The sequence below is a fragment of the Pelmatolapia mariae genome, linkage group LG23 (genome assembly GCF_036321145.2).
Source record: "Pelmatolapia mariae isolate MD_Pm_ZW linkage group LG23, Pm_UMD_F_2, whole genome shotgun sequence".
Lineage (NCBI taxonomy): Eukaryota > Metazoa > Chordata > Actinopteri > Cichliformes > Cichlidae > Pelmatolapia > Pelmatolapia mariae.
Window position 1 is genome coordinate 36283096 of NC_086246.1, and position 72089 is coordinate 36355184.

Consider the following 72089-nt stretch of genomic DNA (forward strand, 5'->3'; position numbering starts at 1 on the left):
CCATCAAAAAGTATATGAAAAAGTTAACATTTTAATCTTAAATAATGTTGCAATAGTCCATTTACTTCATGGAAAAACTTCTCATTTTGACCCCATCTTTAAAAAGTTTGTTTTTTTCAAAGAAGAAGGTGGTGTTCACCAATTCCATGTTTTATTTTGAATTTCCCTTATACATATAGGACCTATACATATTGGAGTTTTAATTTATCAATAATGCAGTAATAATCGTTTCTTATTGTGTAATAATGTCTGCAGAGCTCATTGGCTGTGTGCACTGCACTGTCTGTATAGATTCACTGCTAATTGGGTAACACCCAGCAACAGAAAGCAAAGTACTTTAAAACCTGTTGCCCACTTTTTCACACCATTGCACGCAATTTCAAAGAAACCGTCTAAAAAAGTTGCACACCATTTTCAGGTTTTAACATGCTCCAGATGTGTGCACATCCAGTTCTGTATATATATATATATATATATATATATATATATATGTATGTATATATATATATATATATATAGAGAGAGAGAGAGAGAGAGAGAGAGAGAGAGAGAGAGAGAGAGAGACCAGACAAAAAATTTCATGCTATGTTAAAAAAACATGGTTAATCTCCAATTTAATAAGGTTATTTGCTTTAAAATATTCTATCAAACAGTAAGAGAATTAAAAGAAAATGATATTATTAAAATGGAGTTTAAAAGTGTGCACACTTTTCCCATTTTTAACCTTTTGCTGTTGAATATAATGAATTTAAAGAGGTTTTTTGTGGTTATTGTTATAATTACAGCTACACTTTAAAGTCTTTAAACAGTGGCATTATGGGAAAGAAAAAATATGGGCAGGATAATGAAGTTTGAAATAGAAATACATATAATGTGATGTGTGAAATAAGGCTAAAAAACACACTAGCTTTGTCTGTATGTCTGTTTGATTAGACCAAGTTGAAGAAAAGGACAGATAAATATTGTATAAACGAATTTATTGTGTAATGTGAGCAATCAAATTAATTAAGGGGTCCACAGCTGTTGGAGGCGAATAAGGCCATGAATTTTTCAGTGCTACCACTTCTCCCTAAGATTTTACAATAAATATTTCTGGAGGTCTTGGATGAATTTTTCATGGCTGAGTGGGGGAGATGAAAGGCGAATGAGGGATCCAGGGGACGGGAGCTCTCTGCTGCTGACACACCACAGAGAGGTGCATCGGCTCCAATCTTTATCAATGAAACCCAACCGGCAGTATTGCTTTAATTACCCTCCTTTGTCAAGCATTCCACTATCAATAAAGAAAGGCTGGGCCGTGCGGACGGCTAAAGGAGGAGCAGGAGGGGGAGGAAGAGGATGAGAGGGGGTGATATCATGAGTTCCTCTTGTTTTCTTGCCCTCCCACTTTAAGAGAGGAAATGATGTAACTGAGCAGTGATCGAACAGACAAACCTAGACCACCTCGTCATGCCACTGCAATACAACTGCAACCTTTTTGTTTTGGTGAGATTTCCTTGCGGTCATTTAAATCCCAGCAGTGTGGTGTCAAAAACAGCAGCACCAACTTTAATTCAAGTCACAATCATTTATTTATCTATGATATCTTTACAGGAAACAAATGAATAAAGAATGCAATTGCCATATATAGTATACTGCTGTATACTCGCTGTATACTTTATACCATAAATGAGTAACAGATGCCATTGATTTTCATGCTGTTGTCTAGGCATGAGGTATAGCCCGGATGAATAAATCAGAACTGGGCACAACTTGTATCTTCCCCCTCATTTGGTATTCAGGGAGGCTCCAGAGGTAACTAATTCAGGGGAGACATCTGTTTGGTGGGCAATACACCAGCAATATTCCACCTGGAATCGCATCCATAAACAGCATCCTCATTTTCCCCCTGAACTAAAATACGCAGAGCAGCATGTGGCGGTAGTGGCAACAGTGTAGATTATATCCATGTATGCCCAGGGTATGACACTTATACCAGGTTTAAAAAAAAAAAAAAAAACATAGATTTTGAACACCTTTATATGGAAGCAAAGGGGATGTCTGGTAGCCAAGAACAGCAATTGGTGTTATTTATTATAATAAGTAACTACATTATAAATAGTACAGTACCTGCTGGAAATATGTTAAATCTTGTAGACTTTAGGTCATGAATATATTTTCATAGTTTGAGCTTGGTGTCTTAGTCCCTGTTATGGGAAACTGCATTATTTGCTTACTTGGGGCTAAGTACCGTGTTAGCAAACAATAGCCCTTTGTATGAGGCTATCAAGGAGAGAAACTTTAGCATTTTTTGGAGGCAACTTGAGGAGTGAAAGATTCTTCAGTTATCGAGACTGCATATAAAAGATAGACAGAGCTGCCATGATAGCACCCTTTCATTTGTGGACAACCGTGAGGCTTGGTTAGCAAGGTTCATCCATAAACTCTATGGTCACATCAAACAGATATAGATAAGTGCTAATTAGTGCTAACAGGGTAACATTCAGTGCTAGAATGATACAAATTCTATCACCAGAAGTGAAGTAAATGTTGGATGGGCTATCACGGTTAACCCCGGTGTGAGCCTTTTAATTGTAGAGCAAAAATAATACAAACAAGAGGTCCAGTTTAGTGACTCTTTTCCCAAGGTGATGCATGGCAGATAGCTAGCAGTGCCTTCCTATTATTCAAAGCAACCATACCCTCACTAATGTATAGCTTTGAGTCTCAATAAAATTTAACTAGGTGACCCAGGATATATGCATGTTGATTTGGTAAAGTTGGACATTTTAACATGGGAGACTATGGAGATTAACTCCCTTTTGGAACGAGCCTCAAGCGGCCATAGCAGTAAATTAATGCTCTCTGTGTGAAGTTTGGATTTCCAAATACTTTCTAACACATACCAGTGTATGGAAATTATATGCCAATAAGGTGTTCTGTGTTCTACTTGCAATGGTGTTTTCTCTCCTATTAATAGAAAAGAAAGCAGGCTTACAGGCAGCTTCTTTCAGTAGCGAGGAGGACCGATTGTTTAATTCTGTTATATTCTCACCAATCAATGCATTCACTTCAAAGCGATGGGAAACGCTTGCATCCAAAGTAGATTGATCAGTTCTAATACAAGTCATTAACATACAAGTTGTTAACAAGTGAGGCCTCTGTACTGTATCTAGGAATCAAGAGAGTCATCGATAAAGCCAATTTAAGACTTTTAGCGTCTTAAAAGCGTGAGTACGCACTCCTCCACTCCACAACAGGATCAACCACTGTTAAACCATTTTCTTCCTCTCTCGCTCTCCGTTTTTCTGTCTGTCCTTCGTTCACTCACTCAGCCTCAGCCACTTAGCTTGAAGCCTGTACTACGGCATGAGACCACTGGTATACTTTACCGATGTTAAATTTATAAGCCAAACTGAGGGGAAAGTATTAAACAACCTTGTGAATAGCCGGGGTGTGCTTTAACCGAGACGGCGTATCTTTTTCATCAACAAAAATAACTCTTCAAAGGCAGTAAAAGCATGCTTAGAAAGTAAAAGGCCATTTTAGCAGACGAGTCCAGCAATGGGAGGAGTGAAAACAGAAACAATTTAGTTCCTGATAGCCCCCCACCCCCCACTCCAGTCCTCCCTCCACTCCGTGCCATCCACAAACCCTGACCACAGCACTAGCAACGCGGCACATATCCCACCCCTTAAAAAGCTAAATCAAGGCTTTGAAAAACATACAGTGTCTTTAATAATTCAGGCATTGGTGGGTTTGAATAGCCTCTTTAGCATGGAAATATACAGACTCCTGATATAAGATCAGTCCCTCAGGGGGCTCCCTCACCATCTTACTGCACTGCGCCCTTTCTTAACTGCAATATGGGCTGCTGCTTAAAATGCAACTACCTGTCTGATTACATTAAACAGAAAAATGTAAGATATACGGGATTGTACGGGCTGTACCAGCAGTTTGAAAAATATATATTTTTAATGGGTGTACATATTTTTTTAAAGGAAAGCATTCTGAACTTGTATAACACTCTGAATGCATGAATCAAGCTCAAAGTTTTGCAGTAAGGCAATTATTGCAGTTGACTAGCATTTTTACTGGGGTTGTGGACTAACACAGGATTGTAAATATTTAAGTATCTTTGCACCCAATGCACATTCATATTTCATCAGGTTTCTCTCAGTTTATTCTCAAAGCAAAGTGTTGGACTGCATAATTATTTCAGTTTAGCCATTTTTTTTCAACCTATTACTTCCATAAATACAGGAATTTGAGTTATAGCTCCTCAGAGGGCTAATTTAAGAAAAGCATGCATTAATTAATACAACCTAGATGGAAAGGAAGAAATCCCTAAGTAAGTAAGCTGTTGGCAGATATCAAGGATGATTTTCGCCTTCAAAGGAAATGGGGATGGATTTGAAAGGATGCAGAGGTTTAATCAATACTGTTGACTCTGGAGGTTGGCAGGTGTGGTTGGTGCGTAACTCTCAACAGAAGCATTTCCATCATCCAGGAAGAAAAACTCAACGTGGCCACTGCGGAAATCTACTCCCAACTTCCTAAGGCCCTCGGATGCCATTCAAAGTGTTTAATTGTAGTGTTTAATTTGGCCATTTTGCTGTGCGGAAACACAGTAAACTTGTTTATTCATATTCATTTTTGTCTTTGTCTTTACTGCAGTCACGTCAGTGTACAATCGAGCATGTGACTTTAAACCTTTTGTTGCACACTTCCATTTGTGTGTATGTCCATTCTCACATCCGATGTGTGGAATAATGAAATAAATATCGAACTCTTAAATATTTTAGTGCATTCTAGGAGTAAAGTGGAAGTGTTTTTCTGACAGACCTTGCCTGCATCCCCACGCCCCCTCCTCTCTATTTCTCTTCACAAATGCATTGTGTGCACCGGCCGGCCCAATCCATCACTCAGCGTCTGGCGGGAGAAAAAGCACTTTCCCAGGGTGGGTGTTTTTTAGTTCTGCCAGCGCTGCTGTTTCAGTGGGCACCCGTGAGACCTCGCTGATGGACACTCTGGTCATCACTGGCAGGGTGCTTTGGGACTCTCTTCAACCTCGCATCCCTCCCTCTGCTTTCCCCCCTAGTCCCCCTTCTCTCTCTACCTCAGCCCGTTCCACTCACCTCGTGTTTTCACCAGCACCTTCCTTTGTCCCAGCAGTGTTGTGCACTCCCTTTTTGACAATGATGACTATTGTACCTGTCTGAATTCTCTCTTGCAAAGTGGCTCGGCCTTCAGAGACCAGCCACACTTTGTTCGAGGGCTCAGGCCTCTCAGGATGAGATTTTGACCGCATGAAAACAAATAAGCTATAACAATGTTAGCAGGGAGGTAAAGAACCCCATTTCACCACGTAATTGAAGTACTGTTTAATCAATCATTGCGTTTAAGTAGATGGTTCCATTCTGGAGGGATTCTCAGTGGTACAGCCGAGGTTCTGTACTCAACATCTCTCTCTCAGTGTCTCCCGTTCAGCCTCATTTTGCATCACAACCAGGCAGAATGCATAAAAAGAAGGCTTCGTGCATGCATGTGCTCAGAACAATTATGTAGAAATAAATCTATTCAAATTGAAGTCTGCTCCAGTTTTACTCCGACAAACTGAGATTTGATTTCCAAAATGCTCACTCGTCTCTTCTACACAAAGAAGCCAGCGGGGAGAGGGTGCAATCGCTGGAGAAAAGTGGGCTGGAAGGCAAATCTAGGTGATGCGTATGTTCTTAGAGTGCCCCTGGGTCTTCCATGGGTAGGTAGGATCTGACAAAAGAGATCTGTACAGCAAAAAAATCCTCCACTCTGCTAGAGCATGGGAAATTAAGCCCAGATAAAGATTCTCTCTTAAACATACTCCCTTCTCTCTTTTCATCCCTCTTTTTCCCCCCTCCCTCTGCAGTGGCAGAAGAAATTACCCATTGTACCATTAGATAAACCCAAACAGCCCTCTCCGTAAGACCTCCAGTTCCTTGTGCAGTCCCAGCTTGGCGTCCCTCGGGTGTTTGTTCAAAAGGAAAACTCTGCGGTGCCTCCGGGGGATGTTTAACTCATTGCAGTGGCAAGTATTTAGAGAAAACTCAACAAGTTTGAGGCTGTCAAAGCTAGAATCCAACTGTCAGGCTGAATTATGTCTCCAAGGCGTCTGATGTGAGGTAATGACCAATTGCATCATTTTGACAAACCCACCATCGATGAGAACTAGGGCAGACGGCGATTGCTTTTGCACAAGTGTTTCATTTGAATTTGAACTGCTGCTGCTAAGTGCATTAAATGATGCTGATTAACTAAGATTACGGCTGCAGCAGGGATATGATTTCTGTTTTGATACGGAGCATAAATTGAGGCAGAGCAAACAGTTTTTTGAGTGGCTGATGAATAATTGAAAGTCAGCAGAGGGTACATCAATAAAGTGGTAATGAGGCGTATTTGTGTGAAATTTCTAATTCTCAAACTCTGTCACTCTTCTAGCAGTCTATTACTTCCATTATTACTGCTACTGTAACTGCTGCTACAGCAAATTATGACTGCTTATTGTTAGTGTTGTTATTAATTGCTACCTGTCTCTCATGTCAGTGAGGTATTTTTAAAAAACATTCTATGTTTTCATATCTTTTCAAGACTAACCCAAAATAAATTGCAATAATTTATTACCTCAGCGCTGGATGTGTAAATATCTTATGCAAGGTAGCTGTTTCTTCCATAATTAACTATCTCACATTTTCATTATCACAAATTCATTATTTCACCATGCCATGGATATTATTCATCAAATGTAGGATATTTCGGACCTTAACCACTTATTCCCACTATTCCCAAACACTGTTTCATGCCCTGTGCCCATTTCTACCCCCCAAAATAATGGTGCCAACTATGGTTGCATACCTGCAATGATGCGTATCTATTTAAATATATATATATCCTGAATCCCACTTTGGTATCAGTTTTTCATCATATCGGTTGTCATGTCATGTTACTATCTCATCCTAAAACAGAATATTTCCAAACCCCAGCCTACACCCTCACCCCTATTGTTACTATCATTAATTGACACATGGTTCCTGTCGTGTCATGCAGCTATTTTATCCAGTGCCGAATTATTCTTGAACCTTGTCCTAGACTCTCTTACATATCCCTAAATCTGACAAGTGATGTCTCAGTAGAGGTATTTTTTCATGCCCAGTACCTGTTTCACCCCCAAATAGAAGAAATTTTAGTTCTTAACCAGGGTTAGTATTATGATTGTAATCATGATTTTTGTCATGTCATACACCCATTTTTTTTTTTATCATGACTTCTCCCAGTCTTCTATCCTGTTATTATTAGTAATAGTATTTTTTTAAAGCTTATAACAGAGCTGTTTTGTCATGCCGTTTAACTATCTTAATCAAAAATAGAGCTGCCACATTGCTTCAACTATTTGAGCTGAACTTGTGCTGATTCAGATGCATTTTGTCCTTTGATATTGTCCAGTATATAATTTGTGTTCATGTAATTTAAAAGCTAATCCAGGAGTGAGTATTGAAAGCTAGCCTAGGCAGTAAATGCTGCAGCATTTCTTGTTCATGCAACATAATTCTGTCAATAAAGATATTTTCTAAAATATATAAATTGCAGATATCTTATTTCCACACACGCCAAAGCTATTTTGTTGTTATAGATTTCATTCAAAACAGATTCTATCCTAAACCTGACCCCTATTACTATATTTGTAGTAGCAATAATAGTAGCATCAGTACAATTAAACCTGTTTCTTTTTCAGTTTACACAACCATTTCATTCAGACTACATTTCTTTATTGTAACCCCAAGTCTGGCTTAAGGGTTAAGGGGCTATTACAAAATTAAAATAGACACTAACCTTTAGGTACACAAAGCACTTCAGATTCTCTGTGTTACGTCTGACTAGCAGGCTTTCAAAAAGTGAGCCTGTGGTGCCCTCTATCTTTGAGTGAAAGTAGAAAAGAAAGGATTACTGGTCAAATGAAAGCAATTATTTCTTGACAGTTTAATTCGGTTGCAGTCATTTGCACTTCACTTAAATTTTTATGACAAGCAGGCACTAATCTACGATTAATATTAAACTGAATAAGAGATTATTTTCCCCACAAAGAGGTTTCTATGTATAACTATGTATAACTGATGCTGAATAATTTGCTTTGAGAAAATGACAAAAGCAACACTTTGAATGTTTTTATTTACAACAGTGTCTACGGGTCACTTTCTTTGGAGTAAAACTGTTCCTTTGTTCTGCCTTTTTCTAACACAGTTGTGGCATGTTGTGTCCACCTGGAGTACTGTTGACCTTCTGCGAGGCAGCTAGCTAGTTAAAGAAGTCCATTTTCAAGGCTGTTCTTGCTCATATCAAAACTCCATTATAGATTTTACCTCCAGGGGAACCCAGGGCTCACAAGGTCCTTGGCAATTTTACCTGAGGAAGAAGCTAAAAGGATTTGAATCTCCAAGGATGGGTGAGGAGGAGGAGGGTGTGAGGACGAGAGTGAGGGTGGGATGCGCACCCCAGGACCCGAGCCCCTAATCTTTCTCTGCCAAGCAGGGAGCAAAGCAGAGCAAAAATGGAGATTTGGAGATGGTTCAGTGACACTGAACCCTGAACATCAGGGCCTCCAGAATTGGTGGAGGAGGCAGACAAACCTTGGAAAAACAAGAGGTGGAAAAGAAGAGCTGAGAGATTGTTGTCGAGGGATTGCCAGGGGAGCTGGTTTCTGCTCCCAGAAACAGAGCATCCAATACATTTAACATATATGAAAGAACAACAGCTCTCTCCTCACACCATCCTTAACTATGTGTACTAACAAGACAGATGGAGGCCAAAGATGCAGACAGATCACATCAGGACATCTGTCACTTTATGGCAACAGCCTCCTTAATAAGTGACAAGGCTTCCTCACCCGTGGGCACATGATGGGGGGAGGCGGGGGTTAGTGTCTGAGCAGTGGCTGTGCAAAGCAGCCGTCAAAGTCATGCAGTGCCCCCTTTTTTTAAACAACTTGTTCCAATTACAGCCAATCACATGCGATATGTGCCCTTGATTATCATCCTGGGCAGTAGACATCAAAGCTGCCTTCTATGGGTGCTGACATGTGGCTGTGCAGTAATTAGTGGACTTCACTGGAGAGAGTTTCATCACCAAATGTTTTCAATATACTGAATGTCTTAATTTGCAGGGAGGAGGGGGGGTAGAGGGGCGCATTCATGTTGGGAGAGAATAATGCCCCACAGAAATAATTAAAGCATAATTACAGCTCATCAGCTGTGCAAGTGCTCACAAAGTGCTGTCGCTGAAGATCTGCCGCTTTCCTCGGGCTATCAGACAAGGAGCAGGCCACATTCACATCCAAAACTCACAGCACAGCCCCAGTTGGACCAAATAGATCCTCGTGTCTTATTACCAGAAATACCACCAGGAGAATGACATAACAACCCAAATTCAAATTAATTTATCTTGCTGTTACACTGGTGCTTATTATCCTCAATAAACACCTGCTATTGCTGAGAATATGTTGTCTGCCAAGGACAAACCAGGCAGCATGCATCAAACCAGGAAGCCCAGAATGCATAGCAGGTCGTTAAAGCAATAACTTGTCTCCTCGGCTGACGTGTCAAACTTTATGCTCTGTGCAAGACGGAGATGCACAGATTGAGGAGCCAGTCAACCTTTTAAATTGACATCATGTTAGCTCTGTCCTCAGGATGAAGCATGGCTATGTCCCGTGATGACCACTTCATACAAATATGGCTGGCAGTGCAGTCCTGTAAGGAGCAAAGTGCACGCTAAGTGTTTGTGACGAGTACTAAGGCCATTGCTTGATCCCAAGGAAGTAATGAAGGCGGGACTGTAGGCCATGTGTTTTCTCCATCCACCTGATGGCAGACTTATAACAACCCGGGTGTCAGGCCGACTTAAAGTCATGCATCCTCTCTCTGCTGTTGTGCTCAGAGTTATCGTGACATATGTTTACCCCTCCCAGCCCAGAGCTGAGGATCCAAATGGCACAATGGTTGCCTTCAAGTCTGCTCTGATGATGTTACCCGCCCTCTATGTAAATCTGTGTGAGTGTGTTTGTTTGCATGTGTGCATGCTTAGCAGAACATGATCTGTAAGAATGCCAGGATAAAAACAGATCGCCCTCTAGAGGTGAAATACATGCAGAATGAACCATAAAATCACCATAATGATGCTGCTTCAAAAAAGAACATAATGGTAAACTGAAACTCTGCTGTTAAAATGAAAATTTACATATAACACATAATAGATTGTAATAACATGTTTATTATACATTATTTACATACATTTATATGTTTTTAGTATATGCATCATAGGGACGCTTGATAACATAATAAGTAGATGAGCACACCAAGAAACACTTAAATCACAAATTACAACAATAGTCACCCCAAGGACCTTTATATTGTAAGGAAAATGCCCTACAATAATACAGAGAGAACCCCAACATTCAGAAAACCCCCTATGAGCAAGTACTTGGTGACAGTGGAAAGGAAAAACTCAATTTTAACAGGAAGAAAACTCCAGCAGAACCAGGCTCAGGAAGGGGTGGCCATCTGCCATAATCGGGTAAGACAGGACAAAAGACAAACTATGGTAGCGAGCAAGGAATGAATAATAACTAATGATTAAATGCAGAATGTGGTATAAACACAGAAGAAAAACTCATTGCGGCACATCATTAGAAGCAGCCGATGCCTTCTGTTTCCTGAATCCAAATTAGGACCTGGTTCCACAGAAGTGGGGCCTGAAAGCTGAACTGAAAAGATGTGTTAATTTACCTGTTTTTGGTTTAGTTAAATAAATGCATTCAGCTTATATATAATTACCAAACTTTTATGGCATCAAACATTCAGAAACTTTTTGTAAAGAATGTTGTATATTACATATATGACAAATGCAAGAAAAACAAAACTCCCCTTCGTCATCATGTAATAACCCCTTAGTGATTTACTATATCTATATTATATCATTCAAGAGCATGCTGTTAAACAGTGTCACCAGTTAGTAAAGGTATTAACTGGGACAGTGACCAGCTTTCAGCAAGAACCTGCTTTGTTTTGATTAGTGATACAATGCTCACATTGGTATTGATATTAATACTGATATTGGTATCAGTCCATTACATGACAAAATTACAAGTTTGGATATCAGAAGTAAAACAGTATAATCAAACAAAGATCAGGGTAATCAAAAATAATCAAATAAACTTTGAATGCACTAATGAAAGCTGCATCTCAGGCACAGAATATAGATGATGCTTGGAGCACAGCTGTCTAACTCATAAACCATAAATAAAAGCTGGATGTTACCCACAGAGATTTTCTGATTACTTGAAGCCTCAAAGAGAGTATCTCTATCATTCCTAAAGTCAGGTGTGATTAGTAAGAGGTGGATTGGGGGCCCCACTGCATGGTCATAGGCCTGCACTAAACCCTGCTTTACCATCTTGGGAATCATAATTTACAAATTAAAAATAATGCTGGATTGAGTAAGAGTTGAAACTAGTGACTGAGACCATAAACTCATCAGGATACTATTTACTTTACTGTGCAGTCAGCCCGTGTTGGTCATTAGAAAGAACATTTGTTTAGGGCACTTTCAAATTGCTATCACTTTTCAGACCCAAACGATGCAGTTATGTTTATTTCTATTTTCACAGTCTATAGTTGTGTCCACACACAACTATATCAACAGCTTAGCTCTTTAAGGGAGGGGGAAAACAGTGTATTGATTGTGTATTTGCATTTGCAGATGTTCAAGGTTGTGATATCAGTACCAACAGACATGAAAAGGGGGGTGTCGAGCCAGCTGTAGTATAAATAAACCTTCATATGTCAACATACAGTGGGGCAAAAAAGTATTTAGTCAGCCACCGATTGTGCAAGTGCCCCCACCTAAAATGATGACAGAGGCCAGTAATTTGCACCAGAGGTACACGTCAACTGTGAGAGACAGAATGTGAAAAAAAAATCCATGAATACACATGGTAGGATTTTTAAAGAATTTATTTGTAAATCAGGGTGGCAAATAAGTATTTGGTCACCTCAAACATAGAAAATCTCTGGCTCCCACAGACCTGTAACGTCTTCTGTAAGACGCTTTTCTGTCCCCCACTCGTTACCTGTATGAATGGCACCTGTTCGAACTCATCATCTGTATAAAAGACACCTGTCCACAGCCTCAAACAGTCAGACTCCAAACTCCGCCATGGCCAAGACCAAAGAGCTCTCGAAGGACACCAGGAAAAGTATTGTAGACCTGCACCAGGCTGGGAAGAGTGAATCTACAATAGGCAAGCAGCTTGGTGTGAAAAAATCAACTGTGGGAGCAATCATCAGGAAATGGAAGACATACCAGACCACTGATAATCTCCCATGATCTGGGGCTCCACGCAAGATCTCATCCCGTGGGGTCAAAATGATCATGAGAACGGTGAGCAAAGATCCCAGAACCACACGGGGGGACCTGGTGAATGACCTGCAGAGAGCTGGGACCAAAGTAACAAAGGTCACCATCAGTAACACACTAAAACGGCAAGGAATCAGATCCCGCAGTGCCAGACGTGTTCCGCTGCTGAAGCCAGTGCATGTCCAGGCCCGTCTGAAGTTTGCCAGAGAGCACATGGATGATACAGCAGAGGATTGGGAGAATGTCATGTGGTCAGATGAAACCAAAGTAGAACTTTTTGGTATAAACTCAACTCGTCGTGTTTGGAGGACGAAGAATACTGAGTTGCATCCCAAGAACACCATACCTACTGTGAAGCATGGGGGTGGAAACATCATGCTATGGGGCTGTTTTTCTGCCAAGGGGACAGGACGACTGATCCGTGTTAAGGACAGAATGAATGGGGCCATGTATGGTGAGATTTTGAGCCAAAACCTCCTTCCATCAGTGAGAACTTTGAAGATGAAACGCGGCTGGGTCTTCCAACATGACAATGATCCAAAACACACCGCCCGGGCAACAAAGGAGTTGCTCCGTAAGAAGCATTTGAAAGTCCTGGAGTGGCCTAGCCAGTCTCCAGACCTCAACCCCATAGAAAATCTGTGGCGGGAGTTGAAAGTCCGTGTTGCTCGGCGACAGCCCCAAAACATCACTGCTCTGGAGAAGATCTGCATGGAGGAATGGGCCAAAATACCAGCTACTGTGTGTGCAAACCTGGTAAAGACCTATAGTAAACGTTTGGCCTCTGTTATTGCCAACAAAGGTTATGTTACAAAGTATTGAGTTGTATTTTTGTTATTGACCAAATACTTATTTGCCACCCTGATTTACGAATAAATTCTTTACAAATCCTACCATGTGTATTCATGGATTTTTTTTTCACATTCTGTCTCTCACAGTTGACGTGTACCTCTGGTGCAAATTACTGGCCTCTGTCATCATTTTAGGTGGGGGAACTAGCACAATCGGTGGCTGACTAAATACTTTTTTGCCCCACTGTATATCCACAATGGGATGCTTCCTCATCTGAAGGTTTTTTATATTTTTAGTTATATTGTAGGAGGCTATATTTTTGGATTTACATTCCATGTAGTACCCTGCAGCATTGCCTTGCTTTTATGACTTTATGGAACTGACACAAGTTGCACATCTTAAGTAGAAAGCAAAAATTAGGCAATTAATTTTGTATGCCTTAAACATGAGACTCGTGCCTTATTGGTGCTCTAGAAAGACAAGCTGAGTGTCAGTAATAATAAAACTTAAATATATAACATGTATAAAATAAAACTACTTATTAATATAATATAATAAAATGGGCATGGAGCATTGTCATCGTAGCGCAATGATCTGTGGCAGTGTGACATGATATAGTTCTGTGATATAAGAAGGTCTGTTTAACACAGATGCTGAACTCATTTAGCTGGACCACCTACAATCCTATTTAATTTCAACTGGACTGGACCAGGAAAATATTGAATGATGACTTCTAAAGTTTGTTTTTAACCCTCTTAATCAGAGGCGCCACTAAGGGGGGCCCAAAACTTGCTGGCCCTACCAGTGCCTCCCAGTTACACAATTTAGAGATGATAAATTACACAGTTTTTGTTATTTATTAGTAAATTAAGTGCAAATCGCTACAGTTTAATTTAACTGGTCCATGTTATTGTCTGATAAACATCTTAGAATAATAAGATAAGATGGATGTTTGAAAGCATATCCAATGTAGTAAATACTTAGAAAACAAAAACACACGTAGGAACAAATTATTTCCACAAGGGGGCAACACTACACAAGAAATGTATTTAGTTTCAGAAAGTCTTCCACATTTATAATGTTTCTTTATAGTATGAAGTGTACCACGTTTGACACCAAATTAATAGATAGATAGATAGATAGATAGATAGATAGATAGATAGATAGATAGATAGATCTATTTCATTCATTTCATCCTGGATAGCTTTGGCATGTTCTTCCTGTTATGAATCCTCTCTGGCTTAGCTTCCTCTCACAGTCCAAAAATATGTGTCTAATAGGTTAAATGCTCATTCTAAATGGGCTGTAGGTATGAATTTGAATGTGTGTGAATCTTTCTGTGTTGACCCTGCAATAAACTGGTGATGAATGTAGTACATAGGCAATACTGGTTTTAACAGAAACTCTGTTAAAAAGTAGAAGGCTGTCAGGTAAAAAGTGACTGTTGCGTTTTTTCATGTAGCCCAGGTGTGTGCAGGTGTCTGGTAAAACAACATGTCAGCAGTTTTCTTACTGCTGGATGAGGAGAAAAACGTGTTCTGGCTAAGCAAAGAAAATATGTTTTAAAAAAAACAAACAAACAAACAAAAAGAACAGTGAGATATGAGACATCAAGGTTTTCACAACACAAATATACAGAATAATTTCACATTTTTGTGCATAAAAGTATTGCAGTGCAATTTTATTATAATTTCTAGCATTTCATAATAGCAATAATAACTGTATAGCATTCCTTTATTATATAACATAGCGCATTTTAGAAACAGGTTTACAAAGTGCTGTGCAGAAAATCACAGAAAACACAATGTAAATACACAAAAAAATACATGAGAAATATACTGATCAGAACAGTACAACATAACTAGACATAACAGCTAAAGTAAAAACAATAATTAAACAAAGCATCTTTGTGATTTGGCTGAAAGGAATATGGTGTCTATTCATTAAAAAAGAAAAAAATATATAATTAAAGACTGAAGCAGTAGCAAAAGAGGTTAATGGAAATTTCAACATATAGGTGTACATCTTCAAAATGCATGATAAGCCTAAAGAAGGTGGAATACGCTTAATGAGAATATACAGTTAATTGTGGTTTATTGTTTAGTGGTAGTACATGAGGAGGGTGAATAACAGTGAAGGTAAAGACTCAGCTTGTTGTGCATGAGAAGTGAGGTTCCTGACACTAACAGTTTTGAAATGTTTACAATAACAATATAGATGAAGTTAAGATTTTTGAAGGATTCAAATCACATCCTCATTTACAGTCTCCATGATAGATTTGGTTTTGTAGTTTTAAGCACATCTCTGTAATTGTAACGGAAATGCATTAAAAAACATCCAAAAAGCGATACCACTTCCCATAAACGGCACCCTGTTATCTCTTGTACAGATTCGATTTGAAAGTAGAGATAAAGTGCTTGATAAAAACAGTAAAACCAGTGAGCTCTGTTTATTATCCAGGAAAATGACAACATTGCTTCTGGAAAGAGATGCTTCTGTTAAATTTAAGTATTAAATGTAAAATGTTTGTTAAAAGGGAAAACAGCAAAAACAACAGAAAATAAATAAGGCACACACAAAAACAAAGAAATTAACGTTATCTGATTAACGTGCTGCCATTTTGAGAAATAATACTTTTTTTGTGAGAGTTACATGGAAAGATTGATAGAATGTATTCATGCTAAATATGGAGCTACAGTTAGCTGAGCTCAACATTAAAGACTGAAAATACGGAGAAACCACTTGATTTTGTTCAACAAACAAGCTAAATACTGTATGCTACTTATTTAACTTTAAATATGCATGAATTTAATTTCATGGTCAGTTCACAGATTGTAGCTGTTTCCCCATTTTTCCAATCTTTTTGCTAAGCTAAGCTAAGCTAAGCATCTCCAGGTTACAGCTTTATACTTCATTGTCAGATCTGGCTGGAGATACATGCAGGCATCAGTCCGTTTAATCTCACTCTTTACACAAAATACTCATAATAAAGTTAATCTGAAAAAAACCAAATTAAGTCACAGCAGTAAAAGGGGTACACTTTCAATAATATATAGTTTCCCATTAATCCACTATAGATGTTTGTGAATACTATGGTTAAGAAGTATAAGGTGTTTGAAGTGCTGCTATGCATCTACAGTAACTAAAAATAAAAGGAAAAGGGAAAAAATCAAGACAAGACACAAGCCATGACATTTCCAGTGGTACCAACCCTGTATTTGCTATGTTTACTGTGTACAACCCTAAAAGCCCAACATGTGCACTAGCTGTTTTCTAGCAATAATGCACTTAAAAAACAAAGACTTGAGAGAAAATGGCCGACATTTGATGTCATATAGGATGTAACTACCGTCCATCACTTAAACATTTACATCCATTAGCAAAAGAAACACTGGTTTCCTGATTGATGCTCTCTTTTACTTCAATTGGAAGTGAGTCAAAGAGATGATCCTCCACAATCAGGCAGCTCTTGCGAAGGAGGGAACACTGACCGAGCTGAGCTGGGAGACGATCCAGACAGTTTCCCTTCAATTCCAGATGTGTGAGCTGAGAAAGTTGGCCAATTTTCTCTGGAACAGAGGAGATACAGTTGTGGCCAAAGCATAAAGTCCTTAGTTTGGTGCATTTGAACAGTTGCTTGGGAAGTGCCTCGACTTTGTTACCGGTAATGGCAAAATATAGGAGGTTCTGGAGAAAGCCCACCTCTGGTGGGATTACCACTATAGAATTATGGCTAACATCGAGGTGCCGCAACTTGAGAAGTGTGAATAATGGTGAAGGCAGAGATTCCAGCTTGTTGTGTGAGAGATAGAGCGACTCAAGGTTTTTAACATGGCTGATTGACAGTGGAATAGTGATGATCTTATTGTGCCAAAGTTTGAGACACGTTAGTCTTTTCAGGTGCTGAAAGCTGATGACCTCTTCAATGGTGCGAATGTTGTTGGATTTGAGATCAAGTTCCTGAAGGTTGTTCAAACTGAAGATGGCGTGAGGGATTCGTTCCAGTTCACAGTTATGCAGTTCCAGTTCTGCAAGGTTCATCATTTTCTTCAAACTGTTCAGCACTAAGAGCTTTGTACCATCGTTATGAATAACCAACTTTAACAGATGTGGTGACAGATCGGTTATGTTTGTAGGGATCTTTGTGAGGTTGCTTTTGAGGTGCAGAATCTTTAGGTGCCTGAGATCTCGCAGAGACTCAAGTCCAATCAGTTTGTTGTTTTCGGAGTTCAGGTTACCCACCAAATAGAGTTCCCTTAAATTTTTCAACATGTATACCCAGCTAGGAATCTCTGCAACATCTGTGAATTTGACATGAAGGCATCGGAGGTGATCACGAAGGAAAATGAAAGCTGTCTGCTCAACTTTGGCAGGACAGTGGTAGAAGTGCAGGTCCTGGAGGTTTATCATTTGTGAGATCTTCGCTGTTATTTTGGCTTCTGGGATTAATTCTAGTTTCAGAATTTCCAAGTCAGTGAGATCAAACACAGCATCTGGAACTCCAGATAGCATGAAAAGATGAAGTTCCAACTTATCTTGAGGATTGCGCGTTACATGCTGGCGTAACTTGTCAAAGGTCCATTCATGGTTCAGGCTGATTTCACGAAGTTTATTCTCACTCACCTCAGAGAGAAAAACCCCAAAACGCTTTGAATACAGCTGGTCGTATTGATCAACCATGTGGAGGAGGAATGCAAAGTCATTTTTAACGTCAGGAATGTCACTGAAGCTGCTCTCCTCTCTGACCTTTTCAAAGGAATACTCTTTGAGTGGTCGCCGAAAAAGCCAGAACAGTGTGTATATGCAGATCACGCCATAAACGCATATGAGAGCAATATAACTAACAAGGAGCTTGTTTAACATAAATGCCATGTTATGTGTACAATGGAACTTGGTATATCCAGTCAAATGCTTTATTTCAGGCTCACACACATGGTCAAAATCTATATAAGCAACAAATGTCATTGTGTAGCACAGGATCAAAATAAATTTCACAGTTTTGATAACTGTCTGTATGGCATAGAGTCTATAAATCAAATCACTGTCTTCCACATGAGCACGGAATTTCCGAACTTTCTCAAACAGGGCCTTCGCTTGCTCGCCATCTTTCTTGTCCAGTATAGTCATGGAGGGAATTTCACTCACAAGCTTTTCAGCAGAAAAGGTAACCCCAGATTTAGTCAGCACCGGAGCGGACTGGTTTGGGCTCCCCTCCTCGCTACTTGTGGACAGATGTTTCAGGAGAGAGGAGGCCCCGGCCAGCCTCTGCTTGTTCTCTGACGAATCCTCGCACGCAGTCTCAGACAGAGCTTTGGTAGTCCAAGGTGATTCAAAACACTTTCCCAGTATGGAAACAAAATGTTCTACTTTTGAGCTTGTTTTGGGGTATTTGAACCAGAAGTTGCTACTGACCATCAACACAATAGTGTGAATTAGGGCAAGGTATGGGAAATATTTTGAATACCAAGGTAGGGCGACATGGTAGCACATCTGGTTGACAAAAACATACTGCTGAAAATCCAGCTTGGTCCTGACGCCTGTAGGATAGGGCTGTCCGATGGTAGCTGGCTGTGTGAAGTGAATGGTAGGTGTGATGCTATCGGGAGGCCTTTTAGCCATGAGAGGAGCAGCTTGCTCCCCAATGGCACTCTCTTTGTTCCAAAAGCCATTGGTTGGCTCTGGTGCTTCAGGTTCCAAGAAACCCCCAGACCCCTCTGGAGTTTGCTCCAGAATGGGAAGACAAACCACTTGGTCCTTAGTTAACTGCATCGTTCCAGAAAATATGGCCAACATCAGCATGACAATACCAAGATAATCCATGAAGACATCCCACCATGGCTTCAGTATTCTGTAAGTTGGCTGGATGTCATTCAGGGAGGCTACTTCTGTGAGCGTGAACATTCCTGCAACAGAAAACAACTTTAGTAAGAAAATGTGCAAGGGATTATATCACAGTTGATGTTTTTGTACTGAATTGTTTTCACATAATGTCTCGGTCCATAATAAACCCACACATGAAGGAGTCTTAGATCTACCTTGTAAGCTGTTTACAGATATCCTCATCCCAATGGTACTCTGTAAAAGCGTTCCCTGACTTAAAAAATTAAAGAAATTGGGGAGGTGACATGTTGTAGATGTCACGCTGTAATGGACAATTGCAATTTAACTGGTCCAAGTGCAACCTTCTAACCATTAATCCTGCCTTTTGTTCACTTACATTAAATTGACTCCACTGCAATCACATTTATTCTCGTAAAGCTGGATCCATTAGGGGTTTAGTGAAAAAATGCACAGCTAGTATCCCTGTCTCAAATTTCAGCTACAGCTACATTTCTCAGGAACATTTAGAGCAGACTCAGAGAGGACAGTCTCTTGGGATTGTAGCTTTAGAGAGGAGCCCGCACTTGAACTGAGACATGATATGAGATGTCAGTGTGCAAAACAAAGGGTGCTGTCTGCAGAGCAGCTGTAAATCCTAAGCATCTATTGCGTCTCTTTTCTGTGCCTGGTTTTCTCTGCACTTTACTCCGTGACACTGTCATAGTGGCTCTAGAGAAGCTTAACATGCTGAATACTATTTGAGCACTGAAAACACATGATACACAAACAGCTGCTTCGGTGTTGCTATTTAAAGAAAAAAACTAAATATAATCGTTTACCCCTGCGAATAAATCTGTTGTGTGTAAAGCATGAAGGTCACTGTTTTCCATGGGGCTGCAGAGCAGGCTGAGACCGGCTCCAGCAGCAAGACGCATCCATGCACTCAAAACAAGAGGTGGGGGATGTACGTGACGCCTTTAAACGCAGCACAAAAAAATATTCGGCTGCAGAAAATCACTTTCACATTAAAACAGCACACTCCGTGCAGGTTTAATTCTCTGTCCAGCTCCGCTAAATTTCATAACGCCATATAGCCTGCTAACGTTATTGAGCCAACGCACTGCGGCTACATTTAAAGACCTTAGATGATTTACACATTCAAAACAGCCACATACTCACCTTCAGGGAGTCTGATCCGGTTTTGCGGATGCCAGCAGTACTGAACAACGCCTCTTCTCACTTGCCATGTTTCCCTGATGAGATGAATCTGTCCATTCTTCGCACTAGTTCAACCGTGGGCCTGCCGGCAGAGCTGTAAGCAGCTTATCTGACTACCCCTACTCGGCTTCAGATGGTCCGGTCCTCTGCCTCTGACTGGGCGACACAGCCGGCACAGCAGCACCAGCTGCTGGAGGTGAACACCGTTTGTGTGATATGCTCGTTCACCGGGGCCGGACCACCTCAGGACTTTGCACCAAGTCCGCGAAACTGTGCATTTTATTTTTCATGCGCAGGCGAAATCTCTAATATTGCGCATGTTTTCTGTTCCACATCAGGATCTGATACGACGACACAGAGCTTTTTGAAGCCCTTGTTTCAATTGACAGCAAAGTGCAGGATGACCCACTGAAGTTAGGGACCGTGGCAAAAGTGCAAACGCCATATTTGAAACTGAAGCTCGGCTGGTTTATCAGAAAAGTGCAAGAAAACACTCAATTTTCTGATTGTCAGCCTTCACTTTCAAACGGGAACATGCGAGCCCTTTTATATTACACCTTTTAATTATTAAAAAAAAATAGTTTACTGACAGCTGCAACCAAGCCCCCTTTGTTTACAAAGGCACATTGCATTCACCAAAAGGAAAAAACATGTGACCACATCTTGTAATTACAGCTTACAATTTATGGGTAAAAGATTTCATGAGCTTGTACTAAATACCAAGTGATAACTGTGAGAGAAGATTTCTTTTATTTTCCTTTTTTGTAGATGCAAAGCATTTTCATAATTGCTGAATCGAATAACATAACTTTAAAAAAATAAAAAATCTTATTGAGCTTGAATGTTTTTTCCAGATAACCATCGAAATTATTTTGTAGACACATATATACCAGCTACACATTTTTTTTATCCGAGGCCCTGTGCACTTTCAGTAATAATCTTCTTTACAGTTATTAATCCTCAACAGCCAGCAGGTGATGTTTTATCCAACAACACAGTTGAATACAGGACATTGTCCTTTGTGCTGTTTCCTCTTTTAGACGCTTTAGATTTTGCATCACTGGTCAGTAAACCAACAGAATCAAAATTGTATTGCATTTTATTTGCAATATTCTGACATTTAGAAATTCCAAATGACATTTTTTTTTAAAAACTCAAATTTTATTGGTCAATGACATAAAAATACTGTTCATGAAAATGCATATTTCTTATGCTGCATATTTTTTGCTCACACTTAGAGACAAAGACAAAGACCAGTATGACATCATCCTTCAGGTTTTTAATGCACTTTAAAATGACAGCTTCCTACAATAGAGAACTGTTTAATTCTAGTTTCATTCTAAGTTTCTAGATTCTATGTATATTTCATAAGTACTTTCCTCTTTTCCTGTGTGAAGTAACAGTCTCTTAGATGTAAATATATACAGTACAGCCTAAGGCTACTGGCCTACACATAAATGTGTGGTCATGAATGTGAAGATTTACATTCAGTGATCAAGTTATGTCATGACGCAGTGACTGGAAATAGGCTTTGCAGAAAGGCTTTAACAGTATGGGAAATAAGCTTCTTCCCTCTCCACAGATAAAAGAGAAAAATCAATATCACTTTATGTATATAAAGCTAGAGGCAGCAGAGAGTTATTTTATCAGAGACTTCAGGGAGAAAGAGCTGACCTGGCTGTATCAGTGACTACTGATTAATAGACAGATGTGAGACTAAAATAAAACTTTTCTTAAAACTTTTAGAAAGAAAAGGAACACTTTCTCATAACGCGGAACTCTCTCTTTAAGATTGAGTAGTGGCCATATAAAGTGTCCCTGCAGCAGCCACACTCAATGTGACAGTAGATGAATATGTCATTTTCCTTCCGTTAATAAAACAAATGAACAAAAAGATATCTCCAGCATGTTTATAATGCTTAAATATAACAATGACTTCATATTAAACAAATGCTCTGAATTGATAGACAGAACAAACAGCAGGCACTACGGCTACAGTAAGGCATCTCACTCAGCCTTCATTTGATCCCTGACATCTGAAGGCAGAGTTTCAAACAGTGTCTCCTCCACTATAAGGCCACTGCGCTTCAAAGCGCGACAGAAAGCAAGCTCCTGTGGCAGGAACTCAAAGTGGTTGCCTTTGAGCTCCAGGTAGGTCAGAAGAGCTAGATAGGATATTTTTGGCGAGAGTTTGGACAGCGAGTTCTTGCCAAGCTTTAGCGTTTTCAGCTTTTTGCAAAAGAACAGTTCGTCTGGTAGATTTTCAATTTTATTACAAGAGACAGAAAGGTACTGCAGGCTCTGAAGAACTCCGATTTCTGGAGGAATGAAACGGATGTCATTGTTGGATAGGTCCAGGTAGCGCAGCTTGTTGCACAAGAACAGGTGTGAGGGCAATATCTCAATCTTGTTGTGGCTGAAGTAGAGGTGCTCTAAGCTGCCGAGTTTTTTGATATGCTCTGGGATGTACATGATGCTGTTGTACCAGAGTTTGAGGCAAGTGAGCTTCCGCAGATGCTGGAAGCTGACAATCTCCTCTATCGAACGAAGGTTATTCTCTTTCAGGTCAAGCTTTTGCAGACTTGTTAGGCTAAAGACTGCATGCGGAATGCGCTCCAGATCACAACGCACTAGCTCCAGCTCTATTAGATTGGTCATCTTTTTCAGGTTGTTGAGCATTACTAGCTTAGTGCCATCGTTGTGTAAATAGAGTTGCTGCAGATGGCTGGAAACATCCACAATCGACTGGGGTATCTTGGTTAAGCTGCTCTTAAGGGAGAGTGTTTTGAGACACTTCATTTCCCGCAGAGACTCAAGAACTATATTCTTGGAGGCATCAGAGCTGAGGGACCCAGTAAGATAGAGCTCCTCTAAATTTCGCAGGCCGTACATCCAGTTTGGAAGTTCCCTGTTATCATCGAACTTCACACGAAGCACTTTCAGGTTCTCTTTGAGGAAGGACGTAGCAGTTGTGTGCAACTTTAAAGAGCACTGGTAAAGAGACAGCTCCTGAAGATCTTGCAGCTGTGAGATTGAGGCAGGGATGGTGACATTGTTGATGAGTTCCAGCTTGAGTGACTGCAGCTCTGTCAGTTCAAAGACAGTGTCGGGTAAACCAGGGAACATGAACAGCTGTAGTTCAAGTTTGTTGTTGGAGTTGCTCTGGAGTCTCTGACGCAGTTTCTCTGCAGTCCACTCATGGTTGAGACTGAGCTGTTTCAGTTTGTTCTCACTGACTTCGGAGAGAAAAACTGCAAATCGTTTGGAATACAGTGGGTCATACTGATCAATCATGTGAAGCATGAAAGCAAAGTCATTCTTGACATCTGGGATGTCACTGATGCCCGTTTCCTGTCGCACATACTCGAATGAGTATTCTTTCAGTGAGCGGTAAAACAGCCAGTAGGAGGTGTAGAGGCTTGTTAATCCATAGACAGACACCAAGAACAGGTAACAGCAAGACAACTTGGAAAAGAGATGAGCCATGGTGTGATTACATTCAAAGACTTTGTAGCCTGTCATGTTCTGGATCTCCTCGATACCGTTGCAACGTACTGTATTATTTACGTTATTTACTAGAGCGCTGTTATAAGCAATGATCACAAGGAATTTAAACACCTTGAATACAGTCTGGCAAACATACATGAGGTAAAGGATATCTCCTTCCTCAACATGCAAACGGAACTTCTTCACCTTTTCGAACAGAGCTTTAGCTTGTTCACCCTCCTTTTTATCAAGAACACTTGCTGATGGCTGGTCAACAACAATCTTTTCGGCAATAGAACGGAGGGACTGCGTCTTCTCGAGGCTGCCTTCCCCCGGAGACATAGGAATGTTAGACCTAGAAGCGGTGCCCTTTTTATGATCCTGTTCTTCTGGATTTTCTCCAGACACTTCCGACAAAGCTCGTGTGGTCCAGGGAGAGTCGAAGCACTTGCCAAGCATAGAGATAAAATGCTCTATTTTAGAGCTAGAGCCAGGGAATTTGAACCAGAAGTTGCTACACACCATGAAAACTAAAGTGTGCATGAGCACCAAATAGGGAAAGTATTTGGCATACCAATGCAAGGCATTCTCATAGCACATTTGGTTGATGAAACTGTACTGTTGAAGATCTAGATTGGTCTTCAGGCCTGTTGGTACAGTTGAGGTGTTGGACTGCAGATGTAATGGTGACTTCAACCCTACTTCACTGCTGTTGTCTGAAGGCAATGATATTCTCTGAGGAAGGCATATAATTTTATCGTGCATTACCTAAAATGAAAAAAAATATATATATATATATTAGAAAGAAGAAATGCATAATAAGGCTCAGTCAGACACAGAAATGAGTGTTTTTCAGATTTCATGCAATGAAGGGTCCACAGTTAAGCTTTTGTTAACTTAAAAGTGAGCCTTTGAAGGAACTACCAATGAAAGCAAAGGACACTGCTGATTGACGTGTGATAAATACCATTAGAACACTAGAATGTCCCCTAGCAATCAACCGTCAGGTACAATCAATGAGCAACAAGCCTTTGTAGCTTAAAGTGCTAAATTGTTTCTCAGTTACATTTCAAGGGTAATTTGCTTTCCCGAAAATAATTCACAAGAACATTTATAATCAGCACATTTTGACATTTATATCCTTGCAGGTTTCAGCAAACCAGCCATAGGGCCAAAACTGGTAACCCTGGAAATGGAGGATTAATCATAGAGTGGCTACAGTTGTCAAACTGCCTATTGGGTCTGTTGTAACCTAAACCATGATCTTTTATAACCTATGTAAACCTAAACTCAGTAGTTTTAATGGCTGAGCAAGAAAACATTTCTCAAAAGTTAAAATATTTTATGCAAGAAATAAAATAGTGGTGCCAACCCTCGACTCAAGGACATATGATCCTAAGACAGCATCATATGTTTGTCCTGATGCAAGTATTACAGTATTTTTTTGCAGGGAATATGTGTTGAATTAGAACATGCACTGCCTCAACCCAGGAGACATTACGCAATTAAGTAGTTTAGAGCATAATGGTCACTGTGATAGCTTTCCAGATCTGATAAGCCTTCAGTATCATAGATCTTTTCCTCAAACTGAATGTCCCATATCACGTGAAATAACAAAATGCTACCCTGCATCTTTCATGTTTTGCTGGCTGTTACTGGTCTGAATGTTCGCATGGATAAACACAGCTTCTCCAGAAAAAGAGAAGCAAAGTCTTTATGGCATTTCCCATCTTTGATTAGACAGGAATCGATGTCTGATCAAAACACCACACTCACTCCATTAGCTTGAATAACATAAGGAAGTCAAAACGAGTCAGTATTCACTGCTAAAGGTTGAACTATTTGTTAAAAATCAGACACATTTGCACTGTAAGGAGATAATACACTAAAAAGCCCTCTTCTGACTGCACCTGTGACACAGATATCATCCCAGATACACTGCTGTTTTGATTTCTGTTTTTCTACCATTTAGTCATTCCTAAAGTTCTTAGTCAGTCGACATATGTGCTACCCTTGTTATTTGCATTTTCACTAAGAGACAGCCATGCATAGATTTCAGTAAGCCACGCAAAGTTACCACATTATTACAGTGCATATAAAGCATTCTCTCATTAACTTTACTTGGGTGCTCTACGTAACCTGACTGCATGTAAACACACTGAGCGCTATCCACCAAATGGCATCAGTAAAAAACAAATGCCTTAGGTGTTTACTTGTAATGTAAATAATGAAAAACAGCTGCTTGACTCTGAGATGCTAATGACAGGAAATGGGGCTCAGAGGAGGAGATGTTATGTGGACTCTGTTTACCTGTTTGAAACTCAGATTCTCGACCCATTTAAGTGAAAAGTGAGGACACAAAATGACATTATCACTATAGTAAGCAATGCAGTTGCACTGCAGATATCACAGACAGCAATGCAAAGTCAAGTCAGTGAAAGTCTCTGAAGACTGACTGATTGATCTGCAGAATTTTAAAAACTCAAACTATACAGTAAGTGACGAGATTTCTGTGTCAGGCAGCTTAATACGTTTACATAGAACCCCACAATGGTTTGGACTGACTTATAAACTAAACAAAAAGAATTGTTCACTCAATTTACAACCAATCAGATCATGTCCAAACACTGTAATGGTGAGAATGGGAAACAATGGCAGCTTCCAGCCTGATAAATTTCCTGTTAACATTTTTCTTAAACTGTTTTGGTATCATTTCCAGGATTTACACTAAAGAGTTGTACAACATTCAAAAAAAGTCCCTATTTCACACAGAGAGTGAAGTCAAGTAGCGCCTCACAGGAGTTAGGAGTCTTCTGTTTACTAAAAGTGGCTGGGCGGTTAAAGTTTCCACTGGTACACTCCTGATGGGCTGAATGCCTCCCTTGCTTGACACAGGCTGGGTTGTAAAAGCACATAATTAGTGCTTTTTTGAGCTGGTTCCAAAGCAGAAAGCAAAGCAGTAATGTTGCCATCTGGGAGAGTATAGACTTTCTCTGAGTCTAATAAAAACTGTAGAAAAACTTTTCTTATCACATAAACAGAATGTTTGAATCCAAACTTGTGGGTTACTGTGTATTAGCTACACTTCCATTAGTCTCTTTCTTTAAGTAAATAAATTATGGTGAGTCAGTCTTACTGACCTGAAGAGTACATCCAAAGACGCCAATCATGAGCATCATTACAGACAGATAGTCAGTGAACACATCCCACCACGGCTTCAGGACTCTGAATGCTGTCTGCTGCTCAGAAAACTGCCGGAATTCCATCACAGGAATCATGGTGCCTGTTACAAAACAATGGAAAGGAACACCACATAACTCTTAGAGAGTACAATTGGGAAATGTATTAGCCTCAGAGAAAACAATGACATTATTAAATTCACAGGGCATTCCTTTTTAAAGCCACTCACCACCAGTGACTTTCATGAGAATGCTTACATCCCTTTTGTTGTTGTTGTTTGAACTCTGTCACATCTTTAATGTTTGGCTAACCATTTTAATTTGGCTTTTGAGTATTCTGCTTTTTGCTTATCAGTCAAAGCAGTTACTTTCCTTTCAAAGGTGCCAAAAATGTTCATTTCTTAGGTTCCATTCAAGCTCCCAAACATTTTTACCAAATATCAAGCCATTTTTCCATTGTTTTCTTTTTAGCCTTGAAATATCAAAGCTTTCAACAATATTCCAGGACCAAGCCCACAGGCCTGGACATTCATGTCATCATAAAGTAGGGTGGAGAAACTGTTAAAGGACACAATATGTGGACTGCAGCCCAACGTTGTGAGGTAATCAAGGCGATCTACAAACTTGGTCCACATCAAGGGACTGAAACATTAAATTTCAATGATTTGTGGTCACAAAACTGGGTGTGGAGGCTTCCTTCAAAGTCATTAGACTTTGACTAACATTTCAATTAACAATGTTAACACTTCACATTAGCTAATCTAGGAAGTTTTATTCAAAAATACTGAAGTAAAAATACTAATTTAATCAATCTGCATTCACTAAAAGAAGATTAACCACTAGACAAAAGTATCTGGATATAGATGAGTTTCTTTTGTGCTTCCAGAATGATGCTTTAAATTACTTTGACAAAACATTTTTTCAGTGTTAGCTATTGGCCATACTGGTATGATATTGGTCCAGAATTTCACAATCAATCAAAAACCTGTATTTTCCTATTTCCTACAATCCAGATAGTCGAGTTTTGAACCCTGAACTTTCTCTCTTTGCCCAAACCTCATCTCAAGTGGAACTCTGACATTGTACAAATGCCCATCTCAAATGTAATTTATTAAGAGCCATTCTATACATAGGACTATAAAAATTACTCATTCTGACAAGTGTTTAGACATTAATTTCACAGTCCAAAAAGCCCACTGGTTTAGCAGAGTCGGTTCACACCTGGCAACACGGTGACTAACAAAACTGATCATAACCAATCACAGCACTTAGCTTGTATACACAACAGCAAGTTGTTGGAGCTATTAATCTCTTTACAGGCTATTTAAAGCTTAATTTTGTTAAATCCGGTAGCATGAAAAAGAGCAGAGTCCCTCATACTGTCATTATGTGGTCACCTTCTTTAAAGTACTGCAGCTGTAGGATCCTGTTTCCAGTGTCTGTCTGGCAGTAGCTTGGTTACACTGTCATTTAAACTGAAGAGGCGTGTGACAAACACTCTCCACATGGATTTTTGTAGTAAAACATTCCAGTGTGAACTATATAGTACTATATAGTAACCGGAAAATGACTGAACGATCTAAATAGTTGTCAGATTAGTTGTCAACATTTGATCATATACAGCTCCACAGCACTAAATAGCTACGGTCAATAAAACTTTGTCTTGCATTATTAATAAATTTAGCCATAAGGTATTCTTGAACATGTTGCTAAAAGACTGAAGCTTTTAAAGACGTCATGTTTTTCATAGTTCAATTAAGTTTTTTCACCTGGAGTGTCTTTATCGATTCTTCCATTTCACGATCATAACAACAGGAAGGAGTGAGAGAAGCTCTTCAGTAGATGTCTATACGAAACCGTGGCTGACTTTAAAGGGTCGGTTAGGTCACACAGCAAAAAATATTTTTTCTCACTTGTCTCCAAATAACAATGCAAAATAAGTGTAAGTTTCAGTGATTTGAGATATCCTTCTCAAAGGAATTTTGTTTATTGCATTTTTTTTTTATTTGTCTTTAAAGAATTCTAGCGGCTACATTTTTAACTCTGGTTTGGCCACATTTCTACTCAGGAAGAAGTTTATGATGTTGACAATTTAATAGATGCTAAATTTACTCAAGTACTGCATGTAAGTAATAGAGTCAGCGTAATATTAAACTTTCATTTATACTATTTATGGAGGAGTTTTAGAATTCCTGTTTCAGATCAATGGCGTTCTGGCTGGACTGCAAACTGGTAGCAGATTGATTCCATCTCATTGCTGTTTTATTGCCATCTTGCCACAATAAAGTCACTTTGAAGACTGCAACTTATTAAATTTCTGTTTACGTGTAAGGACTCTGGTTCCTGGATACTGAACAAGCTGAAGTCATCCTACTAACAAATGTATAATCCAGCAAACAGAGTGTTAGACTAGTCTAATGTGCTTGATACGAATGCACGGACAAGTTTCTCAGAGTCAGTTTGAGATAAGAAATTTCTGACTTTTGATCTATGTTTTTAAAGTGATAGAAAGCAGTTCTAGTAACTGTCAAAACTAAGACCATTCACCAAAACAGATTCCTGACTTTCTCGCTGTATTTCAGAGCAAGGGATGATAAATATGAACACATTTTCTGTCTGACTTTTTTGGACCACCAGCAAATATTACCGTCTGGTCTGTGTTCAGTTCTAAAAAGTTTCGAGACATCCAACAATTAATGTCATCAGTTCAGCTCATTAATTTATGAAGAGAGGTTAGATCATCAAAGTAAAACATGTACAACTGTGTATCATCTGTGTAAGTATGATAGAATATATTAGGATTCTTTATGAAAGCACCAACTGGGAGTATGTAAAAGTTAAAGAGTTATCGACCAAGAACAGACCCCCGATGAACCTGCATGTATGTGTGCAGAAACACAATGACATCATTCCCCGCAAACAGCAAACTGAATGTGTGTAAAACCAGCAGCACATCCCTAATTTTATAATATGAATTTCAGGGATGAATTTCACTGCTGTCCTAAAACAAAAAGTTTGGCCTAAACAAATGTATTTACGAGGCTAAGTAAATTCAACTCAGCTGAAAACAAGTAATTTGATGATCATTTGAAAACATGTAATTTGATGTAACTAATTTCTTAATAAATTATTTTACATAAGCACTGAATTTTATGGTGTTTTGGTTTTTTTTTTTCTAGACCCTGGGGGCCTCCATAATTTTATGGGGTGGGGGGAGGGTTGAAAGGGCTTCTGTGAAGCCTACACTCTGTGTTAGGTAAAGGAAAAATACTGTCTTGGTACTGGATGAGTCAGCCATTGAATTGAACTGACCAGGCCATATCCTTGTCCCTTCCTGACAGGAAACTTGTCTGAATCCCAGATATCCAAAAACAGACATGTTTGGAACACACCCAGCCCCAGACATACAAAAAGTCCTGTCTCATTAAGGACATGGGGGGAAAAAAACCCGCCCGCACTGCGGGATTGGATTTCTCTTTTCTAAGGAGCTACTTTCAAGTCTTTAGACTTTAATGTAAAACGGAAGCGCCGAGAAAAGTGCTCACACAGTAAGAAGAACTGTGATTCATCTTGCAGTCGCACAAATCATCCATAACTCATCCTGTTGGGAGCTACAGTTCGACCTTAAAACGTTTTTAGTGGAGATTCAGTGGTGCTCTCTTACAGCGGTGCTGTCCACTTTCCTGTACGCAGATTACTCTGTAGCATATTCAGACCCTATTTATATAACCAGGACGTAAAGTAACGGTAATCGGGATAACTTGTAGTTTGAGAGGCGCTCCGCCGAATATAACTGCGTTATTGTAGCTCCGCTGCGCGTTTGGACAGTGAAAATCCGTCTATCGCGTCGGTTCAACATCCCTGACAGTGTTAAAGGTAAATATTTACCTTCTCTGAGATGGGAGCTGGACTCGAAGATCTGAGTTGTCGGGTTTCAAGCGATGAAGTCTCCGATCATGATGTGCGTGGCCGCCTTTTCTCCTCTGCCTCTGACCGCCAACCTTCCTAGATCCTCTGCCAGAGCATGCAGGCATGTATACTGTGAGCCACAGGGGCGTGGACATCTCAGGAAACCCCAGCAGACGTTTGTAATGCATGGAAACTGCAGCTGGCTGCTAATATTGATGACAATAGTACTAACATTAAGACTTATTAAAAATTTATGCATTTATTTGACTTTTCAATACAGCTGAAAAGTAAAATTCCTTTATTAAAACTCATCAGTATACACTCAGAGTATCAATCTCCAACAATCAAGTTTTTTTTTTACTCAACTGATTTGATTAGTCTTTTGTTGGATGTTTGCTGCATTGCAGATTACAATTAAACAAAGTGTGCTTACAGCAACAAGTTTAAACTGTTCAAGCAAGAGCAAATATACCAAATTTAATGGATCAAAAATGAGATATGTTACTATGTTAACATGGGCCTTTCTAATGAATGCATGGTAAGTATGTAAGTAACATAATATAAGGATTGGCAGTAAAAATGTTTTGTTTTTTTACTCCATAATGTATTAAATGAACGGTGCTCAGTATGCAAAAAAATAAATAAATAAATTAATTAATTAAAAAAAATCCTTAAAGATGGAAAAACTTTACTTTCTGATTCTACTTTATTTCCATCTCAAATGTAAGTATAGCAACAAAACTGAGGGAACAGTACAAATCAGATCCACTGTAGAGCCCCTCCCAAGTGCTGAGAAACGGTTTAACATTTAAATTAACCTTGTTGCACTAAAATCAAGCTGAACAGCAGTATAGACTGTTTCATCGTTTGCCTTGAGATTCACTTTAAAAGTGCAGTCTCATATTGATTCTCTTTTTTTTTTTTGTGGGGAGGTTCTTTGTAGGACATCAGATCAGGAACCAAATTGCTATTCATGCCGTAGGCTAAAAGGGACGGTAGACTTAAAGTGAGAGGAGTTAAAACAGCTCCTTTCAGGCACAGGGTGAACTGAGGAACTCTGAGTAATGCAGCCGTGTAACAGCCCGCGGTTGCTTTACTCTGTTGCCCTTGAATAATTTAACAGTTTTTTATGCTAACTAATCTGTGCAGGCCCATGCTCCTGACTGGTGCTTGCATATGCCTATCATCCTGCCTTCCTCACCTGTCTGCTCCTTATGAATTATACCTGATGCCAGTTTCATTGGTCTGGTGCCTGGTAACGTGCTGTTAATCAGGGCAGCTGTGATTTAAAATAAAAAGTCTGACCCATGCCTCTTTGTTGTTTAACGTTGTATTTCATTGCACTGCACCGCCTCCACCACCTCCCTACCAACACCCCAAATAAAGTACTTAACTCTAACCCTTTTCATTCTGTTATTTAAAGTCACTCCTCCTCTCCTCCTCCAGGTGAGCTGAGGTCGTAACAAGTAGACTCCAAGAACAAAAACATGAAATTGAGGAAATGAGCACAACAGATCCCCGTTATGTAAAAGCAGTGTAAAAATGAACCAGTTTGCCTTTGAAAAGCAATTAAGTAAAACACAGATTAGTGAAAGTATTTAAAAGTTCTGTAACTTCCACCACTGAATTCCACTTTAGGAATTAGAGACTCTTTGTGCTATACTTCTTCTGTTATCTCGCAGGAAAGCTTTTAAGTTGTTTTGAACACTGTTAGCGTTTGTGGCTGTTGCAGACATCAACTAACTAGTATTACAAATACTGCCTCTGTTTCCTGCTGCACAGACTGATAGTGCAGTTTGAGTGAGCTGTTACTATAATGTAAAATATTAGAGTGCCATTAAGACATCGCCTCGTACTTCCCACCGCCATCAATTTTAGTCCAGCAGCACTTCCACTGTATCTTGTAGAGAACTTAAAGAGCAGATGCTACCCGATACCATCTTCTTGAAGGCTAATCTATTCACTTAGTGAATCACTTTGCAGCTTCTAAACCAGTATACACCAGTAATATTTTAATTATTTTGTATTTTCAAGCATACACTCTTCTCAGTTTAAGTCCAGTTAATGCAGTGTAAAACAACTGGCATGATCTGTGAGATAGATCATTTATCACGAGGGAATACATAGCTTAGAATAGTTTTAATTTTCATTACTTGAGGTGTTTTGTCTAGTTTATATCAGTGAGAGTACTGTTTGCATATCCCCATAACCAGTGTAACGCTTTTCATCATCCACTGTGAAATGTTGGTTTCTCTAAAGTGCCTGGCCTTGTTTCCAATCCTGGGAAGTTGTGTATTGACGCTAATGCTTTAGGACCTCTATAGATCTTTTTTGACAGGAGCTTTTATGGTTGGAACTTTCTGTTCTTTATTTTATAAAATTACATCTGTGATTAAGTTTCTTTTCTCTCTTTCTCAGGGAACAAAGCTTGATATAGTGATGTTGTGATGGCGTCCTAACATTTGATTTGTTTTTCAGCTCTATGCACTGTCCCCTTAGAAACATTCAGTGTAGCCATGATTTAAAGCCGAGAAAGCCCCTCTTTGGTTAGAATAACATTACGACTTTTATCACTTTGACTTATTTCTGGTGCCACCTTTCCCACTCTCCCACTGCTACTTAGCAAGAATTGCTAAGTTGGAAACTTGAAGCACAGCCATATTTGGGTGAACAAAGGCTGCAAGTTTATTTACCTGATGATTTGATCTAATCCACGTCCACATTTCATCTGAAAGCTGTTTCCATGGAAGCATAAAGCTCAGAAAACCTTACCCTTGTACAAAGGAGTTTGGTTGCTGAATAAAAAATTATTTAAATCTGGGAAAAAAGTTACTACATTTTTAATGAGGTCATTTAGCATATTTAGTTCTACACAAACTTTTTGTATTTTGAAATTTAAATTGGCAGAATTTATTCAAAATGCAATGAAGGAATAAAAAATGGAAATATATTTGCACATCTTTCTTTTGATAATCTGGTTATGTAATCCTGATTAAATGTAATCCATTTTAAGACACCTCAGTCTATGGGTTTATTATGAAAGAAATAGTTGGAAATAAATCCATGAAAATCAGTGGAGTTGAGATTTAAGAGTGATGTAACACAAAGTTTACTGTAACAGTAAAAACCTTTTAAAGCAATAAAAATCTGATCCGAAGGCAACGTGCTGTTGATAGTGCTTTCTTGGCAGGTTTTTCAGAAAGGCGGTCAGATATTTAATGTCTTCAAATATCCCTACGGACATATGATTGCAAATTCAATAGGGATAAGCCAGAGAAAAGCTCTGGCAAGGCATCCCATATTCCTCTGTGGTTTCCTACCTTGATTTAATATAAAATATAGAAAATAATGTTGTTTTTCCAAATAATAACAGCAGTAAATAAACACTCATTTACTAAAATTTACAGAATTAAAGTATTACAGCCCTCATTTCTTTATATTTTCCTAGGAAAATGTAAAATAGATGCACAGGTTTAGTTAAACATTTGCAAAATACATAGAAATACAGCATGTAAGGCAAAAACTGTGTTTGTACAAATTTAATGAGCTTAAAAGTATTTATATGGTATGCCCACGTTTATTCTTCATCATAGCCTGAACTCTCTTAGACAAGCTTTCCGGTAATTTCCTCACGAATAGTTCTCCAGGCTTCTTGCAGGACATTCAGAGCTTGTTTAGATGTTAGCTACCTTTTGTTCCACTTTCTGTCAAGATGATCGTAGACTGCTTCAATAATGTTGAGGTCCTGGATCCAGGGTGGCCAACCCATGCCTGATAGTCTTCAGTTGTATGGTTTTCTATCCATGTATGCTTTTAGTGCATTGGCAGTGTGTTTGGGATCATTTTCATAAGGAACAAATTAAACTACTGCCAATCAGATGCTTTCCAGATAGTACTGCATGGTCGATGCTCAAAATGCCAACAATTTTGACAAGATCCAGAAGACCACTGACTGGCATGTAGCCCCAAACTGCATGTATTGTCCAATTCACCCAGAAATGTTCGATAACCTTGTTTCCAAATACAACCCTGCATGTCTTGTTACACATTGCCACGGTGTCAGTCTTGGCACAGACTCATAAACAATCCACCCAGGACTGTTTAGTTGGATGTGGTGGCTGTTTTGTTAAACGTGACATTAACATCATCAACTGGCTTATAGATGCCGACTCATTTAATAATGGACTAATGGACAGAGTAAAAAAGTGACCGCAAAGACTACTTAGGTGAAATCATTATTTGTTACCCCACACGTGACACAAACGTCACCTCACTGGCCTGTGTGGTAGTACAGTGCTGCCTTCACGTCCGCTACGTAAACAAATAATTTAAGACGAAACGTGAACTTAGGCGTTTTAACGGTCCTCATGCTGTTAAGTGTTAAGTGGCTTTCGTTGGATTTCTAAAAATTAAATAAAGTGTGTATGGTTTTTCCTCATGAGTCGAGCCATTTACTCATATCACTAAGTGTCACTAAGAGTTAAAACTCGCAAATTTCCGGTAGCTATAAACGCAGCAGCAGTGACGTCTCCTCCTCGTCCTGACCGCTGGAGCTGTTTGTAAGTGTTAAGTAAGTTGTGATTGCAGAGCCAGTGCCTTAACTTCTACGACTGCATGGTATGTGATGTGTGAAGAAGGGCTGATAGCATTGGTTGTCAGCAGAGGGTTTCATAGCAAGGTGAAGCTAACGGAGCAGCTAATCCCTAAATCAGCATTTTTACTACCGTTAGCTTCAGCTAGCTGGTGCTGTGTATTCATCTGCAGCCGACGATAGCACACGACTCAGATGTTTCACTGAGAACATCCGTGTTTATGTCAGCCAGCAGAGCTGCATAAACCGACTGAGGGAAAATTAGCAGGTGAAACCGGTTCATGGGTTTTCAGTGTCTCCCTACCGGATAATATCTCCCCGGTATTGCCCAGCAGTACCCGTGACGGGACAGTGGGCTGCTGGACTGAAGTGAAGAACATCGGCGCCACCTACTGTTGCAGCTGTAGGCAGTTATTTTTTATTGCAATGTATTGACCATTGTGAATAAAAATATCAAAGCCCAAAGTTAAAAGTTTGAAAATGAACTTTAAGAAGAATGTAAAGATCCGAGATAACCACGCAGATGTCTTGCCAATGTGTATGAAACAAATACAAAAGAGCAAGTGTTTTTAAAATTGTCTATTTATTAATTTTGTTATGAATGTATTGAATTGATTTGTTAAAGAATAATTCTTCTGTTACAAATTTAAAAAGTATTACATTAAGTGCATTAATAATTGTTACCACATTTGAAGAAGTTCACTGCCCGATCCAGTTGCAGATAATTAATCTTATAATTAAATCTGTGTCTCGCCCCATTTTTGGCTGCACTTCTTTGCATTCAAATCCTAATTTTTTTTTTCTTTTTAAATCTAAATGAACCCAAAGGCAAAAAGAGCATTTAATAGCTAATTTGCTGGACTACATTCTCCAGGGTGTAAATGATAACTGATGTCTTGTAAAAAAAGCAGGACTTTGTCCTTTACTAGAATGATAAAACCACAGTTCATCCATGTGGAGGCATCTAACTGAGCAAAAAGTCATAGTCACAGCAGCAAAGGTATTGCAGAAAGCTACAGGCTATAGTGGGAAAGCAGAAGTAAACTAACTCACTTTCTTTTAATTGCCTTTCTTTTTGTGCAGCATGAGCATTGCACGACAGGTCCTGAACTGCTCCAGGTTTACATGTCGATCAGCTCACGTAACCTGCAGAAAGAGGTTTACTACTTCACAGGTAACAGCACTTTAAAAAGATTTGAACTGAGTCACAGAGGGTATGTGATATGTGGTTGTTAATTGGCAGGATACACTGATTGAACTGATTTGTTAGTGATGTATAACTGGAGAAGCTACACAGCCACCGAGCAAAGTCCTGAAACTTTTTCGTTTTCTCAAGATTCAGCTGGTTGATGATTATTTTACCACCACAGCAATTTCCTCTATGTTGGGTGACTGGAAATTGTTAAGTAGTGGAAGTTGTCATACTTTTTTGTATTTTGTTGCAGCACATAATGATGTCACGGCACACACATGCCAAAAGAATTGAAGGACTGGACAAGAATGTCTGGTGAGTAAAGCATTTGTATGTCTTTATAAGAGACAGCAGGAGTTCTGTTAACAGGCCACTGATCAGGGTCAGATTTCACATGTTACATGAGGAGTAATCCAACAGTTTTTCCACTCCAGCAGCTCATTATGCTTTGTGCCGTTAGTGTGAGTTTCAAAGGGAACTTTATGCAAAATGCTTGAGGAGAGTGTAGTACAAGTTATTTCCTGCCGCTACTGTTAGATTTGTATTGTTTATTGCCATTTATGCTTAGAAATATTTACTCATATATGCTTAGAAGTATATAATCATTTGTAGAGTGAAAGAATGTCTCATCCTAGGAGGTCTGTAACAACTCTGTGTAGCATGAAGAGGGGAGTGCGTCCACTCCTCTTTAGAGTGTTCTGGTATAGATCACACTCCTCCTAGGAGAGGGGTATCTTCTCTTGCTGATATATGGTATAGCAAACACACGTATATCTGGTTAAGTATAAGAGCCTTTTGTTTAGATGGACAGCTAGACTCCTGGCACCAGCTTTGGGGAGTCACATTACACACACACACACACACACACACACACACACACACACACACACACACACACACACACACACAGGGTATTCTTTGTTCACATGTATACCTATATAAGATGTCATATGTTAATGACCCTATGTATATTCATGGAACCACAATAAAAGAGCAGTGTTACGGGGGAGCGGACGAGAGCAACTGGGGTCAAGCGAAGGAACGGCGCCTGTCCAGTTCTCTCCCGTGCACGTGAAACATAAAGAACTTGCCTACTCGTGTCTTGCTTGCTGTGTAATTACATTGCCTTCAACGTTCCAGCGAATGGGTTCAAGCTACGAACCTATCATTAATTGGTCCTTCGATGCCGGATCCCTGGAGTTGGCATTCACCAAGGAGAGAACCCTGACGTCAGCGAAACGTGAGAATTTGTCATCGGGCCGGTGGATTAGCTGTCTGTTTTCTCTCTTTGATGAATGACGATCGGCGGGATCCGAGGCTGATATTACACCCTAAGCAAAGCCGAGTAAGTTTCAAGTCTTTGCCACTGAGTGCGGCAAAGCACGCATCCACTGTGTGCGGTTGCGTTGAAAGTCTTTGCCACTGAGTGCGGCAAAGCACGCATTCACTATGTGAGACTGAGTTGAAAGTCTTCATCACTGTGTGCGTTAAAGCGCGTGATCACTGTTATGTAAGTCTTTGCCACTGAGTGCGGCAAAGCGCGCAGCCACTGTGTGAGACTGCGTTGAGAAAATAGGCCTAATTTTTGTTGTTTGTGAGAGAGGATATTTGTTGTGTTTGTATGAATGCTGCGGAGCAGGCGTGGTTGTTGTTGTTATCATGGGTTCCCGAGCAAGTAAGACTGCCTCACAGGAAGACAACACATTTTTGCAAGAATTTACTCCCAACAGTGCGAGGTATTTATATTCTCATAACTGTCATGAGCGTAAATTGGTTGCGGGAGAATCTCAAATGTTGGAAGTTTTCAGAAAATACAGCAGCCTTGAAGAGCGTGTGGAGAAGGCCACCCCACATCAGCAGCAGTTAAGATATGCTCTGGTGAATGGCTTTCACCCACCCCGTGCTGACACAAAATGTTTAGATGATTCTTTAGATTGCCCTGATCAACAACAGCCTGTGCTCCAGACCATTACTTTAACCAGTTGTTAATAGTAATCTGCATTAAGTTTAAGGTTGCTCAAATTCAGTACAATGCCATATGAGATGAAGTAAAACAGGTAAATATTTAAACTAATGACGTGCATAGAGGCACTTGACCTGTGTGAAAGACTGTCATTCTAATATGAGCCATTGTTGAGATATAGAGCACACCTATGAAAACAACTAATATGCTGAACCCTGTATAAAACGGCTAAAACTACATGATGGAGAAACTGAAATTAATATGTGTAAGTCTTTGCCACTGTGGGCAAAGCACGCAACCACTGTGTGAGGTTGCGTTGCTGTCTCTTCTGAGCTGATGAGCAAGCTACACATTATCAGATCAGGAGCTGGCTGAGAACTCATCAAATAGAGGGGAAGAGAACTATGATAACTCGAGTATGTAGCGTATCCTTGAGTTCAGCTTCTTCTTTCAGATGCGCAGCAGTTTTCCTGGATCTTGATTCATGTGTGTAGAGTGTTCATAGCATCAGCATCATGTTTTTGTTTATTTGCTTTGTTGGGTTGAAAAATAATTAAATAAACTTGTGATCATACTTATGGATCACCATGGCACATGTCATCAGCCGTATGTTTTATTTATGCAGATGAAAAAAGTGAGTGTGAATGTGTCTGACGTCGCAGTGTGTGTGCACGCTGTGTAAAAGTAACTTTTAAGCCTCCAATTAGTGATTCTGCAGGTCACTATGCAAAAAAAAAAAAAGTGTAGAGTAAGGACCAGACAAAATTTACATTGTAGATGAAAAAAAATAATCATAGGAAAAAGGCTATGTGTTTATCAGCCAAGAACAACTACAATCTCATTTTCTGCTTTTAAGAAAGGAGAGTTCACGAAAGACAGAGAGAGAGTTCTGTGTGTCGGTTAAGCAGTGATGATAATAATGAAAATGTCTTAGTTTTGTCACTTTCAGATGAAAAGCAGACCTGGATCGATTTTCCACATGCAGCAGTCGGAATAAAGTTATAGTTTAAGATCATTGGAAACATTCAGGCCAATTTTTGGCTAACTTATGTACAGCACCATGTGTTCCTTATCCTCACAAGCGAGCTCTCACTCCTCCCTGAAGACAAGGAATGCAGTTCCAAAGAGCAATAACATGGCAGATAAAGAGACAGCAAAGTCCTGAGCAAAGAGTCCCAGCAAGCAGCAGCAGTGTGGACAAATAGCAGTGGAGAAGAAGAGCAAACCATCATCCTGACTGATTGATGAATGGCACTGTGTTTCCAACAAGCTGCAACTTCACTGTGAAAAGAACGTTTGAGGAGAACTGAGGAGACTGTTGGGAGTTTGACATTTGCCACCTTTGGAGAAAATGGCAAGAAGAGACAGTGAAGAATACAGGACAAAGCTGAAGAAGAACTGCCGGCTGTTGGAATGTTCAAGTGGGAGAGGACAACAGAGTGAGAGCAGTAGGTGAGAACACAGAGGAATGCTGGTGTTTAATGTGGGAAATCAAAAATTTGGTTAGAAAATCTGGGGAAAATAATACTGACTGCTTACGTTGGAAAACTGTGAAAGAGTCTGAAACACTGCAAAAAGAAACATATACAAAATCACACACACAAGCAGAACATGCATTAACCCTACTAACACAACCAAAAGAGAGTCCATGAAGATTAGACAGCATCTTGAGCATGTGAGTCTGTTTATCATCTTGTCCAAGTCACTTCATGTGATGAAAAGACCAGTGGACTCATAGCACATTAGTTAAAAATGATCAATTAAAAGCAGAGGAGTGTGTAGGAAAGGCAGCTTTAAGAACATGCCCTGCTGGAGATGCAGCTCCACAGACACATTGATTAAACCTGCCTAATAACACACATGCGATGAAAATCAGCTTGTTATCTTTCATCAGTGTTAAAATTGTGCCAATTTAGCAGACACTTGTTATCAAATGCTGAATTTATCCAATGCTGACAGTTAACTCTCCAGGTTGCAGGACAACAGTTTAATTTTTGTGGGAAACAAGATTCTGGTTTGACCAACCAGTGATCAGACAATAAATTTAGTTGTTAATATAGTAAATTGGGAGATGCTTTCTGCCTGATTGATGCAGCACAAAATATTTTACTGTATGAGGGAAATTCTATTTTTGTGATAATATTTTGAACATGCATTTCTGTTGTCCTGTCATCTTAGTGGGTTAATAGCTGATATGCAAATTTGTTGATCGTTCTTAGATTAAGGAAAGGTGATTGAATTCTAGCACGAGTGAATGAGATGTGTTGGAGTTTGTTAGAGTGGAGACTCTACAAACACTGAGTTTCCTGTTGTGATGTGTGAATGAATCCTGCACCCAGATACACAACTCTGAACACATAAGAACACACTTCTTTTGTGAAATGCATGACAACATGTCACATGTTTTATGATGAAGGGGAAAAAAGGAAAAGTAAATAAAATTTGTGGCCTAAATGAGTAAAAAGTACAGTCCTGGGGATTAAAATTCATAGCTAATGAGACATGAGGCTTATGTTGTGTGTTGTGCGGCTAATGGTTGGGTTGGTTTTGAATTTATCTAGCTGATGATTTTTCTTTTGTTGCGAAGTTGAGCCTGCCAATTAGTATGATGGTATGTTAAATCATGCTAATGGTATGATTTACCCTCCTGAGATGAGGAGCATGTGTCATGACTGAACGAGGCCTTTTTATTTTGATACTTTCACAGTGCACTGAAAGTTTTGTTTGATAATCTCTGTTCGAGCAGATCTGCACGATTAGAACAGAAACGCTATACAACATGTCGTCGAGAAAATTGTTGCAAGTGAGTTTCTCCACATTAAAATGGGCTCAGGAGAAAGTCACTTATCTGGGACAATTAAAAAATAAGTTCCTGTCCAAAAGGATTCAACGAGAAAATCCAGTCTAAATTCTTTTCTTTTTGAAATGACGTCATTTTGCTGAGGGTGGAAACAGAATGCGTCGATGGGTTCCACTTTTAGCAAAGAATGAATGAATGCATGAATGAGTGAATGACAAATGAGTAAGAGAAATTAAACTGACTGATTGACAACAGCTGACAAAAGCTGACGAGACTGACTGATTTAACACCATTTTGTGAAGTTAACCCCCACCTGACAAATGTGTGGATGCATCTCTGTGTGTGACTCTATTGCAGGAGCAGAAGGAGACCACAGGAGGAAACTTGGGTCACATGACTATGTGAACTCTGCAAATTTAACCTTTTAGTTTAAAATTTTCTGTGTCTGTGAATTCACCATGGGTTTGTTATTCACTACCTTGTGTTGCTCACAGAGGTAACTGTGAAAAAGTGTGTATACACCTGCGCAGCGCTAACATTTCTACAGCATTACAGTTCTTCATGTGAGTTGATCATGTGATTCATACCAGTATAGCTGGTTGATGTTTTCCTACTAAAGGATTTCTGGGTTCATGTATGAAGAAAACTGTGTTATGAGTTGGTGATGCAGTTACACTATGTTGTTGGGAAAATGTTAAAGGTTACTTTGACGATGTGAATAACATGTGAGAACTTTATGGTCTTTTTACAGCACCTCTGGACCCTGTCAATTTGTGCCTGACCTCCAGGATTATCCATGTGTGTTGCTAATGTTTGTTTTTTCTAAGAGTGCATGTAGAGGATTCAGCAGAGACGGACAAGTAACATGAGAAAGCAAATAAGAGATGCAGTGTTTATGGAGTAGTTTAATATGGGGCTCATTAGCTGGCCACTACTGAGCTCCTAGTGTTAAATACATGGAGTGACTTTGCTTAAGGGAAGTCACCAATTACATTAATGTTAACTGAGTACATGGGATGATCCATGTCTGAGGCGAATTATGCCAATAATTGCAGTTTACTGATTTGAGAAAACCTGCACGTGATACTTGTCCTGCTGATGCTGAATGCTTTATTAGTCGTATTATACAATTGTTTATAAGTGTGAAGGTTGATTTTACTTCTAGATCTTGTTTTCCAGGCCATGATGGTGTGTATGCAGGCTCCTGGCGGAGCCAGGTTTTCAAAACACACTAACATCTTTTATTGCAGGGTTATAGGTCCGGGGTGGTGCTGCTCCAAAGGGGGAGATGCCCTGATGTTGCCTGGGACATGATCTAGCTAACTTTTTTTCTTTCAGACAGGAATCTAGGTTTGATGAGTTGACTCATGGGAGTGTCCATGCGTCAAGAGGAGGGGTCCAGAATTACAGAGTTACATGAAACTATCTTTTTTATGTTTTCTAAACTATGTTTTTAGGATTTTTGTGTGATTAACAGTTCATTTACAGGTATTAAACCTATGCAAGTGGTACATCCATGTTCAGATGAGGCTTTAATGGTCCATAAGTGAAGCTCACTGAACTAAAGAATGTGGTGTGATGATGGTTTACATGCTTTCCAAATAGAAGTTCTTCCTCCTAGCAAGGAAATACAGGTGCAGCAGTCAGAGTATTGCTGAAAGGAATCTCCTGAGAAATCTTCTGAGGCCCAGTGAGAAGTGAACCCATTCCAGGCATAGCTGACAGCCAAGGCAGTGGTTGAGGTCAAAGGTCGAGCTGTTTGGGGCCCATCATGAGATCAGACTTTGGAGCCACAGCAAGGACCACGAAGCTGCGTCGGAATGAGAGTTGTGCCAAGGGGGCTTTCAAGAGGCCAACAGAGGAGATTGTGGACAACGGACGGGCACCTGAAGGATAAGGGGAGCGTGCCAAGCTCCATCGACAGCGCAGGCGGAGTCCAAGGATGGCATCATGATTCTGTGAAAAGCACAGGAACTAGAAGCTATGGTCGTGATGACAGCAGTCTCCTATGAACATCACCTAATGCTGTGTCACTGTACTGTGCATACGATGGCACACTGAAGAGTGCTGGGATCATAACAGCAGTAAGATAACTGGATCCAGCACCCTTTCCACAGAGGGTTTTTCCTGCAGAGAGAATGGACAATGGAGGAGTCATAAATATCCCCCACAGGACAGAGGACTGAAGAGAGGTAATGGGGGTTGGCAGAGGCCATAAAACTAGAGTGCTGAAGAGGTCTGCAGCTTTCAAGATAGCTGAGACCCACGTTGACAAACAACAAACTCAACTGGTTTGAATGTCTATTCTACATACATTTGGACTCTGGTCCTATGGACAGTGATGGAAACAATTGGAAGAGACATTTATGACACGCTACAAAACCACCCTGTGGAGAGACGTGTGACTTACATGTCTTGTAGAGGAGCACCACCAGGCTGGAGTGTTTTTGAAAATGTTAATTTCTATTTTGAGCATTAACAATTCATTTGTTCACCTGTAGGATGCAGTTTACCATTGAATGAGATCAATGAAAAATTGGATAACTGCTAATACATTTGCCAAACTGTGTACATTGACATATGCTGAGTATAAAAATGTTTGCATTGACACTGTCAGACACGACGTATTCATAACTGGGTACTTTTCTAGCATAATTGTCAAAAGGGGGGAAATGTTAGATTTGTATTGTTTATTGCCATTTATGCTTAGAAATATTTACTCATATATGCTTAGAAGTATATAATCATTTGTAGAGTGAAAGAATGTCTCATCCTAGGAGGTCTGTAACAACTCTGTGTAGCATGAAGAGGGGAGTGCGTCCACTCCTCTTTAGAGTGTTCTGGTATAGATCACACTCCTCCTAGGAGAGGGGTATCTTCTCTTGCTGATATATGGTATAGCAAACACACGTATATCTGGTTAAGTATAAGAGCCTTTTGTTTAGATGGACAGCTAGACTCCTGGCACCAGCTTTGGGGAGTCACATTACACACACACACACACACACACACACACACACACACACACACACACACACAGGGTATTCTTTGTTCACATGTATACCTATATAAGATGTCATATGTTAATGACCCTATGTATATTCATGGAACCACAATAAAAGAGCAGTGTTACGGGGGAGCGGACGAGAGCAACTGGGGTCAAGCGAAGGAACGGCGCCTGTCCAGTTCTCTCCCGTGCACGTGAAACATAAAGAACTTGCCTACTCGTGTCTTGCTTGCTGTGTAATTACATTGCCTTCAACGTTCCAGCGAATGGGTTCAAGCTACGAACCTATCAGCTACTGATTTTGTCAGAGCATTTGTGAGTTTGTTCCATTATATTTTTTATAATTTATTTTCTTAGCTTGAAAGGGCCTAATATCCCTTCATAGTAATCGTTCTGTGTTTTGTTGGATGACTTTTGTACCACTTTAAAATATGAAAATATGCCCTTATTTGCCCGTTGGTCAAAAATATGTACTAATTTCTGTTGTTTCTAGTGAAGCTTTATTCCTGTGTTACTTTAGGGTGGCTTTCACGGCACTGGCAGCCGACCCATCTGTTGTTAACCTGGGCCAGGGCTTTCCAGACATCCCTCCACCTTCTTATGTCAAGGAGGCGCTAGCGAAGGCCGCATCAGTTGACAGGTTGAACCAGTACACCAGAGGCTTTGTAAGTCTTTGTAGACCACAATCTGCAGAGTTTCCTGTGTTAAAACTCCCATACCATCTTAATGAATACTGCATTATTATGACAGATTTGCAGTAACTACATTGCTCATGTTTTTTCTTTTCTTTCACTTATGCTCTGTGTTTATTGAAAAGGGGCATCCATCTTTGGTGAAGGCCCTCTCTCAGGTGTATGGGAAGGCCTATGGACGTCAGATTGATCCCTTAAAAGAAATTCTGGTCACGGTTGGTGGTTATGGTTCCTTATTTAGCGCCATCCAAGCTCTAGTGGAAGAAGGGGATGAGGTGAGGACTTCGCTCCCTTGCTTCATATTCAGAAACGTTCATATTTACGTCCATAAATGTTCTCCCAGCGCATTCACTGTGTAATTTCCCTTCTTCCAGGTCATCATTATTGAACCTTTCTTTGATTGTTATGTACCTATGGTCCGTATGGCCGGGGGCAAGCCTGTGTTGATACCGCTAAGACTTGTAAGTATGGCCATGTGTTTAGTTTGCATCCCCAAATACAACTTAAAACAACCTGCAAAAATAGTATAACCTATTCTGTACAACATATAAATAAACTATTAACATGAGAAAAGAGAAAATTCACTGTTAGAAAGATGTGCTGTGCTGTAAAGAGTTCATCTGAATTCAGTGCATGGAGCACTGTCTACCTGCTGCTCTGGCCTGAGGATGTTGGCAGATGTCAGTACCTTTAACACAAATCTTCAACATTTCAGAAGTCTGGAAAGAAGACGATCACAAGCGCTGACTGGTTTCTGGACCCAGATGAGCTTGCAGGTAAATTCAACTCTAAGACAAAGGCCATCATCATCAACACTCCCAACAATCCCATTGGAAAGGTAAGCAGACAGCTGTTATCTGTCACTGTGTTTGAAAAAACCACTGAGAAGATGACCGTTGCTCTGACGAGTTCGTTCCTGTCTTCTTCCTGCAGGTTTTCACCAAAGACGAGTTGCAGATGATCGCAGACCTCTGCATTAAACATGACACTCTGTGCTTCAGTGATGAGGTTTATGAGTGGCTCGTCTACAGGGGACACCAGCATGTCAAAATTGGTATGTGTATTGGTCAACATGCATTTCTCCAGCTACAAACATGAAATGTAGTTAGGAGCGACGGCCATGTCCAGCTCGGAGAATGTAATCAAGATTGTGCATCAAAATGACGTTTTTCACAAACTGGCGCCTGCTCCTATGTGTTTCTAATTTATTAATTCTACCTTTATGACTGTGAACCAAATTGTTGAAACACATAATTACTTTTTACTTTGTATTTGACATTTCAACATTGTTTTCTCTCTGCAGCAACTCTGCCTGGAATGTGGGATAGAACTGTTACTATTGGCAGTGCAGGAAAGACGTTTAGTGTGACTGGATGGAAGGTAAGTTGTGTTAAGCCATGTTATTATTTAACATTGACTTATTTAATCACTAATCTGACCTTGTTGTGACATTTGTATCTTCTAGCTTGGTTGGTCTATTGGACCTGAGCACTTGATGAAGCATCTTCAGACCGTCATGCAGAATTCCCTGTACACCTGTCCCACACCTCTGCAGGCAAGTCCACCAAACATCTCAGTTATGCAGGCTCTTGATTGTACTTCAGTTCTAAAGTTGTTTTCCTTGTCAGGAGGCAGTAGCACAAGGTTTACTCCTAAACTATGAGCTGATGGATCAGCCTGAGTGTTACTTCACTTCACTGGCAGATGAACTTGAAGGAAAGAGGGACCGCCTGGCTGCCATTGTGGAGGAGGCTGGCATGACTCCCGTAATCCCAGAGGGAGGCTACTTCATGCTCGTGGATGTCACAGCTCTTAGTGAGTTACTGCAATTTTAAACTGACATCGCAAAACACTTACTTACATGTGACTTGTGTTTCTTACAGTTTGGTATTGTGTTCTAACTTCAGCTGGGTCTAGTTAACAATTTTCTGTTTTCATATTTATATTGTGTGCTTTGGGGTGGCTGTTGCTCAGGAAGTAGAGCAGTTCTTCTGCTAATTGGAAGGTTGGTGCTTCGATTCCTGGCTGCTCCAGTCTGTATGCCAAACATGTGAATTTTAGATATAAAGAACCTCTATAGAAAAAACATAGGAAAAAGTGTCTGTATGAATAGGTGTGGATGGGTAAATGAGGCTAGTTGTATAAAGCACTTTGAGTATCCAGGCAGAGCAGAAACGTGCTTTATAAGAACCAGTCCATTTACCATTTCCTTTAACTCAAAAAAGAAAGCAATCTCAACTGACAGTTGCTATTGATGTAACAAAGACAATTACATCATTAACCCTAAAAAAGAATCTTCCCCAAAGGAGTTTTTTATATGCAGGAGAACCCTGGCTCAGTGAGTGACTCAAACGAAACTTCACACAATGAATGTCATGTACACAGTTTGTTTTTGGTGTCCCCAAGTGACCAGAAAGTCTATTAATGCAAGTTTGATAAATTATGCATATGCAGGGTTCGTACGGGTGCTTGAAACCCTTGAAAATGCTTGAATTTTAATGTTGTCTTTTCAAGGTTTGAAAAGTGCTTGAACTTCAGATGTGGTGCTTAAAAGTACTTGAAACTGCATTTCATTTACCACAAAAAACTATCTGACCGAATAGTTTTCTTATCAGATAGAGAAATAAAATGAGTCGCAAAGTCTAAAAGCAAAATTTCTCCGCCTGGGCTGCCCTGCACCTCTGCATGTCAGTCTGTTTCAATGTGTGACCCCGCCCCTCCCCCGGACAGTCAGGGATGAGTGCGCTAACATGCCTGGAGTTTGCTGTTTAAATGAGTGTTTGAAGGAAACGACAATGGCGGAGTTTGCGCTCTCGAGTCACATGATAGGTGAGTCCTAGTAAATAATTTTTGAGAATGTGTACATAACACATGCAAATTTGTAAAACTATTATTATTATTTTGCTAGCTATCAAACTTGCTGGAGAAATGATTGAAATGCACTGAGTGTGATGCAGTACGGCCGTGCTATTATAGCAGTTAGTTATGGCATGGTGATTTATGGAATATGCTGTGAATTTGGCTAACATTACTTAGTAGTAGCAGTAATGTGAGTTCACTCAAGTAAAAGGTTTAAAAATTAGTCCGATACTTAACTAACCAACTTAAGGCTCAAAGAAATAATGGTAATAAGAGGGACTGATCCATATGGGCACAAAGAATAGCCACTTTTTTGTGCTACTGAAGTTCCCCGGTGGTGCATTATTCTATGTTTTAACAAAAGGTGAACAAAGGACATTTAAGTCAACCTAAAATTTTTAGTTTTAATTTTTACATGGCCTTACTGAGGTGATGCTAAGTTAAACATGCATTCTTTTTTTTGGTAATGTGCTGGAAAAGCTTGAAAATGGACCTTGAAAGTGCTTAAAATTTGACCCTGTAAAATGCGTATGAACCCTGCATATGTAGACCGTCATGTGGATAACTTATGAATACTAGATCAAACAGATTCCCATGCCTGTGTGACAAAACCAGCCCAAACGGCATCCCATGAATTAGCCGGTAGGCATAGTTGGTAAGGCCAGACAGGTACAGTGGTTGGAGAGTATTACAACATGTTGTGTGTACTTGATCATCTGCAGTCAGTTAAGTGAGATTTGAGTATAAATATATTATTCATTAAATGTAATTTTCATAAGAAATAGGCTGGAAAAATCCCCAAGCTGCAGCAACACCTCAAAAATAACCCAGTAAGGATCTGCTGACCTGACGACTGGTCAGTGAGACTGTTTCTTATCCTTAAAATGTATATTCCCCCTCTCTGTGTTCATTATAGATCAGGACCTTTCACATATGGATGAGGATGAAGCCTATGACTACAAGTTTGTGAAGTGGATGATTAAAGAAAAGGTAAATATTTCTTCATTCTACTATATTGGAGCAATGTGTTTCTATAATGCTTTCAAAAAATGTTAATATATATATATTTTATACAGAAACTAGCAGCCATTCCAGTTACTGCATTTGTTGGAGAAGAGTCTACGAAAGACTTTGAGAAATATATTCGCCTTTGCTTCATTAAGGTAAACACACAAAGTGTCAATAAACACAGTACCTCTAAAATTATCCAGTGAAGATGAATCTTGGCTGAGGTGCAGTTTTTATTTTTCCTCTGTTTCTCTTAACAGCAAGATAGTACTCTCGACGCAGCGCAGAGAATCTTGAAGAGCTGGACGAAGGTTTAACGGGAGGTGCTTCAGAAGACTTAAACTCTACACTAACTGCAAATTAGTCAAATGTATTAGAAGAGTTGAATATAGAGTACATATTTTGATCTGTACAGTGTGTTAGGAGAAAGGAAACCCAAATATTGAATAGATGAAAAAACCCTAGTCAGTCTTTTTGTCATTCTGTTTTTGGCTGTTATTTGTAGAGGGTTAAATCATGAAACACGACAGAACAGGAAGGAAGAATCTGTTGTAACTGTGCCTTTTCTGTGTCCTCTCTTTCCACTAAAACTATGTGACTGGTTTGTTAAAACTTTATTGTGATCAAATTTTTTGTAAAATTTTAGTGCTAATCATTGGATTAACAGCCATCTGCTGGTACCAAACATCCATAAAGGTTTAAGACTCCTTTTAAAAAGTACAGTTATTAAATGTATTGACAAGGATGCTGAAGATGTAGCTCCCAGGCAGGAGGAAAAGGGAATGATATCAAAGGAAGGAGATACATGGATATAGTGAATGAGGACATGCAGAGGGGTTGATTTATTAGAAGAGGATGTTAGGGATGGAGTGAGCTGAAGGCCGATGATGCACTGTGGGGATCCCTAAAGGGAGCAGCCCAAAGAAGCTTGAGAATTAAATGTATTGACAAAGTTTGGTGTTATTTTATTATTTTCTGTTTCTCTGCTTAAATCATTTGATTTGTTCTCATTGGTGCAGTTTGTTTTGCAGCGCAGGCATGCTCACTGTGAAAAAGAACACATTAAGACATTACTAAAAAAAATAATAATAATACTAAAATACAGTTAAAAGCTTTATGGAATAAATAGAATCCAGTTAACTAAAGTACAGTAAAACCACTCAGAGGGAAAACCAGTTAAATTTTTTGAACCTGTACCAACGTCAGTTTTAATGATCCAGGAACAACACCAACACAGGGATATCATTCTTACCTTTTACTCCTAGTTTTGGATGTGAGATAACATTTGAGTATAGAGGACTGTTTTCAATTGTTGGATTAGAAATTCTTTTTGTAATGTATGGCAACAAGTGAATCTCATTGAATCTCTAAATAATCCTGGCCAAAAACAAAAGGTCTCATACAGCATTGTGGCATCACAACCATTCAGGTGAGTTCATAACTATTTAGGAGCCAGAAAGAAAAAAGAAGTCCAATTAGTGAAGTTGTCTTATAAGATTTTTTTTGCAGTCATTTTGTTCTCATTTCAGCGTAATGGACTGAGATTTAATTTTGTGAAAACTGACAGAAATGAGATTGCATGTCAAACTGCTATTCATGCCACGTGACTGTAATCATGTAGCTCGCCGTGTAGCTGTGTTACGTGGCTGCTAAGCTACAACTTCAGCCCTCAATTGACAAAAGTTCAGTGTCAGCTTGAATACTTATAAAAAATGTGACGTCCTGTGTCGTTTTAAAGCTGTTAATGCAGAGGCCGTGTACTCAAACGTATATAAAATGCTTAAAAATATTTCTGGGATCCCCATGAATGCAACATTTATTGCCATGCTCTTCACCACCAAAACAAATTGCACTCAAATGCATTGGGAGAAAACACCTGCTCAGCCACCACCTTTATCCTACTCTACAATCCGCTTTCAACATTTTTACTCACCCCTCTTTTCTTTCTCTACTTATTTCTCAACAACCAGTCCTTTTTCATCTCTGCTTCCTGCCTTTATTACATCCTCTTAGCTAGCACCAACAACAATCCCATTCCCTCATATTCTAGCTCGTCTACATTTTTCTTTGTCTACCCTTACATCATATCTTTGGCTCTAGTGTCACCTTCTGCTATGACATGGAACTACATCAACTTGACAACAAATACTTCCTGGTCATTGCAACCCCAACAGGTTCACTTTTTTCCTTTCATTTACAACTGCTTTTAATTCCATTTTTCATTCACTTTAGCAGTTGAAATTACAAGTTACAGTGCGCTGGACCTGGATGTGAACCAGCAGTCTGCTTCACAAAAAGGATACCCCTGTAAGCGGGCAATAGAGTTTTATACCACAACAAAAACAAGTATTATTATGACTCCCTTCTTCTGGGTAGCGACGTGGCAGTCCTGCCATTTCCCCCTTGGGATCTTCTGCTCCACTCCACCCATGTCTAAGTTCGTCTGAATCTGTTCCTTTCCTGGAAAAAAGACAGAAAGAAAAACACCCCCCTAGCCTAACCTGGATTATTAATATTATCTAGCAATTCTTAGCCTGTTATTTTCTGCTTTTTATCTAAGTCCGGGAAATTCTGTTCAGATTCCCTTAACTCAGAAAAAATATCAGCCTGACTCTAACGCTACATATGATGTGTAAGCATGTTTACATACCCTGCTTTCTCCCTCCTGCCCTGTCTACTCTCTACTGTCCCTGCCCATAGCTATAAACGTACAGTTAAACAAAAAGGGGAAACTAATTATTACAATTACGATTCAGATATTTTAACTTCTCAAAGGTGTAGTAATCATGACTTTCATGAAACAATTCCACGAAAAGATATAAGCATGTGTAAAGATAATCATGTTAGTGATATAGCAAGAAATGTCACATCTTAATTGTTTAAATAATAAAATGAGTGCTGTACATACATTGTTGATACAGCAAAAGTAGTTAAAAAATGTGAAATATCTAAAGGCTGCTTGCGACATGGAAACTGTTACCAAAAATGCAATTCCTAGATAATGATGTAGTAATTTTGTGTTAAAAGTAGTGGATAAATAGTTAAATAGATATCTATAGTAATTAGAGTAGTTAAGAAAATAATCAAGCTCAAAAATAAATTTTATATAATTAATAGTTAAATGACATGAATTTGATCATAGTTTAATCCAGACCTTCCCAAAGTGTGGGGCCCGCACCCTAGGGGGGGCGCAGAGCCATGGCAGGCGGGGCGCGGGATGAAAAGGGAAAAAAACCCCAAAAACGCTTGGACACTGCTAGCACGGTGCACCCACAGAAACGCAAAGCAGGAGATGAAGCATGTCTGAATATGTTTCCAAACCAACTTCATTCTAAGCCAAAGACTAGAAAATATGGTGAAGCATATCTTCCCTTTGGCTTCACCTGCACAAGTGCCAAGGTAGGTCTCCCTGCAGAATTGCTTTTCCCTGCATCGGGAGCACGCACTGGGCTCTTCAAATCACGGACAACCAGGATCCCACATTCTTGATTTTTAGTTCACAAGCACTTGTTGTAATGACTAACTACTCCTGACATTTTGGAGATGTTAGCTCTTTATACAGTAAAGTTACAGTGGGATACAAATAATATCAGGCTGGTCCTGCCACGATTTGTTCCCCCGGTTCAAATCACGGACAAACTGTATCCCACAGCTGTTTATGTTTTTAAACCCATTTTGCAGAGAGAGGCATTTTTTGAAAAATGTATTGATAGCAATGTTGAATATTATTACACAGGAAAAAAAACAACTACACGTAAAATAATCACACCGTGACGCCTCTGCCTTTCTAAATGGAGGGACAGTAACTGCGTGTGTAAATGTAAGCGTGTAAAACCTACAGATAGTCAGATTAACAGTAACAGTATTTCGTCTCTATCTGCCATTCTGCAATTCATCTCATGTAAACAATAACGCCACGTGAAAAAAGGCACAAACCTTTGACGTTGCGTGAGGAACTCTGTATTCCTGGTCCACACGTAAACGCAAAAAAGGAGTTTTAAAAAATCTCCGGTTTCGGTGATTCGAAACGCCGTTTACGTGTGGACGAAACAGCTGCGTTTTCAAAAATACCCGTGTATGTGTGGACGTAGCGTAAAAGAGTTAGTAGTTTATTTCATTGCTGCCTGTAATTTATTACTTATTTGCTTAATTGTTTAATAAATGTTTGAGGTGTGAAATAAATCGGAATGGAGCAAAATATGGGTGTGTGGTTGGAGGATGTGCGTGCGCGCGTGCACGCGCGGGGGTGGGGCGAACATTTTTCTTGTAAAACAAGGGGGGCCTAGCAAAAAAATGTTTGGGAACCACTGGTTTAATCTATATATTTATAACATTACAAGAAAATGAAGCACTGCTGTGAACCACTTGGGGGAGACAAAGTACACCAGACTGAAAGAAAAATCCACTTATAATGTCATATTTAGTGTTTTGGATTCCCCTGTAACATGAGTGATGCAAGGAAAAAAATGGTTCAGTGAAGGTGAAAAGTGAAAGTGATTTTAAATTGATTGTTTTTAAAAACGGTTTCTGCTTTTACAGGATGGAAATAACAGAGAGTTCAAAATGATTCATGATCTTTGAAGAGTGTTGGTATTTTTACTTATGTACTCTGGGATTTCCTGCTATAGTGTGAGGTTTTTGAGTGGGTGATGTTGCATGTAAGCATGATTGGTCTGCATATAGTCATACTAATGAGTCTTTTTTAAGTGTCTTACTTAACAGAATGTTATAAGACTGGTCATTTATTTAACTAAAAGTATTTTGTATTTGTTGTTGAGTAAATGAAACCCTACTTCAAAAGTGTTTTTAATCGCAGTTCTGGGCTTTTTTCTTTGGTAGAATGTGAGCTGTTCTCTAGGGAACAGACAAAACCTTGAATGTTATAATGTGAACCATCTTGTAAGAAGTCAAAATGCAAGTAAATTACTGAGTTTACCTAAATTATTGAATCTAACTGTCTAATAATTACACAACAATGAATTTCATCATTGTGGATACTAAACATTTGACGTTGTGCTCCAAATATTAGCTGCATAACCAATACACCCGGTGAGGAGACTGCGGTATCTTTCCTTTAAATATTTGGAGTAGCATGATGGTACCTGGACAAATGATGGCATTCCATGCTTAAAGCATGTCTCTGTGTGCTCTGCAAATTGTGCACCATAAATACTGAACTTAAAGCCATTTCCAGCTGTCGTAGCCAACAGGGCTGTGCCTGCATTTAATGTGGTGGAGGAATCATTATCTGATGAAATGCTTTTAATTGTAGCCTCAGAGTTAATAGTTAACGTTCCAAGCTACTTGGCATGAAATTGTGCTGTTGGTAGGGATGAAGGTGCTCTGTTCTGCTAGGCAAACAAGAGGGCCGTGATGAGCCTCTCCCCCCCTTCGACCTCTAGATTAACATCAACACACCGTGACTGTGTGAACCTTTCAGTGTATGTAGCTGATGATGTTATGGAAACTAGCAGCCAGTTTTTTACATAATCACACACAAAAAAATTACACCTGCCTCTTGAACAAAAGGTCCCTTTCCTGTGCTTATACCCTCCTGTCACAGAGGCCTGACTCAGTGTCCACAGCCTCATGGTCATAAAATGTCAGCAGTAATTTGATCCCTGGGTCTGTGCTGCTTTACCCATGAAGAAATCATGAGGTTGTCCCTAATAACCTGCTGTGATTTGACTACAGTGAATAAAAACTAAAAGGATTTAATGTGTTTGAAACTTTGCAACAGATGGCACATGTTTATCAGTAATATTAATTACTTAGACCACATGACTTTTCAAGTGATTTCGGGACAGTTTTTGCTAAAGTAAAGCAGGCACTACCAGCATGTTGATCATTTACTGTACAATGTGTATGTGCTGATCTATTAAATTCAGTTCTGTGTTTAGTTTGCTATATAGCAAGACTTTGAAGATTTTTCACACTAAGAACAGTATTTTTTGTATGTTTGTGTTACCTAAGACAAACCTAAGGCGATCCTTTGGTTCCTCTGTCACTCATTCACAGAAACTAGTGCAAATGTACATTAGCATCGTAACACCAGTGTGTGAGGTGTAGTAAGATCAGTGCAAATAAATTAGATGAGTAACATCAGTATTCATTATTTATTTATTTTTAAATCTTGAGCCTGTGGTTAGTTGTTTTGCCAAAAACCACTGCTCCACCAAATTTATATTCTGGAATGAATTTATTAGTTACATTTTAACCAGGAATATCATCAGGTCTATAATAAAAATAAATATGAAATGGCCAGAAATAACATGAATGCATAGGCTTCTATTAAGTCAGGTAGCACAAACTCATTACCTTAACTGTATGTGCAACACTTAAGTGCATCAGTATTCACCAAAGCAGGAGAAACACTGTATTGAAGTTATGTGAACATTGGCACTAATCTCAAAATAAATCTGGTTTTTAAAAATAGTAACCATACAACTCTACCAGATCCCTTATCATGGCAAAGTCTACAGCTTTGTGTAGACCGTCACCCCCTTGGTGTACTATGAAGGTACAGAAAGAGGACTGTTAATGTAAATATGTTTTATTTTTTAAAAAGAGAGAGTTGAACGTGTTTTAAAATTCTTTCAAGACTTTACAATTTTAAATAGACAGGAACATCTAATCTTACAAGGCACACCTTTTGAACTTTTATGTGATTCCTGTATGATAAGATGCACTTTAATGAATAAATCAAATGATGAGCCTTTTGCACATTTCTTATAAGCTTCTGTAGGATGAAGTCCTTCCAGATCAGTTCAAAAATCAGATTATTCTTTTGAAAGGACTTTTGATTAGCATTTAAAATAACCATGAAACGTTTATTTTTTTTAAAAAGAAACTAAAGAAAGCCACTGGGATTTAAAATTGCTTACTATTTTTCTCTCATATCTCCTTATTACTACCATATACTCTTTATTTGAGACTGGCTACCCTATCACCAAGAGCTCAATGTCATTAGATGTGAGCAGTCTTTTGAAACAGAGTATGGTAGACACAAGTCACATGAGGTCATGTTGTTTTTGTTCCATTTACTTCACCTTAAACTTCTGTTGGTTTCATACTGTGTGCCATATCAAGGGAATTTTCAGTGCATAAGTATATGCAGTTATATCAATGTATTAAGCTTCACAGCGGTAATGCACTGTGAGAACTGGTGCTGGGAACGCAACAACTGCAGTTAAAAAACTGAATAGGATTATAATGCAGCCTGCTGTTGTCAGATATACTTAATGTGCAGTCACTAGATCCCTGTGGATTAGATGTCTGCTGGTATAATAACATCATAATTTATGTTAATTATGATTATTGTGTCAATAATCTAATGTCACAATCCCGTTATGGCGTAGGATTTGGGTTACTGCTGCCCTTAAAATGAGACCAGATGTTTGTGGTTTTCTGTGCTACCCCTAGGTGGCCATGTTGCTCATGTTCTGTAGTTTAAAGTTGCATTGCAATGATGAGGTCTGATTTAGCTGGCGCAGACGATGGTCTTCATGAGATAGGGGCTTGCATTTAAAATGTATGGCAAACACTTCATATGGATCAAATTAAGGGTCAAATTGTAAGTGCAGAGCAGAGATACTCTGGGTTTGAGTCTTTGGTTACAGGCTTTGGGTAAATCTCCAAAAATGCTGGATCCTACATATCCCATAATGCAACTCATATGCATCTTTTTAGGTCCATTCCTCCCAGCCAATTCATATCCTCCATCTCTACTTTGTGATACGTAAGTTTTTTTTTTAGTTTTTTTTTTTAAGTTATTATAAATGCCTAGCCAAGGTAATCATACTGCCATCAATACGGCATCATGAAGACACACAAAATAAGGTTCTTTTCACAAGCAGAAATGTGTGAATCTGAGGGAGTGTCCCTTTAATAATTCTTGTTGCAACAGTAGTTTGCCGAGTTCCAGGGAACAAAAGCTTTTATTTAGAGCAGCATGCAGAAGCAATTTTCTACATAAATCCATCTCGCAGTAGAATTAAGCTTTCGACAGAAAGCAAAAAATGGCCCAAGAGATCACAGATGGATCAAAATAAAGCACCCATCATCCAAACAACAGTCATCAAAACATTTATATTGGACTAATTCTGCAGAATTTTCCCAGCATATGTCATATAGCCATTATGGCCGAGACATAAATATCTGTGAGAATTTAAAGGGTGTACCACTGCACCCTCCAAATGATGTCCGCTCTCACACAGGCCATATGGCAGTGTGTGCCCGGCTCTTAATGCCAGCCCCTACTCTCTGCACACGGGCTAACAGCTTGGTGGACACATAATTAATTTGCTTAGGCGTCTGCCATTTATTTTCCAACCTAGATTTTGTTAATTGGACAGAGGAGGTTAAAATCAAATGAATGTTTCTGGGTATGTTAAGGCTACTAATTGCATGGAATTTACAAGATAACGCTTGCTTGTGGGAATACAGAGCCAGAGGGGTGAGGGTGGTGGTGGGGTGGCGGTATTGAGGAGGAATGCGGTGGAAACGTCATATGTTTTTACTAATGTGCTGAGCAGGGCTCCGACGGAAGTCTGCAGAGGACAAGAGATCAAAATTTGAATTATAATTTGGAAAACTGATGAAAGAAACTTAAGACAGGCATGGCCTACATGGGTTATATTATTGTAATGTGTATTTTTTTGTTGTTGTCCTGTGTTGTTTAAGCCTAACAGGACCTGACATAGCCTCCTCCCGCCTTTTTCTGTGTTGCGTCATTTTGCCCATGCTGCTTTTTTAAATTCACTAAGCAATAACTGTCTGTGCAAGCAAAGTTGAATCAGACTTGGAATATGAATTTAATCAAGTTAATTGACTAGTAAATGCAAATGTTATTAGGAGGCGAATGTGCAGCATAAATCTCGGCGACGCCTGTTTTTTGTATTTTGTAAACATCAAAAGATGATGATGAAAGTTGTTATCTAAATGATCAGAGAGATAGAAAATGTGTATAAAGAGAAACCGTTAATTAGAAATCTTGAATATAAAATAGGTCTCTCATTGTGTTATGCTCTCATTCAATACAGTTCCTCCATACTGAATAATTAATACTGGCAGTATACTCGGATAGCAAATAATTAGCTGAGAAAGATTAGAAACATTTAGGAATGTCTCATTAAATGATATCATGCGCAATGTATCAGCTGCTTTTTCATTTACTGCAACTTTTTAAAGTCAACATATCTTCTGTCTCAGAAGACGGGGTTTTTGAGGGTGGGTGTGGGCACTGAATTATGAGTTTTTAAGTGCTGAGGCATGGAGACTGTGCCGTACGGGTTAATGACGATACAAAAGATTGAATTCATTCAGACTTTGGGGGATGATCCAGTTAGTCAGTGCCTGCAGCAGCTGTGTGGAAGGGGTGTTCGTATGGTGCCCCTGGAGCCGAGCAAAACAGGGCACGTTGTCCACGGCGGCAGTCCCTGCTGTTGTTAATCACCCAGCTACCCCCCATCCCCCCTCCTCTGATTCTTTCTCCCTCTCTTTCTCCTGCACTGATTTTCAAGCGCAGATTAATCAGAGCATGGGGGCCTTGATGAAATTTTGCTGTTATTGTTCCCAATTTTAGCAACATCTTTTATTGTCTTCATCATTCATTTACAGAGGAAAGGGGGTGGGGGGGGGGGGGGTGCTGTGTCAATTATGCAAATGATGTTGCACACTTTTGCAGATTGCTTCATTCGGTTGCCGTTGTTTGTTGGATTTTAATTATTAAATATTATTATGCTCATGTTTCCTTCAATTTTCTGAAGCTTTGTTTCAGTTTGATCCCTCCTCCAGCTGCTCATCCCTCCGCTCTGAGCCAGAATCAAAGGAGCCTGGCACGCCAAAGCCAAACAAACTCTCTTCCATTTAATGATTTTGAAGTTAGTACCTCGCTCTCATCTGTGGGCTCAAAAGTATGATTGGAAAAAGGCAGACCACATCCAGTTTAATGACCAGGAATTGAATTCAAGTTTATTCAGAATTGACATTCAATTATGTAGCACCTAATGATATTTTAATCTCTTTTCTTTAATTCCCAGGAATTGGCTTTTCAAAGGCTTTGTCTGGCAGCAACACAGACGGCCTGAATAAAGAATACAGATTGGTATTAGATCCCAATGATGATAGGGAAATTAAAGCTTTTATAGTTCACACACTCGGAGAAAAGGAAGTGTTCCCTTATTAGACATTTCAACCTGCTTTTCTCGAAGGCATCGCCGCCATCTTTCCTCTGTAGTGATAAGGTGGAAATTTAAATACTGCAATAGATTCAAGAAAGCACTAATCAATTTCTGCTTGGTCTCATTTGAGACTACATGATTATTTTAGATGGTAGATGGGCTGATTGTGATTCAATCAGACTGATTGATCCCTACAAGTTCTATCATTTGTCATATTAAGTCATAGCTTAAAATATATTTTGGTATGTTCCACAGCAGAATTTGGTCAAAAAATAAAAACATATCTTGTAGAAACTGATGGATACAAGACTAAGGGTCTGCATGGATAGTTTGGTCTGACCAACTGACCATGTGACTGAGTGACCAACACCTCTGCCTTCTACAGTGTAAGGAGTTAGATGGTTGATACACAGATATCTGTCTAATGCAGCCTTAAAAGTTTCACCTTAGTTGTTAGTAGACTGTGAGAGAGGTAAGGCATTTGCAGAGTTCTGAGTGGAAATCGATCAGAAAGATCAGTAACTCGAGGTCATCCCGCTTCTGCTCCCCAAAAACAATCAGTAGCTGAACCAGGAAATGGATTGCATTAGTTAATGTTACCAGACCTAGCATTCACAGGTGGAGATACTCATTCTGTTTCCCAAAAGCAAACATGCTTCTTCACATGTTGACCTGTCTTTGGACGAGATGCTGAACCCCAGACAAAGATGCAATCCTGTTTGTTTCCAGATGGATTTTATTAGCAAGTTTGGATTAGCCCAAAACATCTCAGGTCAGCTTGTTGTGGTTACTCACAATGGTGCATTTGTTGTGGTCTTTGAGGGCTAAGTGTAAACCATCTTGCAAAAATAGTCACCCGGCATCTTTCACACTCAGTTTTAGTTAGTGCAAAGTTGTTCTTACATTTCATTCAGTTGCATTAGAAAGATTTAAAAATTTTAGTCTGCCTTCAGACGGAGCCCTTGCTCTTATTTTGAAACTTCAGTCGCTAACTAGGTAGCCTTGGGCAGCACGGCAGTTAGCACTGCTGCCTCACCCTAAGAAGTTCTCTTCCCCAAAATTTCAAATTTCATTTTGAATAATTAGAATACATGCATCAGTAAATTTAGTGGGTTTGTATGTTATCCAAGTTGCCAGACAGTCCACATACTAAACAGAATTTCACTGCATTTGTCAGCGCAACCTGGAAACACACAACCTGATTAAAGTCTGTGCAGTTAATCTGTGAGCAGACAGATCAGTTGGATACCGAATAAATGAGCTATTATAGGGATTTACTTGGAAAAACAAAAAGGCACATACTCCCTTATGTAAGCACAACACTCCTCAGCTTATTACATCTTTGTATGACCTTTTTACATAGTATTATAGTGCAGGATGGTGCAAACATGGTTAACCACAACAGTGGGCCACAAAGATACATTTGCTAACTTATGGGTTGTAGCGATTGTAAAAAAAAAAACAAAAACTTGGGTGCACAGGGTGACTGGGTGGGGAGTCAGCCTAGTCCTGGCAGGCTGGTGGAATTATACACTGATGAAAGTGTGGCTTTCCTGGCAGCCCTTGATGCCATTCAGCCGCTTCCCCAGAGAAGATCTTTTTCACAAAAAAACTAAACAAAACTTCTATTCTTCATTCTTGTTTAGTAATGTGAGAACTACACCATCTCATATGAAGAACATTGCCTTGGCCGATTTACTAAATGAAGATATTTTAGCTCCCTAACATGTTTCCTGCAGCTGGAATGTACTGCTAAATAACTTGTGTGCATGTTGCAGCTAAGTTAGAGAGTAGCAGTGAAAATTACACTTTTATTCTCCACTAAAACTAAAAAATCATTTCATTTTCAACAAATGTGGACCTACAATTTACTGTTTGGGTTCTGACCCTGGCTGAGAAGTCCTGAAGGATTCTTGCAGTTTGTGTAATCCACATGCCTTTTCTCACCGCAGGTTACTGGTAGAATTATATACCAGCTGCACCTTTGACTGCACCGACTTAAAGGGCAAGGACGGGATTATGAGTGCGCCCCATGAACAGTGTTATGAAGGAGATCGGCTGGTTTACGGGGGGGTTGGAGGCTGGGTCTGAAAAACATAAACCGAGGAGCACTTTCTCGCTGATTACTCATTGATGTTTTCCTGCCTTGTGGGATACTTCTATTTCTGACAGTTGCTCCAGCAGTGGGTGTGTTCAGCAGCATGTCCGGCGCCACTCATCATGTTGGCCGTGGCTGTGGCTGGGAGGAACAGCTGTCTGTGTTAACGAGGCCATAGCCATGCAGACCAGTGAGGCGGTGGTGCTCGAGCACACCAGAGCACCACTTGGGCTTCAGAAGGCCCCGGGATACGTAAACAACGACTTAATGAGAATGCGTGCCATTACTGTAATTAACACAGCTCACGTCAAGCACTGTCAGCTTTCAAGAGTTTCAGGAAGGTCTTGCATTACATTAAAACGGCTGGCATGCAATGACTAGAGGCCCTTACTGCAACGTTCACAACCCATCCTGTACAGGATATAAACACTCAGTAAAACGGTACATAAAAAGATTATGGTCCACCGTCTGTGATTTAAAGTCTTTTTTATGAACTATAATAACTTATAATTCTATATTTATATTTGTTTCTCCTTCTGAAAGAAATACAAGTTTTATTGAAGTTCAACATTATTTCAGTACACCCCCACCCCCTTGTTTTTTTAACTCATCAAATGAAGAAAGATGAATGAATGTTAATATGCTTATCCTTTCATCCACCATAAAGACATATTTCACAGGTTGTAGCTTGCATCTGCTAATTCAGAGAATTTAGAATCAGCAGAACAACACAAAGTGTCAGTGGACCAGTATCACCAGTGACAGCCCTAATTCCACTCTGCTTTTGCTGCACGTCACATCTGTATTGTTTAGCCTCTTTCTCAGCTTAATAACCTTGTCTTGACTGAGGGCCAGACTTCTTGACATCATCTTGATGTTACCTCAGATAGCTGTTGTCTGGGGCTTTTTGGGTGGTGGTTGGTACAGTTTAGTGTTGCTTCTAAGATACATTAGTTAACTTAAAGGTTGTAACTTTAGTCTAAAAAACAAATAAAGATCCCAATAGGCCTGATTTCCCTCTTTTGCATTAATCTTCATGTATTGCCTTTCCGTTTCACTCGCTGCAAGACGTGACAGGTTTATTTCAGGTGACATTAATTTCATTATTCATTTCAATAATAATTAATGTTCAAGAAACCCACTGAATTAAAAAGATGAGTGCCATTTTTTCTTTTTTTTTTCAAAGTGTGTGATGAATTGTGATTTCAAATATTAATTAAAATTGTTGTTATTTTGATTTTTGCCATGAGCAGGGCTCAAATACAACTAACTGTATCTAAATGGGTCTACATACTACAGTACCCATAAGCTGGGTGCTGTTGCTATGGAGAAGAAACCAGTTGGAGGCATGAGTTGTAACAGTAGTGATGTCAAAAGGTTTTGTCACTGCAGCTAGCAACACTGTAGCAGCTGAATTTATTTAACCTGATAGGATTTAAAAATTTTGCATATTCAAACTTTTGCATTTGACATTTTTTAACAAACACTCAGATATTTTAACATCGCTACTTAGGTTTCCAAAATGCATAAATACTTCAGATGTTTCGTCACAAACATGTTCATTAAGTTTTTGGAGAGTCAGATACAGATGCTGCTTTTAAACCATCGATTATGATGACCTCTGTCGCACTTATTTATGCAAACCCTCGGTTTATCGGGGATGACAAATATAAAACAATCACAATAATGATGGCGGTTTGATGTGGAAATTAAAAACATACAGTATCTGTTTGTACGGTCTAATCGTCAGCGACTGTCTGTGTGCAGTCATTTGAACTAACTCTGGATGCGGCGCAGTTGCTCGAAATGGTTTTTGCAGGGAAGCGGCATTATTAACAGTTAATCACAGAGTGAAGTTGTCAGCGGGGGTGGCTGCAGTTTTCATAATGGCCTAATTTCTAGCAATCGCAGACTAATTATCTGCATTTGCAATTGTTGTGATTTTCCTTTGTGACTATGCGGCAACTTTTAATGTAGATTTTATAGTCCAGGGATGAGTTGTTGGATTACGTCTCAGGAAAGCTCCATAGGGCATAACTGCCCCATAAAGCTGTGACATAATTGCAGGATAATTAAGAAGGTAAATTCTTAATAGGTGCCTGTTTCATAACGTGTTATAATGCGCTTTGTATCATCAGGAATTTTGTAGTCGGATAAATACAACTGAACATATAGTGTTTTTAATAAAAGATCCAGATAAGGTGACTGAAAAACAATAAAAAAAAACCAATAAAAATTCACATTAAAACAGCAACATACAGTAGTTGGTGCATGTTTTCTATATCTGAACAGACTTGCAGGAGCTCATTAGTGTGTTTCTTAATATATTCAACATTATGGGCCCTGTTACCTTGTGAATGCATAATTTAAATGTGGTATTAAGTTATATTGGTCTGACTCTGTTTTGAATTACTTTCTGGTTTTAATTTCAGTTTTGTTGTGCTCTAATTAATCTGATTAAACTCTGTCAGTGGGTGTATGTTAATAGTTATGTCACAGGCTTGTGTATGCTAATAAGTTTTATGTGTCCACTAGTTTTCCTGAGGTTCACAGTATAATGGTGATCTAATGACAGTTTGTAATACTTTTCTATGGGTAAACAAATCAACTGTCAGCTCTTTTCAAAGTACACTTCCATGATAAACTGTGCCTGTCTGACGGTGCAAGACAAGGGCAGAGAGGGTAAAGAGAAAGGAGAGGCAGGAGTAAATTATATCATAAATGAAAAGTGAGCAGCAATTACAGTAATTTGAAGTCAAAAGCAGGAAGCTTATTGTATTTAGAGGCAGGGAGGAATCATCTTTATGAATCTCTATAATGGTTTCAGGTTACTGTATAGACAGAAGGTTGTTGGGGTCAACAGTTTTGACGATGTTCCCCTGAAGGCCCTATTTTCTGTCAGAAAAGCAGATTATGTTGTGGAGGGTTTATATATTAACTGAATGAACTGTGACAGCCAGCAAATGTGTCTAAATCTGTGGTTATTTGTAGAGACTCTGAAGAATCCCTCTCCTTGTTTCACGTGACTTTTTCTATTTAAAGAATCTCAGAAACACTTATCAGACTCAAAACATGTACCTCAGATTAAAAATGCAGCAAATCAGGTGTCATGACTTGTCTTTTATCCTGTTTGCCTCAGCTCACCCCAACTAGTTGTGGCAGGTGGCTGCCCCTCCCTGACACTGGTTCTGCTGGTGGTTTCTTCCTGTGAAAAGGCAGTTTTTCCTTCCCTCTGTCACTAAGTGATTGGACGTCTAAGTGTTGGGGTTTTCTCTGTATTGTAGGGTCTGCGAATGCTGTTGTCATTTGGTGATCTATAAATAAAATTGAATTGAACTATTTTTACCATAATTTACTGCAGATACTTTCCCTTCTTTACTGGACTCTCTGAAATTGCCACTGACAAAGCATTTATTTTTCGTCAGTTTGATGAAGGTTATTGCTAGCCGGCTTTGAATTTGCATGATACAGTTGTCACAGACACACTATCCGAGAGGTTTTAAAAGAGAGAATCAGAAATAGAAATGTGGTATGTAAAGTGTTTAGCCATCCATTATAACACGATTTAATTACTGAAATGGTTGTGTTTACATATGTGTTCATACTCCTACACATATTTCCAAGGTTGAGAATCAAACTTTCAACTTAATTTAATGAATTTTGAACCTAATTATAAAAAGTCTGTAAATCTGTAAAGAATCTGAAGGTGTGACTAAACGGTTAAGACAGTATAATACATTTATTTGAAATTAGTTTTCACCAGTTAGATCTGATTCACAAGAAAAAGGTGCCCAAATATCTTTGTATTAATACTTATTTTATTTATTACATGCTTCATAAAAATGTACAAAACATCCTCATCTTGTGGTTTTGAGTGACTTGAAGATCTTGACTGTATTTATATTATACAATAAATAGGACTAAGGACTTGATGATATTTGCTTTTAAAATAACTTAAGAACATGCGTACTTGTTTACCTGTTTCCCTCTATTTCAGTATGGTAGATATAACACTTATTATGACTCTCTGTATATAGGGTCATCACAAAGTCAGTTAAGCTTCAGGGATATCAATCTGTCTAGTTAGGAAGCATTAACCATTGTGAATCCTTTACCTAGTTTGGTACAAATTAAAGTTGGATTGGAGAGGAAACAACCAGACAATCCCCAAAGAGGGTTTAGTAGATGTTGGCACGGACCATCGCTCTCTCCTTATCTCTCCTGACTGATTTTTCTATAGTATTTCTGCATGAGATGGTACCTGCTGCCCATTCAAAGTGCAGAGGTAGTCCAGTTCCTCCAGGATAGCACGTCCATGCATGCTGTTACAAAGTATGCTGTGTCTCTCAGAGTGCGGATAAATAACGCCAGCTGGCTAACTGTTTTGAATCTTCTTAAATCCAGAAGCTCTCTCCATCGTATAAATACTTACCTCAGTCTTGTTTGTCCTCTCTTCTGTCACTCTCCCTCTTCATTTTCCTTGCTTTAACTATTAAAGCAGCTTGTTTTGTTTATAAAGGTTTTCATGTATGCAGCATGCCAGCTAGCTAAAGATACGAGGTGCTAGTGACCTCCAGTTTGCACTGTAGATTTAGGTTTGCGGTCGATTGTAAAGTGGCAGGAATGAGAATTACACCTCCAAGTTTGAGCCTATGGTTGTCAACTGGAGAAGGGTATAGTGGAAACTCAGCCACTTTTAGTATCTTGAAGTCTTGGTCACAAGTGAAGAGAAGGGGGAGCTTGAGATTGACAGATGGATTGGTACAGTATCCATGTCGATCTGGACGTTGTATCTATCTGTTGTGGTTAAAAAGGAAGCTGTTGATTTACCAGTCAGTCGATGTTCCTCAGCTGTGGCCACAAGCTTTGGGTAGTGACTGAAAGAATTAGGTTGCAGATAAAAATGGCATAAATTAGCTTCCTTTCAGATGGGTGACGAGCTCAGTCATTCAGTAGACTTACTGCTTCTCCACATCAAAAGGAACCAACTAAGGTTGTTTGACTAGGATGCCTTCAGACAGCACCTATGTGAGGTGTTTCAAGCATGTCCTACTGCAAGGAGGCCATGAGGCAGACCCAGGAATCATTTTTGGCTGGCTTCAGAATCACTCGGTGACCTGCTGAATGAGCTGGAAGAGGTGGCAAGAGTGAGGGATGTCTGGACTTTTCTGCTGTCCCCGCGACCTGAATCTGCAGCAGCAGAGGATGGATAGGTGGATGTGTTTAGCAAAAATGCTAAAATCTTAATTCCTCTTTAATGCCCAATAATATATGGTGGGTTTCAGCATGGCTGGCAGGATCATGTTTTCTGTTGGCTCAACTGAAGATGTGCTCTATGAACCTGAAATTGTCGAAGCCTATAAAACATCTGGTATTTGAAGGAAGAAGCCTGGAAATGTTTTAGATCGTGTGCCCTATTGAGCAGTTTTCCATCCAGTGAGTGAGGCACCACCTTGTAATGTGGTATCATGTTCTCATTATCAGTTCATGGTAGAACCACAGAGCAAACATACAGACTTGGAAATGTACACATTATGTACCCTTAAAAGGGTCAGCAAAAACCTGTAAAACTCACTGGCACCGTTTGGCAGGGGAAAAAGCAATGAATAGGGCACTGTGTGAGTATCAGTAATCCATGACTCTGCAGCATTCACTATCTTGCTTGTATATCCCAGTGTTGTTTTAATTAGTGTTTAATTATTGAGGCTTTCACAGTTAGTGTTTGCTTTAGGTTCTGAGCTGTGATTGAGCCACAGAGGGAGGCGGCCTCGATTTAGCAAGTTTTGGTCAGTAAGCGTTTGCTTAAATTTGCACTTATCTTGTTGACTGCACATTTGTTTTAAAAAATGCTACATCAGATATAATCAGCTTTTAGCTCAGGGTTCAGATGCAGAAATGACCAGTGTTTCACTTTTTTTTTTTTTAAGATGTGTTTGTTAACCAAGACTTGACTTGGTGAAAAATGTGTAGCTTCTGCTACAGTAGACTCGCCTATACTGTTTACGGCGCCTTTTCCTTCGTGCTCCATCTCTCGTTTGCTTTATCTCTGCCTCTCTCTCCTCTAACCCTAACCCCCCCTCACATTCTTTCCTTCGGAGAAAAGAAGGCTACGCATTAATGAGTCAATGCAGAGCTGTATTATGTTTAATTAGGTAGTTTATATAATGAGGTGTTCATTTCTAATGGAGGGACATGCTGTGAGCAGCACATCTGCAAGAATAACTCAGGCAATCAGCGGCATGAGGACCCATGGAACTGCAAATGAGACTTACTCAGAAATGAATTATGTCTCAGTGCCTTTCCCAAAGCCCATTAATTAAATCCACTGGCATCAAGGTCTTTTTCTTAATTTCATGTACCATTAGCATAATAAACACAATTTGAGTTAGCACAATGTGATCAGTTTAATGGATGCTATTTATTTTGCTTTATTATTTAAAGCTCTAGTAATGGGGGAAGAAACATAAATATATCTCAATGGCTCCCTCTATTAAAAAAAAAAAAAAAGAAAGGAAGGAAAAAACTCCCATCAGGGCCTGGCGTCGACACAGATGCTCGTTTCAGTGGCCCCCATACATTTGGAGAGCTGCGCCTGCCCTTCTGAGTGTGCAGAGTGGAAAGGTGGTGCATGGCTATAATTTTCGAGCAGTAGACTGCGGTTCGGTTTCACATTTATTAAAAATTGGCCTGTGGTCTTGCATGTCACAGTCTCCTTCCTCATAATGTTTAGCGTTCTGAGCTGTTCCAGCATTTCGGGGTATTTTTTCTCTGTTAAGTGAGTGGTGAATTAGGATTTGGAGGCATTTATACACTCGGGACATTTGAGGTGCAAGTGCAATCCGAAGCGGCAGGAATCCGTGCACCTTCATTAAAACAATACAAGGACTTAATGTATGGTAGCGAATTTGTTCTGACCTTAAAGCGAAACCCTAGAGGTGAGATATGATTAGCGTTATTGTTGAGGACAGGTACATCATTATCTCAATGTACCTCGACCATTGCCAAGTTCCACAGCCGTGCTCCATCCTCTGACTCGGGCACTGGCACAAGACATAATCTCTCCTCAGGAGCAGAAATGCACTTAATCATCTACTCAAGTTTCAGGGACTGCCCCCGAGTGCTCCCTGTCTAGTAGAACTACCACGACTGCTCGGCAGAAATCTGCAGCAGTTTTTTTAAGTTCCCAAATTAATTGCCTAATGGATTAGGAGGTATGAAGTGTCCTACTTTACCAAGATGGAGCAATAATTTAAATTGTGCCAGGTAAGGACAAGGAGAACTGTTTTTTTCCACCTTCTTTTGGATAGAATACATCTTTTATTGCCCCAAATTCTGTGAAGCCTCCTCCCCCACCCTCATTGGCATTCAGGAGTTCATTAGACAGTCTAGTGCCTTGAAAAGAGAATTACAACCAGTAGCTTCTTGTTACTTTTGTTACACACAAAACTACTCAGGCAGTCTGACATTGGCTTGTACGCTCTGTACGTTAAAGAATGGTGTCACACACACACCAGATACAGCGCGGCTGCATGTTACCAAGACAACTTAGCGTGTAAAGATGCAAAGAAAGACTGGTATTTTAAAAGGAAAGGAAAGACTTTAAAATAGACGCTCATTTTGGACAATCAAAGTGACCAAAAGTCAGCCTGTTACTGTGGCATACCTCATCGTAATGGGCATTAAAGTGGAGTGATTGAAGGGGAATGGCTCCATGTGTCAAGTGTTGAGTGAAAAACACATGACACCAAAACCCATTAGTGTCCTCCAGAGAGACAATGCCCAGAACGCTCCCTCCTTCTCCTCCTCTCCTCCTCTCTTCAGACTCAGGGTGCTGTTTCTGACAAAAGACACTCTTTCTGCTGGAGATAAAAGGCCCCACGATTAGCCCAGGGGTTGAACTGTGCTCCATTCCAGTCTCACTTTCTTTCTTTCTTTCTTTCTTTTTTTTAAGTAAAATGAGAACTTGAAATTATGTCAAAGTCTGGTGTAATGAAAGTGAGTGTTTTTCTATAATAGATCTCAGGAAATCATCCAATTATCTTTTTTGCTGAAAGAAATTTTTATTGGAAACGCTGATGCTCAGAGATGGTTATTCTTGATGTTTATTACATGAATTTAGATAGGCACTTCTTTTAACAAAAAGTTCGACTTAGATTATCATACTGCTTATGGTGATCATTTGTCTGTCAGTCTATCAGACTGTGTGTGGTTGTGTTAATTTTGTCAGGGGAAACTATGTCAAAAATATTCCTTGCCAGCCTTTTTTCCACAGTGACAACAAGCTATACTGAAACATGATTTGGGGTTTAGATTGTGACAGTTGGAGGAGATGAAAAAAATGTATGTGCTTGTAGTTTTTAACAGAGCTTAAATGCTAAAATTTCTTGTTAAATAATGCAAATTAAAAAGCACTAAATATTGAGCCAACCGTGTGAATATGCATTGGTTTCATGACTCTGTGGTGCTAACACTGCCGCCGCACAACAACAGGAAGGTCCTGAATTGAATCAACCAACTGGCTGAAGCCCTTCAGTGTGGAGTTTGTTTTCCTCAAAGACATTAATGATTCAGGTTTATTACATTGTTATATATTCTAGATTTACCGTAGGTGTGAATTAGAGCATGAATGGTTGCCTGCATCTCAGAGTTAGAACTGCGATAGACTGGCAACCTGTCCACGATGTGCTAACAGCTGGGATAGGCTCCAGGAACCCCACAGCCCTGTATTGAATAAGTGAACGAAGATGGATGGGGGTGGATTTTTTTAAATTAAATATATTTATTAAATGAGTATATTTACTAAATATACCTCCTCCACAGCTAAGGCCCAGCTAATTGTGAGGAGGTCAAATCGGAACTTTTTCCAAATTTAGTTGGCCAGCTTCAGTTTTCTGTGAGCTCTTGTGTAACAATAATCATTCCAAATTATTCTGGCAGGAATTGAAATTTGATGAAAAGTGGTAATTAAGTGGTCATTTTAATTCATTAGAAATCAGGTTCAAGCCCATTAAAAGAAGTTTTGTTTATGGCAGCTGCACCATTTAACAAAAAGTCCAAATTGTGTTGCTACAACACAGGCTGTTGTGGGTAAAGACAAATGTTTGCAGTGCTTGTGGTCATGTCAAGCCATAGAAACTTACAGATTTCTTTTCTTTTTTCTTTTTTTTGTTTGCAGTTTTAATTCCTTTAAAATTACTGATAAGCCTTTGATATGTGTTTAACACATTAGGCATTATTACTGGAAGCAACATGATCAAATTATGTATATAAAATGTGTATTTAAGACACTCTGCTGAATATAGTGTAATTAACGCCATTTAAATTTTAGATTAAAACTAGCATTGTGATTGAATCTGTGTTTTCATCTGAAGTTAAAACAGCTCTATTAGCAAATGTAAAGAAATAAACTTGGTGACGAAATCAGTCTCAGTAAAAGCAGAGGTCCTGGTTTTGTTGACTCACTCTTCTCGGTTTGGCTGTAGCGCTCTTTGACACCCTTTGTTAAGAGTGTTTGACACAAGGAGCGACGTATTAGGATCAATAGTGGGGTTGTGTGCTTATATTACCCTGAGAGTCCTGCTGGTCATTGAGTGGCGCCATGAGCTCATAGCTAATGACTGAAGATCGATGGCCAGAAACTTGACTGTGGTTTGTTTCAGTGTTATGTTTACCATACAGTGGCTGATGGCTGCACCACTGACACTCCTCACCCAAGGGAGAAAAAAGCACGCTCTGGAAATGTATTTGCTGATAATGTATTAGTTGCTCATTAGATTTTTCTGCCACATGACAAATCCCTGATTGCATCAGCTATACAGAAATCAAAGAAAATTCCAAAATGTATACATATACATATACATAAATTGTGCATAGGTCCAAAGAGTCTGTGTTATATCTACTACTGCTCATCCACCCATTGTTCATTTTTTCGTGATTTAATTCAAATAGATAAACTTCCATATATTCTGTATCCTGGGATGTTTAATATTTAAGTTGGTTTTTTTTGTTTGTTTTTTTTTTGGGGGGGGGGGGGATGTTTATGGCTTATAGGTCATAAAATTAGAAATCCAGCGTGAAATGTATGTTCCTTTTATGTAATCAGTGCTCTGTTGGTCCTTTGTCATGAATTACTGCATAAGTGCACTGTCACATGAAGACAATCAGCTGGTGGCACTGGTTGCTTTGAAGTAGCCTCCAGCTTGTTTGTATTTTTGGGTGTCCCTCATATTTCCAGCAAAACTGACCTGACCCCCGTATAAGGAGGGAGCTACTTCAACAGTGTCTAACAAAGCATAGTGCTTTGCAAAATATGCAAGAAAACTGCTCCTGCTAAAGGTAAAAGCTTCAAACCAGCTTGATTGGTGTGTTTTTGCCTCAACACTTGATCATCCAGGCTTCAAAGAATGACATGCTGACAGCTGGTGATGTGTAACCCAAATGTAATCAAAGGACTCTTGCTATTTGGTCTGAGTGTGAAGCTGCACTCACATCTGTTACCGACTTATGATTGAGAAGGCTTTAGCCATAGTTTTGTCCTTCAGAGGTCAAGACAAAAAGATGTTTTTCCACAGATTCCACAAGACGGGAACTCTTTTTTTTTTTTTAAACCACAGTTATCACCTTCTGGTGGCATTCAGGCACTTCTGTGTTGGCTTCATTTTCCCGACCCAAAAACCACGTCCAATTATGGCTGAATCTCAACAGCGCTCAGCTCCATCAAAGGCCACAGAGCTGTCGCATGTCCTTGTGTGACTTGTTCTGTGGTTGTACAATCTGTTTACATATCTGGAATATTCCGTATTTTATTTTGGGGGAAAGAGGGTGAGCTTCAGACAAAATTATCTAAGAAATCTAATCCCAGTAACGTTTGT

At 39.4% G+C, this 72089-nt stretch overlaps 3 protein-coding genes across 6 annotated transcripts; 1 reads left to right on the forward strand and 2 right to left on the reverse strand.

The window, feature by feature from the left end:
- Positions 1 to 14880: 14880 nt before the first annotated feature.
- lrrc8db (leucine rich repeat containing 8 VRAC subunit Db) lies at positions 14881 to 20490 on the reverse strand. The gene is made up of 2 exons (XM_063467088.1): positions 20215 to 20490; positions 14881 to 19118 (listed from the first exon to the last, which is right to left on the reverse strand). The coding sequence occupies exon 2, from the start codon at positions 19114 to 19116 to the stop codon at positions 16561 to 16563; it is 2556 nt and encodes an 851-aa protein (XP_063323158.1). The 5' UTR covers positions 19117 to 19118; positions 20215 to 20490; the 3' UTR covers positions 14881 to 16560.
- Positions 20491 to 21442: 952 nt separating this feature from the next.
- lrrc8c (leucine rich repeat containing 8 VRAC subunit C) lies at positions 21443 to 30931 on the reverse strand. Its single transcript, XM_063466333.1, has 3 exons — positions 30807 to 30931; positions 26880 to 27022; positions 21443 to 24507 (listed from the first exon to the last, which is right to left on the reverse strand). Exons 2-3 carry the CDS (start codon positions 27015 to 27017, stop codon positions 22261 to 22263), a joined length of 2385 nt encoding a protein of 794 aa, XP_063322403.1. The 5' UTR covers positions 27018 to 27022; positions 30807 to 30931; the 3' UTR covers positions 21443 to 22260.
- Positions 30932 to 35332: 4401 nt separating this feature from the next.
- LOC134620614 (kynurenine--oxoglutarate transaminase 3-like) lies at positions 35333 to 49892 on the forward strand. 4 transcript variants are annotated; one of them, XM_063466836.1, is made up of 14 exons: positions 35333 to 35397; positions 36502 to 36592; positions 36864 to 36925; positions 44901 to 45045; positions 45198 to 45347; positions 45447 to 45533; positions 45788 to 45910; positions 46006 to 46126; positions 46376 to 46452; positions 46538 to 46627; positions 46701 to 46887; positions 48848 to 48921; positions 49008 to 49094; positions 49200 to 49892. In XM_063466836.1, the coding sequence occupies exons 2-14, from the start codon at positions 36503 to 36505 to the stop codon at positions 49254 to 49256; spliced, it is 1350 nt and encodes a 449-aa protein (XP_063322906.1). In that variant the 5' UTR covers positions 35333 to 35397; position 36502; the 3' UTR covers positions 49257 to 49892. The 4 variants fall into 4 exon arrangements, with proteins under 4 accessions (XP_063322906.1, XP_063322908.1, XP_063322907.1 ...); XM_063466838.1 differs by having other exon boundaries at positions 35338 to 35386; XM_063466837.1 differs by having other exon boundaries at positions 35362 to 35444.
- The last annotated feature ends 22197 nt before the right edge of the window (positions 49893 to 72089 follow it).

Excerpts from the sequence above, each read along its gene's own strand:
- lrrc8db (XM_063467088.1), bottom strand. The coding sequence starts at position 19,116 with ATGTTCACGCTCACAGAAGTAGCCTCCCTGAATGACATCCAGCCAACT.
- lrrc8c (XM_063466333.1), bottom strand. The coding sequence starts at position 27,017 with ATGATTCCTGTGATGGAATTCCGGCAGTTTTCTGAGCAGCAGACAGCA. Across the intron at positions 24,508-26,879 it reads TCTTTGGATGTACTCTTCAG|GTAATGCACGATAAAATTAT; the intron begins GTCAGTAAGACT and ends TTTTCATTTTAG.
- LOC134620614 (XM_063466836.1), top strand. The coding sequence starts at position 36,503 with ATGAGCATTGCACGACAGGTCCTGAACTGCTCCAGGTTTACATGTCGA. Across the intron at positions 46,127-46,375 it reads ACACCAGCATGTCAAAATTG|CAACTCTGCCTGGAATGTGG; the intron begins GTATGTGTATTG and ends TTCTCTCTGCAG. Across the intron at positions 46,628-46,700 it reads CCTGTCCCACACCTCTGCAG|GAGGCAGTAGCACAAGGTTT; the intron begins GCAAGTCCACCA and ends TTTCCTTGTCAG.